This window comes from Mustelus asterias, chromosome 21, assembly GCF_964213995.1.
Source record: "Mustelus asterias chromosome 21, sMusAst1.hap1.1, whole genome shotgun sequence".
NCBI classification, from domain to species: domain Eukaryota; kingdom Metazoa; phylum Chordata; class Chondrichthyes; order Carcharhiniformes; family Triakidae; genus Mustelus; species Mustelus asterias.
In genome coordinates this window covers 10,521,755-10,587,583 of record NC_135821.1, presented here as the reverse complement: position 1 = coordinate 10,587,583, position 65,829 = coordinate 10,521,755, and the positions used below count along the sequence as shown (strand labels likewise).

Sequence of the window (65,829 nt, the reverse complement as noted above, 5' to 3'; positions counted from 1 at the left end):
CTACTCTACATTCTTTGGAGTGTGGGAGGAAACCGGAGCACCCGGGAGAGAATGTCTGTGTGGAGTCTGCACAATCCCCCAAGGCTGCCATCGAATCCCGGGTCTCTGGCACCGTGAGGCAGCGGTGCTAACCACTGTGCCACCCAGTCTCCCAAAGATAAGGGGGTGAATTTTTCCATTCTGCCCGCCATGCAAATCATAGAATCCCGACAGTGCAGGAGGAGGCCATTCGGCCCATCAAGTCTGTACCGACCACAATCCCACCCAGGCCCTATTCCCATAACTCCACATATTTACCCTGTTAATCCCCTGACACTAGGGTCAATTTAGCATAGCCGGTCAACCTAACCAGCACATCTTTGGACTGGGAGAAAACCGGAGGAAACCCATGCAGACACCGGGAGAACGTGCAGACTCCACGCACACACACTGATCCAAGCCGGGGATTGAACCTGGATCCTTGGCTCTGTGAGGCAGCAGTGCTAACCACTACACCATCATGTTGCCTCAATGAATCGTAGTGCGCGAGAGGCGGACTATGGAAAGGTCCGTTGACCTTGGGCGGGATTTTCCAGTTTCGGGGCGAGCGTGGTTGCAAACTCCCACCCAAGCCCTCTCTCTCCCTCTCTCTCCCAAACTAGAAGATGAGGTCCTAATTTTAGTCCGTAACTTAGAAAATGTGGTTTGACTCTTAAATGGCCCAACAAGCCACTCAGTTGAAGGGCAATTGGAGATGGACAATGAATGCTAGCCCAGGAAGGAATAAATGAAATTTTAAAAATTGTTCTCTCATCAACACTCAGGGTCTTAACAAGCCATGTGTTAGTAATCGCAGTTCAAGGTCGCGTATAACCACATAATTATATGTCTGTATTGCCGTGATTGTCACATTGGACCCACTCCCAAATTTATAAGATGTACAGGAGCTTCCACAATCCAAGGAATGAGATTCACCTTCACTTTATAAAAAAAACCCAATAACTATACAAGCAGGAACCATGTTAATGGGAGTCGATGGCCTAGTGGTATTATCGCTAGTCTATTAATCCAGAAACTCAGCTAATATTCTGGGGACGCGGGTTCAAATCCCGCCACGGCAGATAGTGAAACTTGAATTCAATAAAACATATCTGGAATTAAGAATCTACTGGTAACCATGAAACTATTATCGATTATCAGAAAAATCCATCTGTTTCACTCATGTCCTTTAGGGAAGGAAATCTGCCGTCCTTACCCAGTCTGGCCTACATGTGACTCCAGAGCCACAGCAATGTGGTTGACTTTCAATTGTCCTCTGGCAACTAGGGATGGGCAATAAATGCTGGCCCAGCCAGCGACGCTCATGCCTCACAAACGAATAAAAGAAAATATGGAGATTGTTGCTACCAGGAATAGTCACCAGAATATTCCTCCGTCTTTGAACTGTTTTCCAGTAATTGGAGTTTGAATAGACGCAAGCGTGAGTCCAGTCAAAAGGTAGTTTAAGAATCTTGGGGCTTCTACCTCCTTTCAACACCCAATTGTCCATCTGAACTTGTTCCATTTAATAGCCCCAAACACCTCACCAATCACTCTCCTCTCAGTGAGAGTTTACAGTTAAGGACATCCATGATCATGGGTGGACAATGTGCCAACAGGCAATCGTACAAGCAACAGAGACATGTGGGAAAACGCAGCACGTAGTTAGGATCTGGAGCGTGACGGAGGCAGATTAAATCGAAAGAGCCTCGAATAAGTATTTGAAGTGAAAAGATTTGCAGTAGCACAGGACCATGATATAGGAACATCATTAGGCCATTCAGCCCATCGAGTCTGTTCCGCCATTCAATCATAGCTGATACGTTTTTCAACCCCATTCTTCTACCTTTTCCCCGTAAGGTTTGATCCCCTTACCAATCAAGAACCTCTCTATCTCTGCCTTAACTACACTCGGTGACCTGCCCTCCATAGCCTTCTGTGGCAATGGATTCCACAGATTCACCACCCTCTGGCTGAAGAAATTCCTCCTCATCTTGGGTTCTAAAGTGTCGTGCCTTTACTCTGAGGCCGTGCCCTCGGATCCCAGTCTCTCCCACCAATGGAAACATCTTCCCCACGTCCACTCTATCCAGGCCTTTCAGTATTCTGTAAGTTTCAATGAGATCCCCCCTCATCCTTCTAAACTCCATCGAGTACAGTCGAAGAGTCCTCAACACTCCTCATACCTCAAGCTTTTCATTCCCGGGAACTTTCCCGTGAATCTCCTCTCCAAGGTCACCAAAGGCAGCGGAGTGGGACTAGGTGAGTTACCCTTCCAAAGAGCCAGCACAAACACAAAGGGCTGAATGGCCTCCTGTATTGTAACCATTCTACAATTCCTCTGTTTGCAAGAGGCAAGAAGTTTGGCCTGTTTGTAGAGGTAATGGATCAATCCACCTGATACACAAATACCCTTTGATCCCCTTACCAATCAAGAACCTCTCTATCTCTGCCTTTCTGATTGTATCACAGCTTAGTATGGCTCCTGCTCTGTCCAAGAACACAAAGGGCCATGAATGTAGCCCAGTCCGTCACACAAACCAGCCTCCCATCCATTGACTCTGTCTACACTACCCACTGCCTCAGAAAGTCAGGCAACAAAATCATGGACCCCCCCGCACCCCAAGCATAATCTCTTCCACCTTCTTCCATCAGGAAAACGATACAAAAATCTGAAATCACGTACCAACCGACTCAAAAACAGCTTCTTCCCTGCTGCCGTCAGACTTTTGAATGGACCTACCTCAGGGGCGGCACGGTAACACAGTGGTTAGCACTGCTGCTTCACAGCTCCAGGGACCCGGATTCGATTCCCGGCTTGGGTCACTGTCTGTGTGGAGTTTGCACATTCTCCTCGTGTCTGCGTGGGTTTCCTCCGGGTGCTCCGGTTTCCTCCCACAGTCCAAAGATGTGCGGGTTAGGTCGATTGGCCATGCTAAAATTGCCCCTTAGTGTCCTGAGATGCGTAGGTTAGAGGGATTAGCGGGTAAAATATGTAGGGATATGGGGGTAGGGCCTGGGTGGGATTGTGGTCGGTGCAGACTCGATGGGCCGCATGGCCTCTTTCTGTACTGTAGGGTTTCTATGATTAAGCTGATCTTTCTCTACAGCTTAGCTATGACTGTATGACTACATTCTGCACCCTCTCCTCTATGAACGGTATGTTTTGTCTGTATAGCACGCAAGAATCAATACTTTTTACTGTATCCCAATACATGTGACAATAATAAATCAAATCAAAGTCAAATTGAGAATACTTAGTGCCCTAAGTAAGATTAGTGGATTTAGCGCAGCCACAGTGTTGAACCCGAGCCTTCACACTGGGGTGAATAAGATACTGTCGGAAGGGCTGTCCTTTTAATCATAGATTCATACAGGATATTGGACAGAAGGCAGTCCAACAGGCCTTTGCCAATTTGTTTTTTATAAGAGCTATCAATTGATTCCACTCTAACTTTGCATGTTCCCCATTTCTCTACCCCCCCCCCCGCAAAAGGTTTTTAAGTCTATTTATTGGTGTCACAAGTAGGCTTACATTAACACCACAATGAAGTTACTGTGAAAACCCCCTAGTCGCCACACTCCAGCGCCTGTTCGGGTACACTGAGGGAGAATTTAGCATAGCCAATGCACCCTAACCAATGCAGCGGACAGAGCGACAGCGAGAGAGAGCGAGAGACAGGGGACAGAGCGACAGCGAGAGAGATGGGAGAGCGAGAGACAGGGGACAGAGCGACAGCGAGAGAGATGGGAGAGCGAGAGACAGGGGACAGAGCGACAGCGAGAGAGATGGGAGACATGGCAGAGAGAGGCAGGGGACAGAGCGAGAGAACCACAGCGATGGGAGAGAGCAACAGAGAGGAGAGCGAGAGATGGGAGAGAGACAGAGAGAGGAGTGGGATAGACAGAGAGAATGGGAGAGACAGAGGAGTGGAACAGAGAGAGGAGTGGGAGAGACAGAGAGGAGCAGGATAGAGAGAGAGAGAGGAGCAGTAGAGAGATTCACGTCTTTCGGACTGTGGGAGGAAACCGGAGCACCCGGAGGAAGCTCATGCAGACACGGGGGAGAATGTGCAGACTCCGCACAGACAGTGACCCGAGTCGGGAATCGAACCCGGGTCCCTGGCGCTGTGAGGCAGCAGTGCTAACCACTGTGCCGCCACTGTGCTGCCCAAGATTGCAAGATCTATGGAGATTTCTAGAAGCAGCAGGAACAAAATGATTGACATCAATTTTTTTTTTGCAAAATATAAAATTTATTAGTCTATTTACAGCAATATAACTAAAGTTCATTTTCCACAAAACCAGTTTGTCAATCATCTTAATCCAAGATTACATAACGCTTTTAATAGATAATATAAATGTGACCACAGCAAGTATAAACATGACCGTTACGAGACATGTGGCTACCAAAACGAGGCAGAAATTGAATTCCTCCTTTTGTCAAACTGTAACAGCTGTTCCCTTTAAGTGTCAGAAAAGACAACAGTTAGGAAATAATTACATTTCACTGAAGCCCACTCAGTTTCACTAACCTAACGGTGTCAAAGGCGTCACTGCTATAACGTACATAATCCCAAAATTGTGGCCTGTTGGTTTTCAGTACGTTTGCAGAAACGGCCATGAACTAAATGATACGGTGCGTTTCTTGTGATAATTCAGGCGTAAATGTTGGCCAAGACATTCAGTAGAGCTCCCCTGGTTGCCTTCAGATATATTTCTTATTCATTCGTGGGACATGGGCGTCGCTGGCTGGGCCCAGCATTTATTGCCCATCCCTAGTTGCCCCTTGAGAAGGTGATGGTGAGCCGCCATCTTGAATCGCTGCAGTCCACGTGCTGTGGGTTGACCCACAATGCCGTTTGGGAGGGAATTCCAGCATTTTGACCCAGTGAAGGAACGGCGATATATTTCCAAGTCAGGATGGTGAGTGGCTCGGAGGGGAACTTGCAGGTGGTGGTGTTCCCCCTGTATCTGCTGCCCTTGCCCTTCTAGATGGAAATGCTCATATTACCACGGGATCTTTTACTTCCGCTTGTACTTACAATAATACAGCTTTCCCTCCACCCTGCACCAAAGTGTCAGCCTGGATGGCCATTTGGCCCATCGAGTCTGCACCCACTCTCTGTCCTAGGCCCTCTCCCCTGCTCTATCCCTGTAACCCACATTCTTACCATGGCCAATCCACCTAACCTACACATCTTGGGACACTAAGGAGCAATTTACCATGGCCAATCCATCTAGCCTACACATCTTGGGACATTAAGGGGCAATTTAGAGTGGCCAATCCCCCTAAACTGCACATCTTTGGAGTGTGGGAGGAAACCGGAGCACCCGGAGGAAACCCACGCAGACACGGGGAGAACGTGCAGACTTTACCCAGTCACCTATATTGGGAGTAGGTCTTGATGCCATAACCTTCTATCCAAGAGGTACAAAAGCTACCCACCGAGCCACAGCTGAACATTGAGCAGAAAGACTAAGATAGCGAAAGATCAAATGTCTATTAAACTCACCAATCCCACCCAGACTGCTAATCGGAGATAGCTTGTCATGGCTGGGGAAGGGACTCAATGAGACTCCATAATCCAGTGATTGTTGCCTTGGTTAACCATGTATGGATAAGAGTGCTTGTGTTGACATGGGGGCGACTCTAGGCTTGGACTCAGTTGCCTCCTTCCCCACTAAACCCAACGTTGGAGTAGCTTGCCAACGTTCCTTGTGCAGGCTGAAGAATTGGGAAGTTGTCACGTGTAGAAGTGTAGCCCAACGACAGTGAACTCCCAGGAGAATGGAAAACCGGGGAGCTGGATAACTACCTTCTCACACTTGAGGCTTTGGTATCATGGTGCGCTGGACATAAACCAAAGCAATGCAACGTGCATAGTGTAAAACAATTAGCCCTCTATTTTGAACCTAGATTCGTTAACAAGTGCTTATTTTATATGAAAACTCACCATATACCCATATGTATGTCTATCTATTAAAAAGAAACTCAGATATTCAAAGGTATATTCAATAAGATGAAAAGACACTTTGTCAGAGAGTTGGTGCAGATTTGATGGGCCGAATGGCCTTCTGCACTGTAGGAATCTTACGATTATAAAGTATGTTTTTAACCACCGTTCCATCAATCAGTTTGTCAACCATTTTAATTCAAGGATTACATAGCTTTTTTTTAAATCTCTGGAATTAAGAATCTACTGACGACCATGAAGCCATTGTCAATTGTCGGAAAAATTCATCTGGTTCAATAATATCTTTTAGGGAAGGAAATCTGCCGTCCTTACCCAGTCTGGCCTACACGTGACTCCAGAGCCACAGCAATGTGGTTGACTCTCAACTGCCCTCGGGCATCCAGGGATGGGCAATAAATGCTGGCCCAGCCAGCGACGCCCATGTCCCACAAATGAATTAACAAAAAAAGATGTCCTAACAATAGCTCTCTGATACTGAAAAACTGCCACACCTCAAAAGCCAAGTCATCTAAATCAGTCCAAACATATTGGCTGTAGACTGGGTCATTTTGAAATATTATGATAAGAACACTAAGGAACTGAAGGAAGAGACCATTTGTCCCTTTGAACCCTAGATCACAATTGATTTTCTATCCCTTAATTCCCTGATTATCCAAAACTCTATAGATCTGTATCTTGATTATACTCAACATATGAACATCCAGATCCCTCTGGGGTAAAGAATTACAAAGACTTGAGCCCCTTTAAGTGAAGCAATCTTTCCTCAACTCAGTCAAAATGGGCCGATCCCTCACTTTCTATTTTATTCATTCGTGGGACATGGGCGTCGCTGGCTGGGCCAGCATTTATTGCCCATCCCTAGTTGCCCCTTGAGAAGGTGGTGGTGAGCTGTCTTCTTGAATCGCTGCAGTCCACGTGCTGTGGGTTGACCCACAATGCCGTGAGGGAGGGAATTCCAGGATTTGGACCCAGTGACTGCAAAGGAATGGCCGATACATTTCCAAGTCAGTCCCTGCGACTGGGACCCTAGTTCTGGACCCTCCAGCTAAGGGAAGCGCCCTCCTAGCACCGACCTACAAAGACCCTTAAGAATTGCATAAGTATCAGCGCAATTATCCCTCACTCTAGCGAGGATGGGCCTAATCTATGCAACCTCTTCTGAGCACCTGCTGATTCATTCCAGGAATCAGCCTTGTGAACCTTCATTGCAATCTGAAGGCAAGTATATCGTTCCTTAGATAAGGAGGCTAAAACTGTGCACAGTACTCCAGGTGTGGCCTCACCAAAGTCTGATGTGTCTAACTGGATACCAAAGAGGGTAAAGTACCACGCTGATCACCGACAAGGTTCTAGTTAAACGCGAGGCAAAGAATTCAACCATTGTCCCATGATTCAGCATGGGATGTCTTGAGAAAAACCAATAGATGTTAATGGAGCCCAATAATTCTGATAAGAAATTGGACCATGGAACTGTATGCGAAGCGGTGGAGTGCAGGATGAGGGGGTATTATCAAATCTTGATGGCTCCCATCTGATCCATCGATGTGCGGAGAAAGGGTCCTGATAACTGAAGGAGCGACAAGAACGCGAAGGTGTGCAAATCCCAATTCGGAATAAAGGAATGGTTCAGGAATCCCTTGCTGAGCATCCCGATATCTGGGATACCAGGAGGAATGTTCTGGGAATTGTGCATGCGCCAGCCACTGGAATACGTACAGCCGCCACCTTCATCAATTCACTGTCTTGTTTATCCCTCCATTCGGGGGGGAAAGAATGAAGTTAAAACCTTTTCAATTCGATTTGTTGACGGTTAACTTTTTCTTTCTTGCTGCCACCATGTCGTAGAAAGGATCTCGGGTGATGCTGGCCCTGAAATGTAGTAAAAACAGGTTACACCTTTGCAGTCAATTAACACTGCAATGAAGTTACTGTGAAATTCCCCTAATCGCCACACTCTGGCGCCTGTTCGGGTCAATGGGCCTGTGGTGAACCATTGTTGGTTACCACCAGGAGTGCTGAGCCATGGTCTGGCCAGTACTATGAGTCTGTAGATATGTTACTGTTGGGGTTAGGGTTGGGCTGTTCTACCTGTTAATATAGTCCTATGGTACACCCCAGTTGGCTCCGCCTTCCGGGAGAGGTATAAAGGTCACTGCTCTGCCTGGTGACCCTTTAGTCTGGGATCGTATACTGTATATAGTAGCTCCGTTATTGTTGGCAATAAAAGCCTTTATTTCCCGGGTACATCCAGCCTCCCGTGTGATTTATCGCGCATCAGGGCCTTAACCGGCACACCAGGATGATAGGGAGTGGGATAGCTTGATCTTGGTTTCAGATAAAGCTCGGCACAACATCGTGGGCCGAAGGGCCTGTTCTGTGCTGTACTGTTCTATGTTCTATGTCTTTCAGACTGTGGGAGGAAACCATGCAGACATGGGGAGAACGTGCAAACTCCGCACAGACCGTGACCCAAGCGGGGAATCGAACCCGGGACCCTGGCGCCGTGAGGCAGCAGTGTTAACCACTGTGCCACCCCAAAGCCTACTGCACCTGGTATTCCCAGGCGGTCTCCTATCCAACTATTAACCAGGCATGAGTCTGCTTAGCTTCTGAGATCAGACGAGATTGGGCGTTTTCTGACTAGTATGCCGTACAGTAAGAAGTCTCACAACACCAGGTTAAAGTCCAACAGGTTTATTTGGTAGCAAATACCATAAGCTTTCGGAGCGCTGCTCCTTCGTCAGATGGAGCTCCATCTGATGAAGGAGCAGCACGCTCCGAAAGCTTATGGTATTTGCTACCAAATAAACCTGTTGGACTTAACCTGGTGTTGTGAGACTTCTTACTGTGCTTACCCCAGTCCAACGCCGGCATCTCCACATCATGGTTACCATCAGTATGCCGTAGGCATACTTGATGCATGGATGGTTTTTGGGGAAAAGTTCTTAAACAGTCTTGCTGCTAAGACTTGGAGTTTTAATGTACAGATCAGTTTTATAATTTACAGATCAGGTTTACCTGATTGATTTGATCCATTCATCCCTCTCTTCTCTGGAAGGGGCAGATATCCTGTAAAAGCTGTGATTCCCCTCCACCACTCTGCCGTCAGTATCTGTTTTGCAGGCTTTAATGGTGTGACCTTTACTGTTGGGACTGTACAGGTCAAAGCAGTTCTGCAATATCAAAGCAAGTTGGTCCACGGTTAGCCTGTAATCTCTCCACAAATGTAATATTCTTGTCACATCGCTTTCCGATCGTCTTCGACATCTCAAGGTTACCATCGACCAGGAACTTATCCAACCACGTAAATACTGTTTATTTATTAGTGTCATCCCCATCCAGGCCCGATCCCACTGTGTCACCCTTGATGTGCAGGTTAGGTGGATTGGCCATGCTAAATTGCTCCTTAGTGTCCAAAGATGTATAAGTTAGGTGGATTGGCCATGCTAAATTGCCTCTTAGTGTCCAAAGATGTGCAGGTTAGGTGGATTGGCCAGGCTAAATTGCCCCTTAGTGTCCAAAGATGTGCAGGTTAGGTGGATTGGCCAGGCTAAATTGCTCCTTAGTGTCCAAAGATGTGCAGGTTAGGTGGATTGTCAATGCTAAATTGCTGTTTAGTGTCCAAAGACGTGCGGGTTAGGTGGATTGTCAATGCTAAATTGCTGTTTAGTGTCCAAAGATGTGTAGGTTAGGTGGATTGGCCATGGTAAATTGTCCCTTAGTGTCCAAAGATGTGCAGGATAGGTGGATTGGCCATGCTAAATTGCTGTTTAGTGTCCAAAGATTTGCAGGTTAGGTGGATTAGCCATGCTAAATGTGAGGTTACGGGGATAGAGCGGGGGAGGGGGCCTGGGTGGGATGCTCTTTTGGAGAGTCGGTGCACACTTGATGGGCTGAATGGCCTCTTTCTGCACTGCTGGGATATTCCATGACATTACAGGTATAAAATGCATCAGGCGATGCTGATACGGGGCTAAGAGTTGACATGCCAACTCTGGGTGGATGTATTGTTCGAGGCTTCATTGCACAACCTGGATCCTCCCTCTGCCCCACTTGGTCACCCCACCTCCTTCCACACCCCCCAACATCTCCAATTATTGTCCTGATATTGCTCAAAGAAGATGGAAAGCAAACACACTTTTGTTTAATGTTTCTCCAGGGAAGCTCACTTCCTATTCCTGAAAACTCCAGGACAATTCTGGAGCGTTGGCAACCCTAGTCTTCCCCACACTATGGATGGGGAAGAGCCAGAATGGGTGCGGACACCTCACAGAGAAATGAGGTGGTAATTTGAGATCCTTCCACCTCCAAATAAAGAAACTTTGGAATGTAAGCCCAGCCAGTCCCAGCCAGAAGGAATTTTCATTGCTAGAGGGATGGAGTTTAAAAACAGTTAAGTTATGTTGCAGCTGTATAAGGTGCTGGTGAGGCCACACCTGGAGTACTGTGTACAGTTTTGGTCTCCTTACTTGAGAAAGGATATACTGGCACTGGAGGGGGTGCAGAGGAGATTCACTAGGTTGATTCCGGAGTTGAGAGGGTTGGCTTATGAGGAGAGACTGAGTAGACTGGGGCTATACTCACTGGAATTCAGAAGAATGAGGGGAGATCTTATAGAAACATATAAGATTATGAAGGGAATAGATAAGATAGAAGCAGGGAAGTTGTTTCCACTGGCAGATGAAACTAGAACTAAGAGCATGGCCTCAAAATAAGTGGGAGCAGATTTAGGACTGTGTTGAGGAGGAGTTTCTTCACCCAAAGGGTTGTGAATCTGTGGAATTCCCTGCCCAGTGAAGCAATTGAGGCTGCCTCATTGAATGTTTTTAAGGCAAGGATAGATACATTTTTGAAAAGGGTTATGATGAGCGGGCAGGTAAGTGGAGCTGAGTCCACAAAAAGATCAGCCATGATCTTATTGAATGGCGGGGCAGGCTCGAGGGGCCAGATGGCCTACTCCTGCTCCTAGTTCTTATGTTCCGTCTGGCAGCGCCCTTGGAGAGAGAAACAAAAGTGAACCTTTAAGCCCAGTAAGACTCTCCCACAGGACAGAAGTAGAGTTCCATTTTCCCAAGTGTTCTCCGTTCCAAGGAAGTCATACAGATTTGAAACAGTAACTCAGGATGGGATTTTCCAGGCCTGCCCTCCCTCCCGTATTTTCCAGCAGCAGAGGCAGCTCACCATTGGCCATTGGCCGCATCTTCCAGTCAGTAGAGTCACAGGGTGGAATTTTATGGCCTCACTCATCCCAAAACCAGAAAATCCCGCCTGAGGTCAACGGACCTTCCCATTGTCCGCCCCTCACCCGTTCCGATCCCTGTGACGGGACGGGACTGGAAAATTCTCCCCATAGAGTCATACAGAGCAGAAAAGACCCTCCGGCCCATCGAGTCTGCACTGACAATAGCTACCACTAAAGGTGCGCTAATCCCATTTTCCTGCACTTGTCCCATATTCTGGAATGTTATATTTCAAGTGCTCATCCAAATATTTGTTAAAGGTTTCCAGCCTCCACTACTTTCCCAGGCAGCGCATTCCAGATTCCCACCACCCTCTGAGTGAAAAAGTTTTTTCTCAAATCCCCTCTGAATCTCCTGCCCCTTTCCCCAAAACTCTGCCCCCTCGTGATTGACCCCTCAACCAAGGGGGAACAGCTGCTCCCTACTCACCCTGTCCATACCCCTCATAATCTTATACATCTCAATCATGTCCTCCCTCAGTCTCCTCTGCTCTAGAGAAAACAATCCAAGCCTATCCAGTCTCTCCTGATAACTCAAATGCTCCGTCCCAGGCAACATCCTGGTGAATCTCCTCTGCACCCCCTATAGTGCGATCACACCCTTCCTGTAGTGAGGTGACCAGAACTGCACGCAGTACTCCAGCTGTGGCCACACTCTGTACAACTCCAACATAACCTCCTTGCTCTTATAGTCTATGCCGCAACTGATCAAAGCAAAGTGTCCCATTTGCCTTCTCAACTATCCTATTCACCTGCTCTGCTGACTTCCGGGATCTGGGAATATTTACCCCAAGATCCCTCTGTTAATCGGAGCTTCCCAGTGTCCTGCCAATCATTAAATACTCCCATGTCTTGTTTCTTCTCCCATAGTGCATCATCTCGCACTTGTCAGAGTTAAATACCATCTGTCCATCTGACCAACCCTGTCCCAGCGGAATCTACGCCATTTTGTGTGGCTTGCCCTTCCCACCGCTGGGGAACCCGCTACGGGGGTCCGAGAGGGGCTCACCTTTGATGGGACTGGAAGATCCCGCCGGAAGGAGGGACTGGAAAATCCTGCCCAGTGTCTCTCTCTCTCTCTCCACAGATGCTGCCAGACCCATGGAGTTTTTCCAGCATTTTCTGTTTTTATCTCAGATCTCCAGTAGCCGCAGCATTTTGCTCTGAAGGATAGTTCGGCGCTGCCAGGCTTATGCCAAAATAATTCACCCTATACCATCAACATCCTTCAACACCTCTGTTTTTAACATTATTATTTTAACCACCTACCAATTTTCTGGAGTCTTCTGCCACTTTCACGCACAAGTTCTCCAATGGGATAATACCTCGGGGTTCCTTATCCTGAAAAAACAAAATCACATCCTTGTTGTAAACATGTGTTTTGGGATCTTTATATTTCGCTTAAGAAGTGTACTTATAACACACTCAGGTACTGCCTGAGGTGACGACGGGGTGGCACTGTGGTTAGCACTGTTGCTTCACAGCGCCAAGGACCCGGGTTCAATTCCAGCCTTGGGTGACTGTCTGTGTGGAGTCTGCACGTTCTCCCTGTGTCTGCGTGGGTTTCCTCCGGATGCTCCGGTTTCCTCCCACACTCCAAAAATGTGCAGGTTAGATGGATTAGCCATGCTAAATGGCCCCTTAGTGTCCAAAGGTATGCAGATTATGTAGATTGGCCATGCTAACTTGCCCCTTAGTGTCCAAAGATGTGCAGATTAGGTGGATTGACCATGTTAAATTGCCCCTTAGTGTCCAAAGATGTGTTGGTTAGGAGGATTGGCCATGCTTAATTGCCCCTTAGTGTCCAAAGATGTGTTGGTTAGGGGGATTGGCCATGCTAAATTGCCCCTTAGTATCCAAAGATGTGTTGGTTAGGGGGATTGGCCATGCTAAATTGCCCCTTAGTATCCAAAGATGTGCAGGTTAGGGGGATTGGCCGTGCTAAATTGCCCCTTAGTGTCCAAAAAATGTCTTTACCCAGAGCGTGGTGAGAAGGTGGAACCAGCTCCCACAGGGAGTGGCTGAAGCAAATGGCTTGGATTTAAGTAAGGGGAATCCAGACAGACACACGAGGGAGAAGGGAATCGGGGTTACGATGGGAGGTTTAATTGAGGAAAGACAGAGGGAGGCTCGAGTGGACAGCATGGATTGTCTGGGCCCAATGGCCTATTTCTGTGCCCCAGATCCTACCTTGTCACAGGTCATGTGAAGGAAAAGCCACTTACTGTCGTGTACTCAAAGTAATAAAGGCAGTTATCAGTCAAAATAAACCACCGGCGCTTCCACGTCCTCACCCGACCTCCTGTAAAGATAGTTAGAGACGCGTCACATGGGGTGGCACCTTGGAATGGAGTCACACCGCGGATTCTGCCCTCTGATTGGCTGGAATAGGATTACCAGTGCAAGGGTGAATCCAGTGGCTGAGATCTGATTGGTTACGATTGACCCCGCATCCCCCCTCCCCCATCCCAGCATCTCGATCAAGATGAAAGCATGGACTTGCTACATAAAAACATGTCAACTTGGATCAGCAGTGGAGGCCATTCAGCCCATCGATAATTGCTGGGGATGGGAGGTGATCCTTAATTGGTCATTAGTCAACCACTTAATGGCCTCAATTGGCCCAAAGGCGGTTGGGGGGGGGGGGGGGGGGTCGCGGTGGGGACAACCACAGCCTCCCCCACATGTAAATCTGTGGTTGGGATCACGTGTGTGTGTATGTGAGTGTGTGTGTGTGTGTCAGTGTGTCAGTGTGTGTGAGCACGTGTGTGTGTGTGTGTGTGTGTGTGTGAGTGCGTGTGTGTGAGTGCGTGTGTGTGAGTGAGTGTGTGCGTGTGTGTGAGTGTGTGTGTGAGTACGTGAGTGTGAGTGTGTGTGTGAATGAGTGTGTGTGTGCGTGTGTGAGTGTTTGTGTGTGAGTGTGTCAGTGTGTGAGTGTGTGTGTGAGTGAGTGTATTGCTTCGTTGTGATTGGTCTGTTGCCTCCACCTCTCCCAGAATGCCGCAGTAATCGGGAATCTCTTACTCACCGAGTTTGGAAAGCCAGCCTTCCCGGTCTGGGTTGAAAAACGTATGTGTCAGGTCATTCCCATCATCCTCCGGGATTTTAAATGGCTCGTTCCGGATGCTCTCATACAAATTCTAGCGGAAAGGAATCGGAATGGAGAGAGAGGCTGTGAGAGATTCCCAACATCCGAAGGTTCAATTTGATGTGAAATTCTATCCGGCTGAATCTGAAGCCTGAAGTTCCACCCTCACTCCCCACTCCCCGTGTCCCACAGGAAGGAGATATTAGCCTTGGAGAGAGTGTGATGCAGAGTCATCAGACACTGGGGCTAAATAGGGCGGAATCTTCCTGTCCCGCCTGCCACAGGAATCGTAACGGGCGGGACAGGGACTGTGCAGAGGTCCGTTAACCTCGGGCGGGATTTTCCAGTCTTGGGGCCAGCCTGGTTGGAAAATCCTGCCCATCGAATCATACAGCACAGAAAAGGCCCTTTGGCCCATCGAGCCTGCACCGACAATATCTACCACTAAAGGCGCGCTAGTCCCATTTTCCTGCACTTGTTCCATACCCTTGAATGTTATGATATTTCAAGTGCTCACCCATATATTTAAGGTTGTAATGTTTCCGGCCCCCACTACCTTCCCAGGCAGCGCATTCCAGATTCCCACCATCCTCTGAGTGAATTTTTTTCCTCTGAATCTCCTGCCCCTCACCCCAAAACAATGCCCCCTCGTGATTGACCCCTCAACCAAATGGGTTAAATTATGTGGAGACTGGTTACATCTCCAAGGCTTATACTCCCTTGACTGTCGGATATTAAGGAGCAATCTAATTGAGGCGTTTAAGATAATTAAAGGATTGGATAGTGCCAATAAGTGGCTAGCACTGCTGCCTCACAGCGCCAGGGACCCGGGTTCAATTCCCGGCTTGGGTCACTGTCTGAGTGGAGTCTGCACGTTCTCCCCGTGTCTGCGTGGGTTTCCTCCGGGTGCTCCGGTTTCCTCCCACAACCCAATGATGTGCGGGTTAGGTGGATTGGTCGTGCTAAATTTGCTCATTAGTGTCAGGGGGATTAGCAGGGTAAATATGTGGAGTTACTAGGATAGGGCTTGGGTGGGATTGTAGTCGGTGCAGACTCGATGGGCTGAATGGCCTCCTTCTACTCTGAAGGATTCTATGACTGGGGGGGGAGATCAATTGAAAAGTTTTTTCTAATTGGTTTATGGTGTCACTGGGCTGGGTCAAAACAGAAACATGGAGATTTTTGTGGGATGAGCGCTTAAAGAATATGGCTCCAAACTGGATGGGATTAAGATATAGATCCGCCATGATATAATTAAATGGCACACTACGGGGAGGCGATGGCCGGAGTGGTATTATCGCTAAACTATTAATCCAGAAACTCAGCTAATGTTCTGAGGACCCGGGTTCAAATCCCACCGCAGCAGGTCGTGTGATTTGAATTCAATAAAAAATATCTGGAATTAAGAATCCACTGATGACAATTAAGGGCGGCACGGTGGCACAGTGGGTTAGCACTGCTGCTTCACAGCACCAGAGATCCGGGTTCGATTCCCGGCTCGGGTCACTGTCTGTGTGGAGTTTGCACATTCTCTCCATGTCCGCGTGGGTTTCCTCCAGGTGCTCCGGTTTCCTCCCACTCTCCAAAGATGTGCAGGTTAGGTTGATTGGCCATACTAAATTGGCCCTTAGTGTCAGGGGGATTAGCAGGGTAAATATGTAGGGCTTGGGTGGGATTGTGGTACAGAGTCGATGGGCCGAATGGCCTCCTACTGTACTGTAGGGATTCTATGATTCTACGATGACCATGAAACCATTGTCAGAAAAACCCATCTGGCTCCCTTTAGGATGAGGAAATCTGCTGTCCTTACCCGGTCTGGTCTACATGTGACTCCAGAGCCACAGCAATGTGTGGTTGACTCCCAACTGCCCTCTGAAATGGCCGAGTGAGATATTCAGTTGTATCAATCGCTACAAAGTCTCAACAGAAAGCCCTAACGGCATTGTGGAGCGGTTCAAGAAGGCAGCTCCTCACCACCTTCTCAAGGGCAAGTAGGGATGGGCAATAAATTGGCAGCACAGTGGTTAGCACTGCTGCCTCACAGCGCCAAGGACCCGGGTTCGATTCCCACTTGGGTCACTGTCTGTGCGGAGTTTGCACGTTCTCCCCGTGTCTGCGTGGGTTTCCTCCGGTTTCCTCCCACAGTCCAAAAGACTGGTTAGGGTGCATTGGCCACACTAAATTCTCCCTCAGTGTACCCGAACAGGCGCCGGAGTGTGGCGACTAGGGGATTTTCATAGTAACTTCATTGTGGTGTTAATGTAAGCCTACTTGTGACACTAATAAATAAACTTATAAATGCTGGCCAGCCATCGACTCCCATGAATGAATACAAGAAGCAGGCTTGAGGGGCTGAACGGCCTCCTCCTGTTCCAGCGCAGTTTTCGTTATCTCAGGTTATTTCCCGAGGAGCCCAGGAAGAGGCAGAGGCAGCGAATTCTTGACGGGCACACCTACCCTGAGGAGCACATGTGGGAGATCGCCTCCATTGTTAATCCCACGATTCATCGCCACGAATCTCTCCAGCGCAGGTTTCTCCTTCACATTGGGATTGTGGAGACTGGTGTTGAGCATAATCACCGCAAAGGACAACACGTAGCAGGTATCTGCAATGAAGGGTGAGCCGTTAGCCCTTGAGGTATGTTCACGATGACACAATCTGTTAAAGTGATTCTGTGACAATAAGGTAATCAGCAATGGCTCCCAGGCAGTGGCTTGTTATAAATCATAGAATCCCTACAGTGCAGGAGGAGGCCATTCGGCCCATCGAGTCTGCACTCACTCTCCAAAATAGCATCCCACCCAGGCCCCAATCCCATATTTACCCTGCTAGTCCCTCTAATCTACATAATTTGGGACAATAAGGGGCATTTTCACATGGCCAATCCACCCAACCAGTACTTCTCGGAACAATAAGGGGCAATTTAGCATGGCCAAGCCAACTAACCTGCACATCTTTGGACACTAAGGGGAAATTTAGCATGGCCAATCCAACTAACCTGCACATCTTTGGACACTAAGGGGAAATTTAGCATGGCCAATCCAACTAACCTGCACATCTTTGGACACTAAGGGGCAATTTAGCATGGCCAATCCACTTAACCTATACATCTTTGGACTGAGGGGTGAAACCGGAGCACCCGGAGGAAACCCACACAGACACGGGGAGAATGTGCAAACCCCGCACAGACAGTGACCCAAGGCCGGAATCGAACCCGTGTCCCTGGTGCTGTGAGGCCACAGTGCTAACCACTGCGCCACCGTGGTGCCCTAATCCTGGGGTTAACAGATATCTTTCATACACCCTGTCCATGATTCATTGGCCAATGGTGCAAGACAAAATGGCAGCATCTGAAGAGTTAACCTGAGCGGGAGACAGCCACTGACCAATCATAGAAAGGTATTGAAGAAAATCAGAGTGAGGGACTGGCATTTCTCATTACTTAGGTTGAGAGGGATGAGGGGGAATGAGGGAATGGCAGGGGCCTCGGTGTTCTGGGGGGCAATGCCACGGAATAGCATTCCAGGCTGAAGCTCTGGAGATATGGGTTCAGATCCCACCATAGTAACCGGTGGAATTAAAATTCAATTAGTAAATTGGCTCACTAATGGTGACCATGACAACTGTCCACAGGGGGCAGAGTGGCGGCACAGTGGTTAGCACCGCTGCCTCACAGCATTCCCTACCAGTCGATTGGAAGACATCTGGGTTGCATTGGCAATACCGCGTGGCAAAAGCTTCCATCATTCTGTCGATCTTCTGTGCTTCGCCTGGCAGTCGAAAGCTCCACAGAAACTGCCTGTAAGTTAGAGAAAACATGTTTAATTTGATTTGATTTATTATTGTCACATATATTAGCATACAGTGAAAAGCATTGTTTCTTGCGCGCTATACAGACATAGCATACCATTCATAGAGAAGGAAAGGAGAGGGTGCAGAATGTAGTGTTACAGTCATAGCTAGGGTGTAGAGAAAGATCAACGTAGTGTGAGGTAGGGTCCATTCAAAAGTCTGACAGCAGCAGGGAAGAAGCTGTTCTTGAGTCGGCCGGTGCGTGACCTCAGACTTTGGTTATCTTTTTCCTGATGGAAGAAGGTGGAAGAGAGAATGTCCGGGGTGTGCGTGGTGCTTAATTATGCTGGCTGCTTTTCCGAGGCAGTGGGAAGTGTAGACAGAGTGTGGTGAACCATAGATGGTTACCACTATGGGTACTGAACCATAGATGGTTAGCACTATGGGTACTTGTACATATGTTACTGTTGTCACTGTTGGGGTTAGGGTTGGGGTGTTCTACCTGTTGGTATTGTTCTGTGGTACACTCCGGTTGGCTCCGCCTACCTGTAGGAGTATAAAGATCACTGCACTGCCTGGTGACCCTTTAGTCTGGGATTGTATTGTTAAGCAGTATGCTCCATTCTTGTTACTAATAAAAGCCTTTATTTCCCGGGTACGATCCAGCCTCCCGAGTAATTTAATCGCGCATCACAGAGTCAATGGATGGGAGGCTGGTTTGCATGGTGGACTGAGAATGAAGTAGCAACGGTCGAGAGCTTCACGTTTTTAGGTGTCCAGATCACCAAGAACCTGTCCTGGTCCTCCCCACGCCGACACTATAGTTACGAAAGCCCCACCAACGCCTCTACTTTCTCAGAAGACGAAGGAAATTTGGCATGTCAGCTACGAATCTCACCAACTTTTACAGATGCACCATAGAAAGCATTCTTTCTGATTTTATCATAGCTTGGTATGGCTCCTGCTCTGCCCAAGACCGCAAGAAACTACAAACGGTCGCGAATGTAGCCCAGTCCATCACGCAAACCAGTCTCCCATCCATTGAATCTGTGTACACATCCGGATTTCGACAGGGGCATGTTCTCCACTATGATTCCTGAAGTCGATGACTATCTCCTTTGTTTTGTTGACATTGAGGGCGAGATTATTGTCACTGCACCAGTTCACCAGATTCTCTATCTCATTCCTGTATTCTGTCTCGTACTTTGGGGTATTGGAGAGAAGTACGCATGAGGGTGGGGCAGGAAAGGGGTATATCATAGAATCCCTACAGTGCAGAAGGAGGCCATTCGGCCCATCAAGTCTGCATCAACCACAATCCCAATCAGGCCCTATCCCCATAACCCCATGCATTTACCCTAGCTAGTCCCCCTGACACTAAGGGGCAATTTTAGCATGGCCAATCCACCTAACCTGCACATCTTTGGAGGGAAACCAGAACACCCGGAGGAAACCTACGCAGACACGGGGAGAATGTGCAAACTCCGTACAAACAGTGACCCAAGGCTGGAATCGAACCCAGGGGTCCCTGGCGCTGTGAGGCAGCAGTGCTAACCGCCGTGCCACCCATATAATTGTCTGTAATCCACCCGATAAAATAAGACATGATGTTCGGAGGAAAGTAAGCACGTTAGTGATTTTGCAGGAGAATCTTGATTATTTGATATAATCTCGCAGCCACACAGAGATGACACTGGCCTCGATGTGTGTAACAGGTTTTGAATACATTGTTTTACACTGTCTGCTTTGGCGTCCACCTCTTTCTACAGCCTCTTTTCACTTTTTCCCAAGCCCACACCCAGACGTAAGTCAAGCGCAGTGAGAATCAATAGTCATTAAAAAGTTTATCTATTCGTGTCACGAGTAGGCTTACATTAACACTGCAATGAAGTTACTGTGAAAATCCCCGAGCCGCCACACTCCGGCGCCTGTTCGGGTACACCGAGGGAGAATTTAGAAAGTAGTTGAGGCCAAAACATTGTGTGATTTCAAGAAGAAATTAGATAGAGCTCGTGGGGCTAAAGGGACCCATCTGGCTCACTCATGTCCTTTAGGGACGGAAATCTGCCGTCCTTACCCGGTCTGGCCTACGTGTGACTCCAGAGCCACAGCAATGTGGTTGACTCCCAACTGCCCTCTGAACAAGGGCAACTAGGGGTGGGCAATAAATGCTGGCCCAGCCAGCGACACCCATGTTACCACCAATGAATAAAATAAAAGGGGATTATGGAGGGAGGGGGGGGGGATCAGGATATTGAATTGGATGATCAGCCATGATGATAATGAATGGCGGAGCAGGCTCGAAGGGCTGAATGGCCTCCTCCTCCTTCTAGTTTCTATGTTTCTATGTTTTGTACTTTAGTACAAGTGATGGGGGGTGGGAGTGGGTGGAATGGTTCGATAAGGAAAGATGGCAGAAGGGAGGGTCAGAGACTGAAGGGAAAGAATAAAAATGGACGCAACTGTGACAGGCCACGAGGGAAGAGAAAATGTCTGAACGGTGTTTTGCACAACCTGAAGGATTGACAACCCACTGGGAGATTCTCACCTCAGCGCCTGCACGAGGTTGAGGTCAGCAAACTCATGCAGTTCGACGAAGCACTGTAGGATCCTGAGGAATAACGGTTCTCTGCGGAGAAAGGGAGCAAAAAGAAAACCAATTTAGCATTCCCGAAGTAACTCCGCCCGGAGGGTTGCCAACTCCAGCATGACACATTCCTGGAGCTCTCCCTTGTCACATGACCTCTCACCACCAATCAATCACTCTACTCTCCGCCCTTCCGTCATTGGTCTCCTGACATGCCCACACCTTTCCCGAGCCAATCGGGAAGCTAGCTCTCGCTTGGCCGTCGAGAAAGGTCGCATCAGTGGCCCAGTAATCCCGAGACCCTGAGGAATGATCCAGAAACATGGGGAGATATTTTATGGCCTCGCTCATCCCGAAAGTGTAAAATCCTGCCCAAGGTCAACGGACCTTTCCATAGTCCGCCCCTCGCCAGCTCCGATTCCCGTGGTGGGAGGAATGGTAAAATTCCAGCCATAAGTTCCAATCCCACCATGGCCGATCGGGAATTTAAATTCAATTAATTACAAATAAAACGGGAATAAAAACGCCACCCTGATTAGTAATGATTGGGAAAATACTGGATGGCTGTTTAAAAAAACCCCATCTCATAGAATCCTTACAGAGCAGAAGATGCACTGCTGCCTCACAGCACCAGGGACCCGGGTTTGATTCCCGGTTTGGGTCACTGTCTGTGTGGAGTTTGCACGTTCTCCCCGTGTCTGCGTGGGTTTCCTCCGGGTGCTCCGGTTTCCTCCCACAGTCCAAAGATGTGCGGGTTAGGTGTATTGGCCATGCCAAATTGTCCCTTGGTGTCAGGGGGACTAGCGGGGTAAATATGTGGGGTTATGGGAATAGCGCCTGGGTGAGATTGTTGCCAGTGTAGGTCTGATGGGCCGAATGGCTGCATTCTGTACTGTATTGATTCTATGATATTCGGCAGGCTCGAAGGACCAAATGGTCTACTCCTGCTCCTATTCTAGTATCATAGAATCCATCATGGAATCCCCACTGTGCAGAAGGAGACCATTCGACCCATCGAGCCCGCACTGACCACAATCCCACCCAGGCCCAATCCCCGTAACCCCACATATTTACCCTGCTAATCCCCCTGACACTAAGGGTCAATTTAGCACAGCCAATCAGCCTAGCCTGCACATCTTTGGAGTGTGGGAGGAAACCCACGCAGACATGGGGAGAACGTGCAGTCTCGGCACAGACCCGAGTCCGGAATTGAACCCGGGTTTTTCTCGGTCTTTGGGTTTTTCGCGCCCCGAACATTTTCTACGTTTCGATGTAATTTTTAAATTTCTACGTTTAATTGGACGTCCCGTTTCTTACATTACAACTCAACTACATTTTTTAGAATATTTAATTCGCTTAAAGACTTGAATTGGTGAGAGGCGCTTTACGAATACAAGTTCTTTCTGATTCCCCCGCAGCTTTGAGAGGGTTTGTGTTGGGTTCCAGGCTGTAGTTTGGGTACAGATCTCACCTCAGTCCCAGATAGTCTCCGATGGCTGTTTTATGCAGACCTTCCCCCTTGTACAGGAACTTGGCAATATCTTCCTCTTTCGGAGACAACAATTTGTTCTGTATCAGGTGCTCTATGCCCTGAGGAATGATAAAAACAGTCAGCAGCAGAGTTGCAAGTTTATAGCAGTCTCAATCTTGTGCATTTTCACCAGATGAATGGCACAGCGGGTTAGCACTGCTGCCTCACAGCGCCGGGAACCCGGGTTCGATTCCCGGCTTGGGTCACTGTCTGTGTGGAGTCTGCACGTTCTCCCCGTGTCTGCATGGGTTTCCTCCGGGTGCTCCGGTTTCCTCCCACAGTCTGAAAGACGTGCTGGTTAAGTGCATTGGCCATGCTAAATTCTCCCTCAGTGTACCCGAACAGGCGCCGGAGTGTGGCGACTAGGGGATTTTCACAGTAACTTCATTACAGTGTTAATGTAAGCCTACTTGTGACAATAATAAATAAACTTTAAACTTAAAAGAACACCCTTTCAAGTCAACCCGTGAAGGTCTAATTCCAATTCTCTTCCCACGCCTAGTGGTGCACGAAGGCGGACTTTTGTCTGTTTCCGTAGATTCCTGGAACAGGTTGCTAGTCTGTCGCCAAAGGCTTATAGCTTGAGGGGCGCCACTCCACATCAAGCGTGGCTGACCAGGAGTCTCTCCCACTCTTACCGCCAGCCATTGGAAGGAGTTTGGAAGGATTTACACAAAGAAGGTTAGAAAGAGCAGAAAATGGAACAACTGTAGGGGTGATACAGAGGGACCGACCCTCCATGCATCAAGCTGTTGAGAGTCATAGCTGACATGCCAAATTTCCTTAGCCTCCTGAGAAAGTAGAGGCGTTGGTGGGCTTTCTTAACCATAGCGTCAGCGTGGAGGGACCAGGACAGGTTGTTGGTGATCTGAACACCTAGAAACTTGAAGCTCTCGACCATTCCCACTTCATCCCCGTTGATGTAGACAGGGGCGTGCCCTCCACTAGGCTTCCTGAAGTCGATGACTATCTCCTTCGTTTTACTGACATTGAGGGAGAGATTATTGCCGTCGCACCAGTTCCCCAGATTCTCTATCTCTTTCCTGCACTCCGTCTTGTTCATTTGATGTGATTCGGAGAGAGATTTTTCCCCCCTTTTCTTTTTCCCACCTTTTTCCATTTCTATTTTCTTTTGGATCAGTGACCCTCGGGGGGGGTGGGGGTGGGGGGCGGGGCTACAGGCCAGTGGTTAGCGCTGTTGCCTCACAACGCCAGGGTAACGTCTGGCCATGAATCCCCAGACACCGCGTACACACTGGAATGGACCTAATGGGCCGGCGAGTCTTTTCCTACTCATCATTTTCCTGTGCTTCTTTTGTGAAAAGTAAGAGCAGCCAATTGCGTCGACAAAGGAATTTTTTTAGTTGCTAAGATCTTAGCGGTAATTGTGCAAGATATCGGTTCATCAGCCTTTTTGGGTTGAGAATAGATTTTGGCATTTCTTACGAGCTTGTTTGTTTCCTGTGGCTTTTCAGTGTTATTGCCCACACAATGAAGCTGCACTAAATTAACGCGCTTCAATTGTGTGACTCACCTTGCTCGCTTTCCAGCTAATGATTGTCTGAGTTTCTATAAGCAACACAGCGTCTACTTAGCGAAGTTTTGCAAACTGAGAAACCCCAAGAGGTTGGACGTCCGCATCATGCACTCTCGAAATTAATTACAGACCACCACATTTTGTCCTTTCCCAGAACGTTGGCGGTGACGGGCCATCAACTCTCTGAAAGGGCATTCATTCCACCTTGTCCTACTCTGGCACAGCGGTTAGAGCACTAGCTGCCTCGCAGCCCCAGGGACCCGGGTTCGATTCCCGGCTTGGGTTCGCTGTCTGTGCGGAGTCTGCACATTCTCCCCCCGTGTCTGCGTGGGTTTCCTCCCAAAGACGCGCTGGTTAGGCACGTTGGCCGTGCTAAAGTCCCCCTCAGTGTACCCAAACAGGCACCGGAGTGTGGAAATGAGGAGATTTGTGTGCCACAGTGCCGCCCAATTAAAGCATAGAATGAGAGTAAAAGATGGAATTAGAGGGTAGTCTGGGGACGCTCGCAAGAAGTCGCCTCGCTCTGGCGCCATCTTAGCTAATCTGTTGGACATTAGTGAACCAGATGAGTTTTTAACAACAATTGTTAATGACCATCAGACCGTAGGAGCAGAAATAGGCCATTCGGCCCATCGAGTCTGTTCCGCCATTCAACAAGATCATGACTTATCTGATGTGATAATCCTCAACTCTACTTTCCCGCCTTATCCCCATATCCCTCGATTCCCTTACTGGTTAAAAATCTGTCTATCTCAGCCTTGAATATACTCGATGACCCGGCCTCTACAGCCCTCTGTGGTAAAGAATTCCCCAGATTCACTTCCCTCTGAGAGAAGAAATTCCTCCTCAGCTCTGGCTTAAATTAGACTTTTAATTCCATGTTTAAAGAAAAAAATCAAATTCAAATTTCACCATTTCATTACAAAGGGTTCTGAATGTAGCCCAATCCATCACTCAAACCAGCCTCCCATCCATTGACTCTGTCTACACTTCCCGCTGCCTCGGCAAAGCAGCCAGCATAATTAAGGATCCCACGCACCCCGGACAGTCTCTCTTCCACCTTCTTCCGTCGGGAAAAAGATACAAAAGTCTGAAGTCACGTACCAATGGAGTTTGCACATTCTCCCCATGTCTGCGTGGGTTTCCTCCGGTTTCCTCCCACAGTCCAAAGACGTGCAGTTTAGGTGGATTGGCCATGCTAAATTGTTCCTTAGTGTCAGGGGGACTAGCTAGGGTAAATGCATGGGGTTACGGGGATAGGACCTGGATGGGATTGTGGTCGGTGCAGACTCGATGGGCCTCCTTCTGCACTGTAGGATTCTATGAACCAACTCAAGAACAGCTTCTTCCCTGCTGCCGTCAGACTTTTGAATGGATCTCCCTCGCATTAAGTTGATCTTTCTCTACACCCTAGCTATGACTGGAACACTACATTCTGCACTCTCTCCTTTCCTTCTCTATGAATGGTAAAAAGTAAAGTAAAGTGTATTTATTAGTCACAAGTAGGCTTACATTAACAATGAAGTTACTGTGAAAATCCCCTAATCACCACACCCCGCTGCCTGTTCGGGTACACTGAGGAAGGATTTGGCATGGCCAATCCACCTAACCTGCACGTCTTTCGGACTGTTGGAGGAAACCGGAGCACCCAGAGGGAACCCAGGCAGACATGGGGAGAATGTGCAAACTCCACACAGACAGTGACCCAAGCCGGGAATCGAACCCGGGTCCCTGGGGCTGCGAGGCAGCAGTGCTAACCACTGTACCACCGTGCTGCCCTGTGCTTTGTCTGTATAGCGCGTAAGAAACAATACTTTTCACTGTATACCAATACATGTGACAATAATAAAGCAAATCAAATCCAATTAAATCCCATCTATCATGTTGGGATTCGAACCCAGTTCCCCAAGAGCATTACCATGGGTTAAAAGCAAATTACTGCAGATTCTGGAATCTGAAACCAAAAGAGAAAATGCTGGAAAATCTCAGCAGGTCTGGCAGCATCTGTAAGGAGAGAAAAGAGCTGACGTTTCGAGTCCAGATGACCCTTTGTCAAAGCGGGTTATCTATTATGGGTGATCTGGATTGCTAGTCCACGACTCCGCTACCTCCAGATGGGGCAGGGAGGATGAACCATGGAAAGCCAGAGTGAATAAAGCATACCTTTTTGGGATCCATATTGAATTTCTTTTTCCCCGCAGACATCAGTTTGTTCCTCTCAGCCATGACGCTGAAATGGAAGGAGAGGGAAAGGCCATTAAGAGGAAAAAACATTTCACTTGAATATAAACCGGGATCTCGTTTCCTTATTTGCGGAAGGATATATTGGCCTTGGAGGGAGTGCAGAGAAGGTTCACCAGGTTGATACCAGAGATGAGGGGTGTTGATTATGAGGAGAGACTGAGCAGATTGGGTTTGTATTCGTTGGAATTTAGAAGGCTGAGGGGGGATCTTATAGAGATCTATAAGATAATGAAGGGGTTGGATAGGGTAGAGGTGGAGAGATTCTTTCCACTTAGAAAGGAAACTAGAACTAGAGGGCACAGCCTCAAAATAAAGGGGGGTCAGTTTAGGACAGAGTTGAGGAGGAACTTCTTCTCTCAGAGGGTGGTGAATCTCTGGAATTCTCTGTCCACTGAAGTGGTGGAGGCTACCTCGTTGAATATGTTTAAATCACGGATAGATGGATGCCTGATCGGTAAGGAATTAGGGGTTATAGGGATCAGGCGGGTAAGTGGAACTGATCCACTTCAGATCAGCCATGATCTTATTGAATGGCGGGGCAGGCTCGAGGGGCTAGATGGCCTACTCCTGCTCCTATTTCTTATGTTCTTATGTTCTTAAGGGAACCAGCCTCGGAGCAGATCAGGTTGTCTAACTGTCACCTCACGCAATTCAAAAAAATGAGAGAGGGAGTGGAGACGATTTTCTTAATCACAGAATCACCACCACCTCCTCAAGGGGCACTAAGGGATGGGCAACAAATGCAGGGCCTAGCCAGCAACACCCACCTCCAGTAAAATTAACAATAAAAGCAGATCATTTTGGAACTATGGTTCCCAACGCTCTCCACCCCTGGCTTACCTCAACTAACTCTTTAGAAATAGTAAGAAGTCTCACAACAGCAGGTTAAAGTCCAACAGGTTTATGTGGAATCACGAGCTTTCGGAGCGCTGCCCCTTCATCAGGTGAATTGACTCACGGGGTGGGGGGGGGGGGTTTATTTCAAAGCAAAGAGATGCCATGGGAAACGGGCCTAGTTGCTCAGGCTTTGCTCAGAGCCGGGATTCTCCAAACTCTCCGAAAGCTCTTGATTCCAAATAACTTGTTGGACTTTAACCTGGTGTTGTGAGACGTCTTACTGTGCCCACCCCAGTCCAATGCCGACATCTCCACATCATCTTTAGAAATACATCGAATTAATGAGAACACCGGTCATGAGGCCCATCACCTCTCAGCTAGTGTTCATCTTCCACCTTACGCCATCTCACCCTACTCTTCCATTCACTGTCATGTGTTCATCCAGCTCCCCTTCAAAGGAATCGATGCAATTCACCTCCACCACTCCATGACGTAGCAAGTTCCACATTCTAACTGGTCGTTCACTCATTCAATCTTAAACCAGACATCTGAAGAATTGCCCACAAATTGCACTGATTGATTGATTGATTGGGTAGTGGGGTGGAACGGTGCCAGAGTGGTTAGCATTGTTGCTTCACAGTGCCAGCAACCCAGGTTTGATTCCGGTCTTGAGTGACTTTCCATGTGGAGTTTGCACATTCTCCTTGTGTCTGCGTGGGTTTCCTCCCACATTCCAAACATGTGCAGGTTAGTTTGATTGGCCATACTAAGTTGCCTCTTCGTGTCTAAAATTGTGCAGGTTAGGTGGATTGGCCATGCTAAATTGCCCCTTAGTGTCCAAAGGTGTGTAGTTAGGGGGATTGGCTAATCGGATTGAGTGACTTATCTATTGCTTTATGGTGCTCTGGTTTCCTCCCGCACTCCAAAGATGTGCAGGTTAGGTGGATTGGCCATTTGTAAATTGCCTCTTAGTGTCCAAAGATGTGTAGGTTAGGTGGATTGGCCATGCTAAATTGCCTCTTAGTGTTCAAAGATGTGTAGGTTAGGTGGATTGGCCATGCTAAATTGCCCCTTAGTGTCCAAAGATGTGTAGGTAGGTGGATTGGCCATGCTAAATTGCCTCTTAGTGTTCAAAGATGTGTAGGTAGGTGGATTGGCCATGCTAAATTGCCTCTTAGTGTTCAAAGATGTGTAGGTTAGGTGGATTGGCCATTTGGATCGAGTGACTTATCTGTTGCTTTATGCCTTAAACTAACTATAGCCATATCCGATCGCAGACAGACTGATGGAGATTGATCGCTGAGTATATTAGCCAACAATTCCATTGTCGTTATAACATGTGACTACATATCAAAGGTGAATCTGGTTGGAACCTGTTTAATGTATTCACTGAGAAACTCTTACTGTTGTAAATCTGCAATATCAGACAGACCATTGGGGGACCTATCACAGCAAGAATCACTAAGGGCTGGAACAGATTATTTGAGGATGGTCATTAATAGTTCACTCCTCACCTCTCCTCCGTGTAATTGAAGTTCTCCAGCTCAGCAATAACCTCCGCGATTTCCATCTTCAACCTCTGCAAAAGACAGCTCAGAGTCAGGAGAAACAGCCAGGGGCGGATAAAGGCAGAATATAAATACACCTGAAGAGAGTTGCTTTAGCGGGAGGATGTGAAGCTTAGGCAGGTAGATAGAGTTGAGGGGCAGAATCTAACTAAGTGGCATGGTGGCACTGTTGTTAGCACTGCTGCCTCACAGCACCAGGGACCCGGGTTCGATTCCCGGCTTGGTCACTGTCTGTGTGGAGTCTGCACGTTCTCCCCTGTGTCTGCGTGGGTTTCCTCCCACAGTCCAAAGGTGTGCAGGTTAGATGGATTGGCCATGCTAAATTTCCCCTTATTGTCCAAAGTTGTGCAGGTTAGGTGGATTGGCCATGCTAAATTGCCCCTTAGTGTCCAAAGATATGAAGGTTAGGTGGATTGACCATGCTAAATTGCCCCTTAGTGTCTAAAGATGTGCGGGTTAGGTGGATTGGCCATGCTAAATTGTCCCTTAGTGTCCAAAGATGTGCAGATTAGGTGGATTGGCCATGCTAAATTGCCCCTTAGTGTCCAAAGATGTGTAGGTAGGTGGATTGGCCATGTTAAATTGCCCCTTAGTGTCCAAGGATGTGCAGGTTAGGTGGATTGGCCATGCTAAATTGCCCCTTAGTGTCCAAAGATGTGTAGGTGGGTGGATTGGCCATGCTAAATTTCCCCTTATTGTCCAAAGTTGTGAAGGTTAGGTGAATTGGCCATGCTAAATTGCCCCTTAGTGTCCAAAGATATGAAGGTTAGGTGGATTGACCATGCTAAATTGCCCCTTAGTGTCCAAAGATGTGCGGGTTAGATGGATTGGCCATGCTAAATTGCCCCTTAGTGTCCAAAGATGTGCGGGTTAGGTGGATTGGCCATGCTAAATTGCCCCTTAGTATCCAAAGATGTGTAGGTAGGTGGATTGAGCATGTTAAATTGCCCCTTAGTGTCCAAAGATGTGTAGGTAGGTGGATTGGCCATGCTAAATTGCCCCTTAGTGTCCAAAGATGTGTAGATTAGGTGGATTGGCCATGCTAAATTGCCCCTTAGTGTCCAAAGATGTGTAGGTAGGTGGATTGGCCATGCTAAATTGCCCCTTAGTGTCCAAAGATGTGTAGATTAGGTGGATTGGCCATGCTAAATTGCCCCTTAGTGTCCAAAGATGTGTAGGTAGGTGGATTGGCCATGCTAAATTGCCCTTTAGTGTCCAAAGATGTGTAGGTTAGGGAGTTTGGCCAAGCTAAATTGCCCCTTAGTGTCCAAAGATGTGTAGGTTAGGTGGATTGGCCACGGTAGATGTGCAGAGTTGCAGGGATAGGGTGGGGGAAAGGGACTGGGTAAGATATTCTGTCAGAGAGTCAGTGCAGACTCGATGGACTGAATGGCCTCTTCCGCACTGTAGGGATTCTGTAACTGTAATGTAATGAACTTTTACAAAGTATATGTCCTGGAAAAACTCCAAGTAGGAAACTGAAGGGTGTTAAAGTTTGCAAATATGTGCATCAGCCAGAGGTGTGGAATGTAGATTGTAGCATGGTGCCTCAGTAAGAACATTTACACTCTCTCCACATTTATTCGTCCTACCTGAATGTCTTTCTGAAGCTCTTCCTTGTGCTCACGGACACTCTGGATCTCTTTTTGTTCCTCTGGACTGAGGTCGGAGAGTTCTGAGGGAAGGCAGCAAGGTGGGACAGTTAGAGGAAATCTATCTTTGATTACGCGCTTTACACTTTTTGTTTTGTCCCTGGGATGTGGGTACCGCTGGCTGGGCTAACATTTATCACCCATTCCTAATTACCCTCAAGAAGGTGGTGGTGAGCCGCCTTCTTGAATCCGCTGTGGCGTAGGTACACCCACTGTGCTGTTAGGGTGGGAACTCCAGGATTCTGACCCCACGACAGTGATGGGACGACCGATATATTTCCAAGTTAGGATGGTGAGTGGCTCGGAGGGGAACTTGACCGTGTAGAGGCAAAAGGTCTTTAGTTCAGAAAGGCATCATGTGTCGACACAGGCTTGATGGGCCGAAGGGCCTATTCCTGTACTGTGCTGTCCTTTATTCTTTGTGGAGGTGTTCCACAAAGAATGTGGTGGGCAGCACGGTGGCACGGTGGTTAGCACCGCTGCCTCACAGCGCCAAGTACCCAGGTTCAATTCTGGCCTCGGGTCACTGTCTGTGTGGAGTTTGCACATTCTCCCCCCGTGTCTGCGTGTGTTTCCTCCGGGTGCTTTGGTTTCCTCCCACACTCCAAAGATGTGCGGGTTAGGTGCATTGGCCGTGCTAAATTGCCCCTTAGTGTCAGGGGGATTGGCAGGGCAAATATGTGGGGTTGCGGGAATAGGACCTGGGTGGGATTGTGGTCGGTGCAGACTCGATGGACCGAATGGCCTCCTTCTGCACTGTAGGGATTCTGTGGATTTTATGGATTCCCATGTGTCTGTTGCCCTTGTCCTTCTGGTGGTCGTGGGTTTGGAAGATGCTGTCTCAGGAGCCTTGGTGACTATGTATAAACATACAAACAAGAGAAGTAGGAGTTGGAGTCGGCCATTCGGCCCCTCAGGCCTACTCAGGGCTCATCAGATTCTGGCCTCAACATCACAATCCTGCCTGCTCTCGATAACCTTTGACACCTTTATTAGTCCAGAATCTAATGACGCCGCCTTAAAAATATTAATTGCTTCCATTGTTCTTTCGGGAAGAGATTTCTCTGTCTAATGAGAGAAAAGATTTATTTTTCTCTCCGTTCTAAACAGGGAATTTCTTATTTTTAAACTGTGTGTTAAATGGGAGACACATTCAAACTGTGTCCCCCTAGTTCTGGTCTCCCCCCACAAGGAGAAATGTCCTCTCAGCATCTACCCTATCAAATCCCCTCAGGATCTTATATCTTTCAATGAGATTACCTCCCATCCTTCTAAACTCCAAAGTATACAGGGGCATGTCTGTCAAACCATTCCTCGTCAGAGAATTCCCCACCCCAGGTATCAGTCAACTTTCTCTGAACTGCCTGCCAATGCAATTACGTCCTTTCTTGAATAAGGGGACCAAAACTACACACATGTGCTCTCACTGATACCATGTACATCCTTACTTTGATATTCCATTCCCCTTGAGGCAAACGCCCACATTCCATTTGCCTTCCTACTCCCTTGCTGCACCTCCATGCTAACGTCTTCTGGCATGGACAAGTTGGGCCGAATGGCCTCCTTCTGTCCTGTGCCAGGACATCCAGATTCCTCCCTATCTCAATCTGCAATCTCTCTCCATTTAAATAATATGCTGCTTTTCCATTTTTCCTGTCCAGGTGGGCACAGTGAGTTGGCACTGCTGCCTCACAGCATAAGGGACCCAGGTTCGATTCCCGGCTCGGGTCACTGTCTGTGTGGATTCTGCATGTTTTCCCCGTGACTGTGGGAGGAAACCGGAGCACCCGGAGGAAACCCTCTGGGTTTCCTCCGGGTGCTCCGGTTTCCTCCCACAGTCCAAAGATGTGCTGGTTAGATGGATTGGCCATGCTAAATTGCCCCTTAGTCCCCAATGATGTGTGGGTTAGGTGGATTGGCCATGCTAAATTGCCCCTTAGCGCCCAATGATGTACAGGTTAGGTGGATTGGCCATGCTAAATTGCCCCTTAGCATCCAACGATTTGTGGCTTAGATGGATTGGCCATGCTAAATTGCCCCTTAGTCCCCAATGATGTGTGGGTTAGGTGGATTGGCCATGCTAAATTGCCCCTTAGCGCCCAATGATGTGTGGGTTAGGTGGATTGGCCATGCTAAATTGCCCCTTAGCATCCAACGATTTGTGGGTTAGATGGATTGGCCATGCTAAATTGCCCCTTAGTCCCCAATGATGTGTGGGTTAGGTGGATTGGCCATGCTAAATTGCCCCTTAGCGCCCAATGATGTGTGGGTTAGGTGGATTGGCCATGCTAAATTGCCCCTTAGCATCCAACGATTTGTGGGTTAGGTGGATTGGCCATGCTAAATTGCCCCTTAGCGCCCAACGATGTGTGGGTTCGGTGGATTGGCCATGCTAAGTTGCCCCTTAGTGTCAGGGGGATTAACAGGATAAATACATGGGATTATGGGGATTGGGCCTGGGTGGGATGTGGTTGGTGCAAACATTATGGGCCGAATGGCCTCCTTCTGCACCGTCGGGATTCTGTGATTCCAAGTTTGCCTTTTTTTTACAACTTGTATTTGAAGGGAAGAATGAATTTATCTGTACATTCTAAAACACGTTCCAGCCATAAAGAGTACTGTTTGAATTGTGGACAACGTTGCAATGCAGAAAACACAGCAGCCAATTCGCGCAGAGCAAGATCCCACAGACAGCGACTGTGGTAATGACCAGATCATCTGTTATTTACTGGTGTCGATTGAGGGCTCGATATTGGCCAGGACGCTGGGGAAGAATCTCTTTTCCTTTTGCTTCGAAATAGTGGCTACAGGATCTTTTGTCCGGAACTCTCCCACCCTGCCGCGACTGGGATTCTCCGGTCCCGCCGCAGGGAACGGAGTTTCGACTGAGCGCCAAATTCTCCTTTCTCGCTGGCAGCGGTGGAACGAGATCGGAGAATTCCGACCTTTATGTCCACCAAGCAGGAAGAGCGGGGTGGGGAGGGGAGGGGAGGGGTGGGGAGGGGAGGGGCGGGGGTGGTGGTGGAGGGGCTTGGGGGGAGCAACAAGGAGGCAGATCCGAACTCAGCTGGAACGGGTCTGGAATACTCTTTCTTTTATTAGTGTCACAAGTAGGCTTACCTTAACACTGCAATGAAGTTACTGTGAAAATCCCCTAGTCGCCACACTCCGGCGCCTGTTCGGGTACACAGAGGGAGAATTTAGCACGGCCAATGCACCCTAACCAGCACGTCTTTCGGACTGTGGGAGGAAACCGGAGCACCCGGAGGAAACCCACGCAGGCACGGGGAGAACGTGCAAACTCCACACAGACAGTCACCCAAGCCGGGAATCGAACCCGGGTCCCTGGCTGCTGTGAGGCAGCAGTGTTAACCCACTGTGCCACCCATACCCCCGATCTAGCCCAATGAGAATGGAGAATTTGACCACTGGGACGAATCTCCGTTCACTGCAGCGGGACTGGGGAATCCGAGCCACGGGCAGGGTCGGAGAATCCTGGCCCGGGAATCGAACCGACGCGCCGTCGAAGCGCTCAGTCCCAGTGAACGGAGCGTGCCGGACACCCTGTACGGAGCTGTCTGTCACTTGGGAGTCGGGCTCCCCTCATCCCGACTGGCGGTTCTGAGCTCACAGGGCTCCAGGTAGTTGCACTCGCCCTTGCAGCATTTCCTAATGTCAGTCTACGGCTGACAGCGGAGAATTTATTAAGAGGAGTGGATTACACGTGCTTGCTGAAAGACTCCGCGAAACAGGGTTTTAACTGTTCCCCGTGAGCGGCACTATCTCTGTCATCATACTGACCCCGGGAACTGAGTAAAAACCCCACTGCCTGACAAAAAAGGAACTGCGAGGGGACACACCAACATTTCGCTCCAGAGAGAAAGTGACTGAAAGGGGGAACCAGCTCCTTATGTTCGTCAGCTGAAGTTTAAAAGCGTTTCAGAAAAACTCAATGCATGCTCTTGCCTCATCACAGAACGATAAATGATTGACGGGGTGACTTACTCAGTGTGTCCCACTGTCCGAGCTGCCGTTCAGGAAACGGTGCTGTCTGACCACAAGGATAATCCAGCCTGCCGACAACAACTTTGGACCGGGACAGTCCAAGCGAGATGCGGCCCACCCAAAACAAAATCAACCATTAACTGAACAGTCGGCACTGCCACGGAGCAGAGTGGGTGACTCCTCAATGTGGAATAGCAACCAGATCAGAAACCCGCCCTCTTCCCCCCTCCTCCATACCCCCCCTCCCCCCCCTCCCTCCCCCTCCCCCATACCCCCCCTCCTCCCCCTCCCCCTCCCCCTCCATACCCCATTCTTACAACCACACTCGCAGTCAGTTCCTGGAAGACAGCTTTCCTTATTTTGGATTCAGAAGTGACGGAGAACATTTGACTTTTCCTTTACAGTGTGGCGAGGTGAGATTATTTATTAGTGTCACAAGTAGGCTTACATTAACACCGCAATGAAGTTACTTGTGAAAATCCCCCAGTCGCCACACTCCCGGCGCCTGTTCGGGTTACACTGAGGGAGAATTTAGCACGGCCAATGCACCCTAACCAGCGAGTCTTTCGGACTGTGGGTGGAAACCGGAGCACCCGGAGGAAACCCACGCAGATACGGGGAGAACGTGCAGACTCCGCACAGACCCAAGCCGGGAATCGAACCCGAGTCCCTGGCGCTGTGAGGCTGCAGTGCTGACCCACCGTGCCGCCCCACGGTACTCCATCTGTCAAATTTTCTGCACACTCACTCGCCCTATCTATGTCCCCCTGTCCTTATACCCTCATCATGGCCCACTTTCCTACCTCTGTGTTATCAGCATACTTAGCAATCAGGTATTCAAAAATGTTCAAGTTTATTTATTAGTCCCAAGTAAGGAACAAAGAACAAAGAACAATACAGCACAGGAACGGGCCCTTCGGCCCTCCAAGTCCACGCCGCTCCCTGGTCCAAACTAGACCATTCTTTTGTATCCCTCCATTCCCACTCTGTTCATGGGGCTATCTAGATAAGTCTTAAACGTTCCCAGTGTATCCGCCTCCACCACCTTGCCCGGCAGCGCATTCCAGGCCCCCACCACCCTCTGCGTAAAATATGTCCTTCTGATATCCGTGTTAAACCTCCCCCCCCCTCACCTTGAACCTATGACCCCCTCGTGAACGTCACCACCGACCTGGGAAAAAGCTTCCCAGCGTTCACCCTATCTATGCCTTTCATAATTTTATACACTAAGGCTTACATTAACACTGCAATGAAGTTACTGTGAAAATCCCCTAGCCTCCACAATCCGGCGCCTGTTCGGGTACACTGAGGGAGAATTTAGCATGGCCAATGCACCCTAACCATCACATCTTTCGGACTGAGGGAGGAAACCGGAGCGCCCGGAGGAAACCCACGCAGACATGGGGAGAATGTGCAGACTCCGCACAGACAGTGACCCAAGCCGGGAATTGAACCCGGGTCCCTGGCGCTGTGAGGCAGCTGTGCTAATTCAATCCCTTGATGCAAGCAATAGAGTCATAGAGATATACAGTTCAGACATAGATAGGACACAGGCCCTGAGGACCAACTTGTCCATGCTGACACCCCCCCGCATCTTACCCCTCACCCCTGAGGTTCATCTTATTGATCTACAGGGCTGTTGACACCAAGCTTGGTGTCACCCAGTCAGTACTTCTCGATTTGCTTGTCTAAGCTCGGTGTTGTCCGAAGGGGCATGCTGGGGGTGTGGGGGAGGGGAGGAGTTTGCGGGGGGTGGGGAGGAGAGGGTGAACAGGAGCAATATCCCTGCAAATATGTTGACAATTTGTATTTTTAAAGAAAATTTTAAAAAATTAAAATAAAAAGACTTTTGTAATATATTTTGTACATCGTTTTCATCCAAATGTAATGTATTTGTTTTTTGGAGGTTTCGTGCGCCCACTCCGACGCCTCGACTGCACCCCTACACCACTTCCGACTAAATCTCTCAGCACATTCAATCCCTTGGCGAATGAATCGGCTCCACTTTGCTCGGTCACGGGTCATTGTTCAGCGGTCATGTTTGACCTCTTTGGGGATGCTTCGAGGGCCTCTGTGATCCAGGCCTTCCCCATTGAACTGGGTCCAATTTTCCTATCCTCTCTCTTCCTACCATCCCCTCACCCAACACCACTTTCAGAGAGTCACAGAATCCCTACAGTGCAGAAGGAGGCCATTCAGCCCATCAAGTCTTCGCCGACTCTCCGACAGACAGAGTTACCCTATCGCCAAAATCCCACATATTTACCCCGCTAACCTGCACATCTGTGGAGTGTGGGAGGAAACCGGAGCACCCGGAGGAAACCCACTCACACACAGGGAGAACATGCAAACTCCACCCAGACAGTGACCCCCAAACCGAGAATCGAACCCGGGTCCTTGGCACTGTGAGGCAGCAGTGCTAATCACTGTGCCACCGTGTCGCCACTGACATCCACTGAGCACTTGAATGAGTAAATTATTGACTTGCTGGCTGGGGTGGCACAGTGGTTAGCACTGCTGCCTCACAGCGCCAGGGACCCGGGTTCATTTCCGGCCTCAGGTTACTGTCTGTGTGCAGTTTGCACCTTCTCCCCATGTCTGCATGGGTTTCCTCCGGGTGCTCCGGTTTCCTCCCACAGTCTGAAAGACGTGCTGGTTAGGTGCATTGGCCCTGTGCTAAATTCTCCCTCAGTGTTACACGAACAGGCACTGGAATGTGGCGACTAGGGGCTTTTTACAGTAACTTCATTGCAGTGTTAATGTAAGCCTACTTGTGACATTATTAAATAAACTTCAAAAAATTTCCGGGTGCTCCAGCTTCCTCTCACAGTCCAAAGATGTGCAGGTTAGGGGGATTAGCAGATGCGTAGGGTTACTGGAGTCGAGCGGGGGTGGGCCTGAGTAAGATGCTCTGTTAGAGAGTCGGTGCCAGACCCGATGGGCTGAATGGCCTCCTTCTGTACTGTAGGGATTCTGTGATTCTCTGAACAGTATTGTGGGTGTACCTACACCTCAGAGACCACAGTGATTCATGAAGGCGAGCGACCCACCACTACCTTGTCAAGGGCAATGAGGGAGGGGCAATAGATTCTGGCCTAGAGAGTGAAAGAATAAACCATTAAAAAACCCACAACCATTCATCAGGACCTGTTTAAAGTTCTTGTACAAAGAGACATAGTTCATAGAATCATACAGTGCAGAAGGAGGCCATTTGGCCCATCGAGTCTGCACCGGCAACAATCCCACCCAGGCCCTATTCCCATAACCCCATGCATTTACCCTAGCGAGTCCCCCAGACACTAAGGGGCAGTTTAACATGGCCAATCCACCTAACCCGCACATCTTTGGACACTAAGGAGCAATTTAGCATGGCTAATCCACCTAACCTACATATCTTTGGACACTAAGGAGCAATTTAGCATGGCCAATCCACCTAACCTATACATCTTTGGACACTAAGGAGCAATTTAGCATGGTCAATCCATCTAACCTCTACATCTTTGGACACTAAGGGGCAATTTAGCATGGCCAATCCACCTAACCTATACATCTTTGGACACTAAGGAGCAATTTAGCATGGCCAATCCATCTAACCTCTACATCTTTGAACACTAAGGGGTAATTTAGCATGGCCAATGCACCTAACCTACACATCTTTGGACACTAGGGGGCAATTTAGCATGGCCAATCCACCTAACCTGCACATCTTTGGACACGAAGGGGCAATTTAGCATGGCCAATACACCTAACCTACACATCTTTGGACACGAAGGGGCAATTTAGCATGGTCAATCCACCTAACCTGCACATCTTTGGACACTAAGGGTCAATTTAGCACCACCAATCCACCTAACCCGCACATCTTTGTGGGAGGAAACCAAGCATTCATTTGCCGTGCATCTATATCTCTTTCCCTGAACATATCCAGCAATAATCCTGAGACAAGGAGTGTTTCTAACACTCTTTGCTTCAGCAAAAAACACATCTCGCCAAGAAAGATCTGCTCATCAACTACCCTTCCCTCTGGCATAACAACCTCAGCAACCTTAAAGAGTTGCCTCACTGAAGATGGCCAGGAGTGGGATACCCGCCATTGACATCTCTCTCAACTGCACCTTATCCCATTGCTGGGACACGAGCTGACATTAGCCAAGGCAGGGGCCTCCACTAAAACATTAATAATCGAAGAAACGAAGGAGTTTGCACCTTCTCCCCGTGTCTGTGCGGGTTTCCTCCGGGTGCTCCGGTTTTCTCCCACACTCCAAAGATGTGCGGGTTAGGTGGATTGGCCATGCTAAATTGCCCCTTAGTGTCCAAAGAGGTGCAGGTTAGATGGATTGGCCATGCTAAATTGCCCCTTAGTGTCCAAAGAGGTGCAGGTTAGGTGGATTGGCCATGCTAAATTGCCCCTTAGTGTCCAAAGATGCGCAGGTTAGGTGGATTGGCCATGCTAAATTGCCCCTTAGTGTCCAAAGATGTGCAGGTTAGGTGGATTGGCCATGCTAAATTGCCCCTTAGTGTCCAAAGAGGTGCAGGTTAGGTGGATTGGCCATGCTAAATTGCCCCTTAGTGTCCAAAGATGCGCAGGTTAGATGGATTGGCCGTGCTAAATTGCCCCTTAGTGTCCAAAGATGTGCAGGTTAGGTGGATTGGCCATGCTAAATTGCCCCTTAGTGTCCAAAGATGCGCAGGTTAGATGGATTGGCCGTGCTAAATTGCCCCTTAGTGTCCAAAGATGTGCAGGTTAGGTGGATTGGCCATGCTAAATTGCCCTGAGTGTCAGGGGGATGGGCTAAGGTAAATGTGTGGGGTTATGGGTTTAGGGCCTCCTTCTGCACCGTAGGATTCTATGATTCTCTAAGTTAAGAGCGGTCCTTTGTGTATATTTGGCACAAGTGTCATTGCCCATCTCTGCACTGTCATCTTTCCCCTGTCTTGCTTTATTAAGACGGCTTCCTGTTATGCAAATAAGTCAGGGAATTGGGGAATTGGAGCAATCGCTCTCTTGCAGCGAGTTCCTCTTGATGATGCCAGGACAGCAGCTGCTTCCTCTTTTTACTCGGGCTCAGCAATGCTGGACTGAGTCAGAGCAGTAACAGCGGGTTATCACAGGGGTCAGCAGTTCCTCGTGTTCGATATTAGTGATCATCGAATACTGGGGATTTCCTTCTTCTGTGAAGAACGAACCTGCGTCCAAATGGCGCCCCTCACATCCTCCAGACTTCCCAGAATGCTTTGCAGCCAGTGAGGTCAGTGGCAGCCATTTTGATCGCAGCAAGATTCCCCCCTACAAAGGTCAGTGAGGGAAGTGACCAGAGGGTGGAGGGGATCACGTTTGTTGAGGGGTGAATGTTGGTCAAGACATTGTTTTGTTTTAGAAACAGAGAAGCAGGAGTAGGCCTTAGCATGGTCAATCCACCTGACGGGCACATCTTTGGACATTAAGGGACAATTTAGCATGGCCAATCCCCCTAACCTGCACATCTTTGGACATTAAGGGACAATTTAGCATGGCCAATCCCCCTAACCTGCACATCTTTGGACATTAAGGGACAATTTAGCATGGCCAATCCCCCTAACCTGCACATCTTTGGACATTAAGGGACAATTTAGCATGGTCAATCCACCTAACCTACATATCTTTGGACACTAAGGGCCTGATTTTACCATTTTCGTTCTAAGTGCCGAATCTGGGCGTAATGCAGATCCGACTTAGAAATCTGCTTTCAGGCGCCCCATACGCTCTCCGCCATCTCCAGTCCCATTCGCGCTGTGGGCAGGGCTTAGCGTGGCCGAAACGATCGGAGCTCTGAACTGCGCACGCGCAGTTTGAAAAAAATTTGAAAAAGCGTGCCCGTATCAGATCGCTCGCGGGCCGCAGAAAGTGGAGAAAGCGGCCCGGGAGCGACAAGCGGGAGTGATGGCCCCCACACACATCATTGTCCCCCTTATCCACCCCCCCACTACCCACACACATCACTGTCCCCCTTATCCACCCCCCCACTACCCACACACATCACTGTCCCCCTTATCCACCCCCCCACTACCCACACACATCACTGTCCCCCTTATCTACCCCCCCCACTACCCAGACTGATTGCCACCCCTGCCCCCCTCCCCACTGTTCACCCACAGAGTGGCAGCGGAACCCCCTGCCCCCCCCCACCGGAGATCCATCTGCCCCCCCCCAACCAGTGAGCGATCGGGCCTCCCCCATCCCACCCCCAAGATACATCTTACCCGCCTCCCCCCCTCCCCCCCGCCCCCCAGACAACGATATGGCCTCACTCTACCCCGCACCCCCCCGACAACGAACTGGCTTCACTCCCTCCCCCCCCTAGAGAATGCTCTGGCCTCACTCCCCCACCCCAGAGAATGCTCTGGCCTCACTCCCCCTCCCCTCCAGAGGAACATCTGACCCACCTCCTCCTCCCTCCCCATCAGACAACGATCAGCCCTCCCCCCTCCCCACCACCAGACAACGGTCGGCCCTCTCACCACCCCCCATCCCCAGAGATACATCTGACCTGCCTCACTCCCTCCTCCCCCGCACCACTGATCTGAGTCAGGGAGCCATTGGAAACACTGAACGTGCTCTTCAGCAGCTGGAGCGCCCGGTTCAGACTTTTATTTAGCAGGTCCATTACGGCGCAGTTCCGGATTGGCAAACATGGCGGTAAAGGGGGAAATGCTGATAAAGTTGGGCGGGCAGTTCATTAATTCAATTTAAATGTGTGCAAATGCATTTAAATCGTCGTTGCGCCCATTTTGGGTGCGAATCGAATCGCCGCCATTCCCGGGTTTCGGTAAAGTGGCAATCTGCGCGGACGCGGGTGCGGATCGCGTTAATGGTCTCACACCCAACTTTACCACGTTTTCACGCCTGAAAACGGGCGCGAGGCAATGGTAAAATAGGGCCCTAAGGGGCAATTTAGCATGGCCAATCCACCTAACCGGCACATCTTCGGACACTAAGGGGCAATTTAGCATGGCCAATCCACCTAACCTGCACATCTTTGGAGTGTGGGAGGAAACCGGTGCAACCGGAGGAAACCCACGCAGACACGGGGAGAATGTGCAAACTCCACACAGACAGTGAGCCAAGGCCGTAATTGAACCCGGGTCCCAGGCACTGTGAGGCAGCAGCACTAACCACCGTGTCAACGATGATAGAGATCGCGAGTCTGGAAGATGCTGTCATGATGGGACTGACTAACTGACTATTTTAACACACTGGATTAATTTTCAACGTGTTTTTTAATCGAGTTAGACTTGATGTAATCTTGTGTTTATTTTTATTGCCATTATTCCTGTGTAATTTTTAAAGTGAATGATCATTGTATCTGAAATTAATTCCCACGTGGACAATAAAATGAGCTTGAATTGAATTATACTACTCTACTCCTTATACACCTATGACTGTGCGGCCAAATTCCCCATCACTTCGATTTTCAAGTTTGCTGATGACACCACCGTAGTGGGTCAGATCTCAAACAATGACCAGACAGAGTACAGGAATGCGATAGAGAATCTGGTGAACTGGTGCGGCAACAATAATCTCTCCCTCAATGTCAACAAAACGAAGGAGATTGTCACCGACTTCAGGAAGCGTCAAGGAGAACATGCCCCTGTCTACATCAACGGGGACGAAGTAGAAAGGGTCGAGAGCTTCAAGTGTTTAGGTGTCCAGATCACCAACAACGTGTCCAAGCCCTCCTATGCCGACACTATAGTTAAGAAATGCCTCTATTTTCTCAGAAGACTAAGGAAATTTGGAATGTCCGCTACGACTCTCACCAACTTTTACAGATGCACCATAGAAAGCATTCTTTCTGGCTGTATCACAGCTTGGTATGGCTCCTGCTCTGCCCAAGACCGCAAGAAACTACAAAAGGTCGTGAAAGTCGCCCAATCCATCACTCAAACCAGCCTCCCATCCATTGATTCTGTCTACACTTCTTGCTGCCTCGGCAAAAGAGCCAGCATTATCAAGGACCCCACGCACCCCGGAAATTCTCTCTTCCACCTTCTTCCGCCGGGAAAAAGATACAAAAGTCTGAGGTCACGTACCAACCGACTCAAGAACAGCTTCTTCCCTGCTGCCATCAGACTTTTGAACGGACCTACCTTGCATTAAGTTGATCTTTCTTTACACCCTAGCTATGACAGTAACACTAGATTCTGCATTCCCTCGTTTCCTTCTCTATGAACGGTATGCTCTGTCTGTATAGCGCGCAAGAAACAATACTTTTCACTGTAAATTAATACATGTGACAATAATAAATCAAATCAAATTAACAATCCATTTATTGGAACAGAGTTCTTATCTGCAAGTTCATTATAGACCGCTTTGCGCCGGTTATGGATGGAGGTACGCACAATGTCACAGTTAACACGAACCCAGTCCAACAAATCTCACAGCAATTTTTAAAATATTCTAGGAGGATGAGGGGGGTGTCCTTATAGAGGTTTGTAAAATCACGAGGGGCATAGATAAAGTGAATAGCCAAGGTCTTTTCCCCAAGGTCGGGGAGCCCAAAACTAGAGGGCAGAGGTTTAAGGTGAGAGGGGAAAGACCTGAAAGGGACCCGAGGGGCAACTTTTTCACACAGAGGGTGGCGCGTGTATGGAATGAGCTGCCAGAGGAGGTGGTAGAGGCGGGTACAATTACAACATTTGGACAGGTACATGGATGGGAGAGGTTTAGAGGGAAATGGGCCAAACGCAGGCAAATGGGAACTAGTTCACCTTAGGAATAAAAGCACAAATTACTGTGGATGCTGGAATCTGAAACCAAAAGAGAAAATGCTGGAAAATCTCAGCAGGTCTGGCAGCATCTGTAAGGAGAGAAAAGAGCTGACGTTTCGAGTCCAGATGACTTGCTTTGACAAAGGGTCAACTGGACTCGAAACGTCACCTCTTTCCTCTCCTTACAGATGCTGCCAGACCTGCTGAGATTTTCCAGCATTTTCTCTTTTCATTTAATTTTGGAAACTGGGTCGGAATGGACGAGTTGGGCCGAAGGGCCTGTTTCCCGTGCTGTATCTCCCTGTGACACTATAACTGTCTTTCGAACGTAACCCACGATGTCCTTTAAACTCACAACGGTGGATAGGAAATGTCCTATAAATTGCTCGCTCTATTTTTACCAGTGGGACCACCTGCCGCTCCTGTGGTCGAAGGTGTCACAAACACTTCCTCATATACTAACCACAAGCATTCATCAGTTCACTTTTCCCTCTTTGTTAAGAAGCTCAGAGATGGGCGAAATGGGGCCAATTTCCCTCCTCGCCCTGACAAGCTAAAGCGACTTGGTCCCATTGCAAACTGACGTTGATCTTTATTTTAAGAAATGGCTTATTTCCTTCTTTTTCGGTTCTCTGCCCGAGGAGAACTCTGACCCACGGCCTCCACCACGGCGAGGGTGAGGTGACAAGTCTTCCTCTCTCTCGATTCCTGAGGTCTCCCGCCATGATCTCCCAAACCGCGGGGAACCACTCGACCCGACAGAGGGAATCTACACACTCATAACAACGTGAGGGGAAACTCATATCTGGGTCCCCCATGTCGATCCCCAAATGGAAACGGTCCGTGAGAGGCAGGGAACCGGACTGGGGAAAAGAACAAGAGGATTGGTCAGCGACGGGTGAGATTAACGGACAAAATGGCGGGTAGTGTGAGACAAAACATTGGAACGGAGGAAGGGCATGAACTCAGGCTGTATCTCGAAGAGGTCCAAAGATGTACAGGTTAGGTGAATTGGCCATGCTAAATTACCCCTTAGTGTCCAAAGATGTGCGGGTTAGGTGGATTGGCCATGCTAAATTGCCCCTTAGTGTCCAAAGATGTGTGGGCTAGGTGGATTGGCCATGATAAATTGCCCCTTAGTGTCCCAATATGTGCAGGTTAGGTGGATTGGCCATGCTAAATTGCCCCTTAGTGTTCAAAGATGTGAGGGTTAGGTGGATTGGCCATGCTAAATTGCCCCTTAGTGTCCAAAGATGTGCAGGTTAGGTGGATTGGCCATGCTAAATTGCCCCTTAGTGTTCAAAGATGTGAGGGTTAGGTGGATTGGCCAAGCTAAATTGCCCCTTAGTGTCCAAAGATGTGTAGGTTAGGTGGATTGGCCATGCTAAATTGCCCCTTAGTGTCCAAAGATGTGTGGGCTAGGTGGATTGGCCATGATAAATTGCCCCTTAGTGTCCCAATATGTGCAGGTTAGGTGGATTGGCCATGCTAAATTGCCCCTTAGTGTTCAAAGATGTGAGGGTTAGGTGGATTGGCCATGCTAAATTGCCCCTTAGTGTCCAAAGATGTGCAGGTTAGGTGGATTGGCCATGCTAAATTGCCCCTTAGTGTTCAAAGATGTGAGGGTTAGGTGGATTGGCCAAGCTAAATTGCCCCTTAGTGTCCAAAGATGTGTAGGTTAGGTGGATTGGCCATGCTAAATTGCCCCTTAGTGTCCAAAGATGTGTAGGTTAGGGGGATTGGCCATGCTAAATTGCCCCTTAGTGTCCAAAGATGTGCAGGTTAGGTGGATTGGCCATGCTAAATTGCCCCTTAGTGTCCCAACATGTGCAGGTTAGGTGGATTGGCCATGCTAAATTGCCCCTTCGTGTCCAAAGATGTATAAGTTAGGTGGATTGGCCATGATAAATTACCCCTTAGTTTCCATAGATGTGTAGATTAGATGGATTAGCCATGGTAAATGTGTGGGGTTATAGGGATAGGGTGGGGGAGAGGGCCTGGATAGGATACTCTGTCAGAGAGTTGGTGCAGACTCGATTGGCCAAATGGCCTCTTCTGCACCGTAGGGATTCCATGATTCTAGATGTAAACGGGGAAAACAGAATCATCACCACATAAGAAACTGGAGGCAAAATTCATGATCTGAAATTGATGAACTCAAACGGATTGGGTTTGATGTTGGCAAATTTGAAATTCTACACTTCCCTCTTCACAGTTTACAATACTCCCAAGTTTCGTGTCATCTGCAAACTATGAAACTGTCCCCTGCACACCGAGATTGAGATCATTAATATATGTCAGGAAAATATATATGAAGTTGTATACTTTGATTGGTATATGCTAATTACTTGTAATCGAATTTGAAACTATAATTGCTTGGGCACTATTGAGTTCGGTACTCTGATTGGTCTTAAAGATTGGATCAGAGTCCTGTAGCATTACAGTTGTCAATATGGCATCTTGAATCCACTCCGTGACTTTGTCCGGCTACTTGAGGGGAACAATAGTTTTAATTACAACAATAAGAAAAACAGCCACCCCCTGCTGAACCCTGTATGAAACACTAGTTAGACCTCAACTGGAATATTGTGCACAATTCTGGGTTCCATGCTGTAGGCGGGATGTGAACACATTGGAGAGAGTGCAGAAGAGGTTTACAAGTGTGGTTTCAGGGATCAGAAACTTCAGTTATGAGGATAGATTGGAGACGTTGGGACTATTCTCCTTGGAGAGAAGAAGGCTAAGAGGACATTTGATAGAGATGTTCCAAATCATGATGGGGGCGGGGCAGAGTAGAGAGGGAGAAAATGTTCCCACTCGTAAAAGGATCGAGAATGAGAGGGAGCATAATTTGAAAGTGATTTGCAAAATGTGATGTGAGAAAAAACTTTTTCACCCAGCGAGTGGTTGAGGTCTGGAATGCGTTGCCTGGAAGTGTGATGGGGGCAGGTTCAATCAAGGCATTCAAGAGGGCATTGCATGATTATTTGAGTGTGAAAGGGTGGGGGGAAAAGGCAGGGGAGTGGGCACTAAGCCAGCATGCTCGTTTGGAGAGCCGGTGCGGACAGGATGGGCCGAACGGCCTCCTTCGGCTCTGTAACAATCCAGCGATCGTGTGAAGGGAGGGGTGGAGAGATCACTGGCATTGGAATTTAATGAAACGGAGCTGTCAAAAGCTCAGAGGGACCGTCTCCAGGTGAGAGGAGCTTTGCTAACGTTTGCACTGCCCTCATTAACTGGTCTGGCAGAGAGCGTGGTTAAAAGGTTCAGCATCGCAGAGCTTCCATTGTCTGTGGCCACATCCTGCCCAGAACGTCAAACCTTGTCACTAAGTGATTCAGTGTAACAAAGGGAAGCTTTTATCAGCCTCAAAACAATGTCTCCTGGACCGGTCTATTCTCTGCCACGGTGAGATGGCTGGTTGCAAAAACCCCATCTGCTTTGAAGTGGGTAGTCTGAATATGTAAAGAAGTAAATAAACAGAGCAAACAGGTTTCTCAACCGAAAACTAGCTCTCATTCTTATTCACTCTCAATGTTTGAGGTTGCGAGTCATTGCCCACCCCTTATTGCCCCTTGGGAAGGTGGTGGCGAGCCACCTTCTTGAACCCACTGCAGTCCCTGAGGTGTGGGCGCACCCACAGTGCTGTTAGGGAGGAAATTCCCTTCGTGCCCATTCCCCTGCCTTTTCCCCGCACTCCTTCACATTAAAATAATCATCTAATGCCCTCTTGAATGCCTCCATTGAACCTGAATGATAGAATCCCTACAGTACAGAAAGAGGCCATTCAGCCCATCGCATCTGCTCCGACCACAATCCCACCCAGGCCCTACCCCCATATCCCTACATATTGTACCCACTAATCCCTCTACCCTATGCATCTCAGGACACTAAGGGGCAATTTTAGCATGCCCAATCGACCTAACCCGCACATCTTTGGACTGTGGGAGGAAACCGGAGCACCCGGAGGAAACCCATGCAGACACGAGGAGAATGTGCAAACTCCACACAGACAGTGACCCGAGCCGGGAATCGAACCCAGGTCGCTGGAGCTGTGAAGCAACAGTGCTAACCACTGTGCTACCGTGCCACTGTGCTAACCTGCCTCCACCATACTTCCAGGCAACACTTTCCAGACCCCAACCACTCACTGCGTGGAAACATTTTTCCTCACATCACATTTTGCAAATCACTTTCAAATTCTGCTCCCCTCTCGTTCTCGATCCTTTTACAAGTGGGAACAGTTTCTCCCTCTCTACTCTGTCCAGCGGCCGCGCCCCCCCCCCCCCCCCCCCCCCCGCCCCCCCACATCGTGATTTTGACCCAACGACAGTGAAGGAATGGCCGATATGTTTCCAAGTCGAAATGGCGAGTGACTTGGAGGGGATCTTGCAGCTGGTGGTGTTTCCCATGTATCTGCTGCCCTTATCCTTCCTCTCCACATATTTACCCTCGCTCGTCCCCCTGACACTAAGGGGCAATTTAGCATGGCCATTTAGCATGGAGGGGGGGGTGGGGGGGGGCGGGGGGAGGTGGGGAGGGGAATATCCACACCCTCCCTGGGGCACAGGATGTCTGAAGAGACAGGGGCCACCCGAACTGAGCCAGCAGGCCGGCCGGCCGCAGTGTGTGCTTGGCGGACTTACCGGGTGGCATGGACATTCTGCAGCGGGAGAAGGAGGTCATTAATTTGCTGCTTCAGGGTCTCACTTGGCCCAAGGGTGGCCAGGGAGGTGGTAGTGTAGTGGTATTGTTACTGGGCTCGTAACCCAGAGACCCTGGGCAATGCTCTGGGGACCAGGGTTCAAATCCCACCACGGCAGATGGCGGCTGGGTGGCACAGTGGTTAGCACTGCTGCCTCACAGCGCCAGGGACCCAGGTTCGATTCCAGCCTCGGCTCACTGTCTGTGTGGAGTCTGAATGTTCAAATGAGAAAAATATCAGCCATGATTGAAAGGCAGAGTCGACTCGATGGGCCGAGTGGCCTAATTCTGCTCTTATGGTTCTCCCCGTGTCTGCGTGGGTTTCCTCCGGGTGCTCCGGTTTCCTCCCACAGAGACCTGCTGGTTAGGTGCATTGACCCGAACAGGTGCCTGCCCTACAGTGACTTCATTGCAGTGTAAGCCTCACTTGTGACTAATAAATAAACTTTAAAAGATGGTGACATTTGAATTCAATAAAAAGTCTGGAATTAAGATGATGACCATGACTCATCACGGTGATTAGCACTGCTGCCTCACAGCGCCAGGGACCCGGGTTCAATTCCGGCCTCGGGTGACTCTCTGTGTGGAGTTTGCACGTTCTCCCCGTGTCTGCATGGGTTTCCTCCAGGTGCTCCGGTTTCCTCCCACAGTCCAAAGATGTGCGGGTTAGGTGGATTGGCCATGCTAAATTGAGCCTTAGTGTCAGGGAGATTAGCAGGGTAGATACGTAGGGTTCAGGGGGTAGGGCCTGGGTGGGGTTGTTGTTGGTGCAGGCTTGATGGGCCGAATGGCCTCCTTCTGCACTGTAGGGATTGTATTTTAAACCATTGTGGTAAAAAAAAACCATCTGGTTCACTGATTTTCCTTTAGGGAAGGAAATCTGCCATCCTTACCCGGTCTGGCCTATCTGTGACTCCAGAGCCACAGCAATGTGGTTGATTCTCAACTGCCCTCTGAAATGACTGAGCGAGACATTCAGTTCAAGGGGCAATTAGGGATGGGCAAAAAATGTAGAGTCAGCAACGCCCTCAACCAGTGAATGACGATAGGCGCTAGTAAAATGCTGGCGGACGTGAGTTGCCTCCGTTATTCCACCTTAGCCCCCTCATCATCGGTTTGGGGCGCCCAGTCCTCTCCTTGGGATGGGTGGGCGGGATGGGGGCATAAGATTTGGGTCTATGATCTTAATTCTTGCTGCTCTAATCAAACAGTGGGATTGAGCTCGGAGAGGGGACGGTTTGGTGGTTTCAATCTCTCGAATAATGTGGTCAAGAGGCGGCTGGATATAGCACTTGGGGCGAATGGGATCAAAGGTTATGGGGAGAAAGCAGGATTAGGCTATTGAGTTGGACGATCAGCCATGATCGTGATGAATGGCGGAGCAGGTTCGAAGGGCCGAATGGCCTCCTCCTGCTCCTATCTTCTATGTTTCTAAGAATAAATATAGATAGCGGTGTGTGGGCAGGGACAGATGTTAAGATTATGGAAGGGTTTGACAGCGGAGAAACCAAGAAGACGTTTTCACTTGCAAGGAGACCACTACAAGGGGCCATAAATAGAAGGTGACTCATCAGAGAATTTAGGACCAAATCTCTTCGCTTGGAGTGTGGTGAGAACATGGAACTCAAGACCACAATACGTGACTGAGGCAGGGAGAACAGATGTCTTTAAGAGGAAGCTGAATAATACACAAGGGAGTTCATCAAATCATTATAGAATCCCTACAGTGCAGAGGGAGGCCATTCGGCCCCTTGGTTCTGCACCAATTCTCCAACAGAAAACCCTAACGTCACATATTTACTCCATTAATTACCCTAATTTACATATCTTGGGACAAGAAAGGGCAATTTACCCTGCTAGCCCACCTAACCTACACATCTTTGGACAGTAAGGGGCAATTTAACATGGCCAATCCACCTAACCTGCACATCTTTGGACACTAAGGTGCAATTTAGCATGGCCAATTCCCCTAGCCTACACATCTTTGGACACTAAGGGGCAATTTAGCATGGCCAATTCCCCTAACCTACCCATGTTTGGACACTATGGGGCAATTTACCATAGTCAATCCACCTGTCCTACAGATCTTTGAATACTAGGGGACAATTTAGCATGGCCAATCCACCTAACCTACACATCTTTGGACACTAAGGAGCAATTTAGCATGGCCAATCCACCTAACCTACACATCGTTGGACGCTAAGGAGCAATTTAGCATGGCCAATCCACCTAACCTACACATCTTTGGACACTAAGGAGCAATTTAGCATGGCCAATCCATCTAACCAACACATTTTTGGATACTAAGGGGCAATTTACCATAGCCAATCCACCTAACCTATAGATCTTTGAACACTAGGGGGCAATTTAGCATGGCTAATCCACCTAACCTACACATCGTTGGACACTAAGGGGCAATTTAGCATGGCCAATCCACCTAACATGCATATCTTTGGACACTATGGGGCAATTTAACATGGCAATACTGTTCTATACAGTAAATGGCAGAACCCTTAAGCGTATTGATAGGTAAAGGGATCTGGGTGTACAGGTACACAGGTCACTGAAAGTGGCAATGCAGGTGGAGAAGGTAGTCAAGAAGGCATACGGCATGCTTGCCTTCTTTGGCTGGGGCATTGAGTTTAAAAACTGGCAAGTCATGTTGCAGCTTTATAGAACCTTAGTTAGGCCGCACTTGGAATATAGTGTTCAATTCTGGTCGCCACACTACCAGGAGGATGTGGAGACTTTGGAGAGGGTACAGAAAAGATTTACCAGGATGTTGCCTGGTATGGAGGGCATTAGCTATGAGGAGAGGTTGGAGAAACTTGGTTTGTTCTGACTGGAACGACGGAGGTTGAGGGGTGGCCTGATAGAAGTCTACAAGATTATGAGAAGCATGGACAGAGTGGATAGTCAGAAGCTTTTTCCCAGGGTGGAAGAGTCAATTACTAGGGGGCACAGGTTTAAGGTGCGAGGGGCAAGGTTTAAAGGAGATATACGAGGCAGATCTTTTACACAGAGAGTGGTGGGTGCCTGGAACTCGTTGCCGGGGGAGGTAGTGGAAGCGGATACGGTAGTGGCTTTTAAGGGGCATCTGGACAAATACATGAATAGGATGGGAATAGAGGGATATGGTCCCCAGAAGGGTAGGGGGTTTTAGTTCAGTCGGACAGCATGGTCGGTGCAGGCTTGGAGGGCCGAAGGGCCTGTTCCTGTGCTGTAATTTTCTTTGTTCTTTGTTCTTTTCTTTGTTCTTTGTTCAATTTAGCTTGGCCAATCGTGGATGTGCAGTCATTCTGTAAGTGATCTGGTGTCCCAGCCGGATTCTTGACGAGAGATATTTGGACAAATTTCATCCTGTTGGTCGGCCCCACTCCCGCTGGGAGTCCCGAAGCCATGGGAGCAAAATTAGGCCATTCGGCCCATCGAGTCTCCTCCTTCTTATGCGTCCACTCGGATGTCCACACAGGCAATGTCCCTTCTCAACGAGACCATTTTGCACGCAAGTTGCAACGCGGATGTCAGAAGAGGAGTGTCCCAGAGACAACTGCATCCCCTCCCCCATCCCCTCCCCCACACTCCCCTCCGACTGGCGGAGAGTCTCTTCGACGGACGTGACACCCACCTACTTCGGTTATATTTATCAGGCATGCTAATGCGACTTCCTCTACTGCACAGGAATAAAGACTCTGATGATTTTGAGAGATAACATCTGGTCAACAGAATCGCGCTGAATATCAAACAATCGCTCAGAGCCCAGCAGAGCAGGAGGTTGAGAGATATCAACCCTGCGGTTTGGTGGTTTCAATGTGTAATGCGACGGAGGAGGTGGAAACATGTTCCAACTTGGTTCCTGACAACAACAACCCCCGGGTGCTCTCGTTTAGGAATCTCTAGCCCCTCTACACCCCCTCCACCCCCTTCCCCCTCCCACCACCCCACCCAGCACAAAGAACAACTCTCCCCAAACAACCAGGCCCACAGAAGAGGGAAAAATCTGAGGGATCGCGGGGTTCAATTCATAGAATCACACAATCCCTACAGTACAGAGGTGACCATTCGGCCCATCGAGCCTGCACCGACAGCAATCCCACTCCAGCCCCTATCCCCGTAACTCCATGTATTTACCATGGCTAATCCACCTAATTTAAACATCTTTGGACACTGAGGGGGCAATTTAGCATGGAAATCCACCCAACCTGCACATCTTTGGAGTGTGGGAGGAAACCCGAGCACCCGGAGGAAACCCACGCAGACACGGGGAGAACGTGCAGACTCGGCACAGACGGTGACCCAAGCCGGGAATCGAACCCGGGTCCCTGGTGCTGTGAGGCAGCAGCGCTAACCCACTGTGCCACCGTTGCCTGGACATTGTGAGCTGGGACCCGGTGGGCCACTTGTCACCCACTGACCGCAGTGTGAACGTTGTAGCGCGGTATTGAGGGAGTGCTGCGCTGCCAGAGGCACTGTCCTTCGGATGCGACGTTAAGTCGAAGCCCCCCCTTCACGCTGTAAAAGACCCCCTGGCTCCTATTTGGGTGGCACGGTGGCACAGTGGTTAGCACTGCTGCCACACGGTGCCAGGGACCTGTGTTCAATTCCGGCCTCGGGTCACTGTCTGTGCGGAGTCTGCACATTCTCCCCAAATCTGCGTGGGTTTCCTCCGAGTGCTCCAGTTTCCTCCCACAGTCCGAAAGATGTACTGGTTAGGGCGCATTGGCCATGCTAAATTGCCCCTTAGTGTCGAAAACTTTGTAGGTTAGGGCAATAGCGGGTAAAATTGGGGTTACAGGGATAGGGCTGGGGTGGGCCTGCTACCATCAGACTTTTGAATGGACCTACCTTGCACTAAGTTGATCTTTCTCTACACCCTAGCTATGACTGTAACACTACATTCTGCACCCTCTTGTTTCCTTCTCTATGAATGGTATGCTCCGTAGTCCAAAGATGTGCAGGTTAGCTGGATTGGCCAAGGGAAATGTATGGGGTTACAGGGATAGGGCGAAGGGCAGAGGGTCTGGGTGAGATGCTCTGTCAGAGAGTCGGTGCACACAAGATGGGCCAAATTTGATTTGATTTGATTTGGTTTATTACTGTCACATGCAGTCACGGGCATTCAGCCTTGGATCTTCAGGTAAGCGTTCTCCAAGGCGGCCTTCACGACACACGACAGCGCAGAGTCGCTGAGCAGAAACTGATAGCCAAGTTCCGCACACATGAGGACAGCCTAAACCGGGATGTTGGATTTATGTCACATTATCAGTAACCCCCACAGCCTGCCTCCTGGGCTTGTAGAATCTCACTAGCTGTTCTGTCTGGAGACAATACACATCTCTTTAACCTGTGTTTAATGTTCCCTCCACCCACATTGTCTGAACCTTTAAGACCTGGCTGGCTGTAGGATTCGCATTCTAATCAGTATTCTGTAACTTGATTTTGTCTGTTTGCACTGTTTGAGAGCACATTTCCACTCCATCTGACGAAGGAGCAGCACTCCGAAAGCTTATGGTATTTGCTACCAAATAAACCTGTTGGACTTTAACCTGGTGTTGTTAAAACTCTTACATGTATTAACATACAGTGAAAAGTATTGTTTCTTACGCGCTATGCAGAGCATACCATTCATAGAGAAAGAAACGAGAGAGTGCAGAATGTAGTGTTACAGTCATAGCTCGGGTGTAGAGAAAGATCAACTTAATGCGAGGTAGGTCCATTCAAAAGTCTGCTGGCGGCAGGGAAGAAGCTGTCCTTGAGTCGGTCGGTACGTGACCTCAGACTTCTGCATCTTTTTCCCAACGGAAGAAGGTGGAAGAGAGAATGTCCGGGGTGTGTGGGCCTTGATTATGCTGGCTGCTTTGCCGAGGCAGCAGGAAGTGTATGGATGGAAACGGCCTCTTCTGCACTGCAGGGCTCCATGACTTGCTATTGACTCAAAGTCCAGCTGCAGAGAGGCTGGTTGGGAGTAGGGTCCTCAGGTGGGCAGAGTTGCAGTTCTTCCGTCGGGAAAAAGATACAAAAGTCTGAGGTCACGTACCAACCGACTCAAGAACAGCTTCTTCCCTGCTGCCGTCAGGCTTTAGAATGGACCCACTTTGTATTAAGTTGATCTTTCTCTACACCCTAGCTATGACTGTAACACTACATTCTGCACCCTCTCCTTTCCTTCTCTATGAATGGTATGTTTTGTCTGTATAGCGTGCAAGAAACAATACTTCTCACTGTATGTTAATACATGTGACAATAATAAATCAAATCAAATCAAGGGAGGCTTCTGGCACATTGCCCGCCAGGGGTGTGGCAAAGGCCGGTGTTTCCCTGCTAGAGGGACATAGAGCCCGACAGGATTTTCCCCTTGAATATACAGAGTGCGCACAGACACTGAAGCAAACAGACACAACGAAAAGACATCAGTGTGGTGAACCATAGTTGGTTACCACTATGAGTGCTGAGCCATGGATGGTCAGCACTATGGGTGTTTGTAGATATGTTACTGTTGTCACTGTTGGGGTTAGGGTTGGGCTGTTCTACCTGTTGATATTGTTCTGCGGTACACTCCAGTTGGCTCCGCCTACCTGGGGAGGTATAAAGGTCACTGCACTGCCTGGTGACCCTTTAGTCTGGGATTGTATTGTATATAGTGTGCTCCATTCTTGTTAGTAATAAAAGCCTTTATTTCCCGGGTACAATCTAGCCTCCCGAGTGATTTAATCGCGCATCAATCAGCTGTCCTTAAAGTACAACCAAACCTCCGTTAGGAAGTGTGCGCCAACAATAACGTTTCCCTGGAACCAGAGTAAGATCAGTACTTCTTAATGTTACGTTCCCCGCCACTGTGTTTAGGTGCTCCCAACATCTGCAGCAGGGATGTTGGGAGCACCTAAACACCAGGGGAGAAGCAACTAAAAACCAGAGGAAAAGGCTGCTAATGGCTGTCCATAGACAGAATAAAGGGTGTGAATGGCCAAACGGCAGAGAAGCTGAAACCTCTTAGCCTTTCCCCTGGTTTCTGTGGCAACGAATCATCTTTCATTCCCTCCCCCTGCAGTATAAATATCTCACACTTGCTACTCCTTTTAGCTTTGACAAAGGGTCATCTGGACTCGAAACGTCAGCTCTTTTCTCTCCTTACAGATGCTGCCAGACCCGCTGAGATTTTCCAGCATCTTCTCTTTTGGTTTATTCAGTCATAACCTGCTCACGGACACCCAGTTTGGGTTCTGCCAGTGTCCCTAAACTCGTGACCTCAATACAGCCTTGGTTCAAACAAAGAGCTGAACTCCAGAGGTGAGGTGAGAGTGACTGCCCCCTGACACCAAGGCAGCATTTGACCGAGTGTGGCATCCAGGAGCCCGAGCAAAACTGGAGTCACTGAGAATCAGGGGGAAAACTCTCCACTGGTTGGAGTCATTCCTGGCACAAAGGAAGATGGTTGTTGTGGTTGAGGCCAGTCATAGAATCCCTACAGTGCAGAAGGAGGCCATTCAACCCATCGAGTCTGCACCGACCACAATCCCAACCAGGCCCTATTCTCGTAACCCTACTTATTTACCCTACTAACCTCCTGACACTAAGGGACAATTTAGCATGGCCAATCAACCTAGCTCGCACATCTTTGGACTGTGGGAGGAAGCTGGAGCACCCGGAGGAAACCCACGCAGACACGGGGAGAATGTGCAGACTCCACACAGACAGTGACCCAAGCCAGGAATTGAACCCGGGTCCCTGGCGCTGTGAGGTAGCAGTGCCAGCCACTGTGCCACCGTGCCGCCCCAATCATCTCAGTTGTCTTTGATGTCTTTGACGGGAGTCGTCTGGAACTTTGAGGCCTGGAGGGTCCCGGCTTAGTTTGGGTCTCTTGAACCGGGGAGGGTGCCCCCTCTGTAGTCCCAGAGGCTGATGGGCTTTCAGACAATGGGGAATCGAAATGGCAGATAGCCTCAAAATTCCCGAGTGGAGGTCCCAGGCGTATCTGCCTGACGCCCTCCCTCCATTTGAATGCCCAAAGTGCCCCCTCCCTGACTCCGGCAGGGAAAGGGGCACTTGGAAGAGGTTTGGGAGTTCCCCCTCTCTCATGGCCACTGCAAAACCCTGGCTACAGCGATGGAGCGGAGACTGTGAGCAGATCCGGCAGAAACCGGGTACACTTCAGATACCATCCTTTTCTGCACCCTCTCCTGTGACTCCACATCCCTTTTATAAGATTATATTCATTTGTGGGACATGGGCGTCGCTGGCTGGGCCAGCATTTATTGCCCATCCCTAACTGCCCCTTGAGAAGGTGGTGGTGAGCTGCCTTCTTGAATCGCTGCAGTCCCTGAGGTGTAGGTACACCCACAGTGCTGTTAGGGAGGGAGTTCCTAGGATTTTGACCCAGCGACTGTGAAGGAACGGCGATATATTTCCAAGTCAGGTTGGTGAGGGTTTGGAGGGGAACTTGCAGGTGGTGGTGTTCCCATGTATCTGCTGCCCTTGTCCTTCTAGATGGAAGCGGTCATAAATTATCATCGAATCCCTCCAGTGCAGAAGGAGGCCATTCGGCCCATCGAATCTGCACCGACTACAATCCCACCCAGGTCCTATTCCTGTAACCCCACATATGCTAATCCCCCTGACACTAAGGGGCAATTTAGCATGGCCCATCCGCCGAACCTACACATCTTTGGACACAAAGGGGCAATTTAGCATGGCCAATCCACCTAACCTACACATCTTTGGACACTAAGGGGCAATTTAGCTTGGCCAATCCACCTAACCTACACATCTTTGGACACTAAGGGGCAATTTAGCATGGCCAATCCACCTAACCCACACATCTTTGGACACTAAGGGGCAATTTAGCACGGCCAATCCACCGAACCTACACATCTTTAGACACTGAGGGGCAATTTAGCATGGAACGAGCTGCCAGAGGTAGTAGTAGGGGGCAGGTACAATTTTGTACAATTTTGTCTTTTAAAAAGCATGTAGATAGTTACATGGGTAAGATGGGTATAGAGGGATATGGGCCAAATGCGGGCAATTGGAATTAGCTTCGGGGTTTTTAAAAAAAGGGCGGCATGGACAAGTTGGGCCGAAGGGCCTGTTTCCATGCTGTAAACCTCTATGACTCTATGTGACTCCAGAGCTACAGCAATGTGGTTGACTCTTAACTGCCCTCTGACCTTGCAAGCTACTCAGCTCAAGGGCAATTAGGGATGGGCAACAAATGCTGGCCCAGCCAGCGACGCCCATGTCCCAAGAACTTTGGTGATGCGACTTGAAGGGTGAGAAAGCTCTTTTGGGGGCAGCACGGTAGCACAGTGGGTTAGCACTGCTGCCTCACAGCGCCAGGGCCCCGGGTTCAATTCCGGGCCTCAGATCACTGTCTGTGTGGAGTTTGCACATTCTCCCCGTGTCTGCGTGGGTTTCCTCCGGGTGCTCCGGTTTCCTCCCACAGTCCAAAGATGTGCGGGTTAGGTGGATTGGCCATGCTAAATTGCCCCTTAGTGTCAGGGGGCTAGCTAGGGTAAATGCATGGGGTTATGGAGATAGGGCCTGGTTGGGATTGTGGTCGGTGCAGACTCGATGGGCCGAATGGCCTCCTTCTGCACTGTAGGGATGCTATGAAAGAGAGCCAAACAAGAGACTTTAGGGTCACATGACTGACATCGGAGGGCTAAGCTCAGGGCCTGAAATGCGGACAATAAGGTATCTCAGATTTGAAAGGAGGTGACTAGAAAGGAGAATTCCCTGAACACTGGAATCTAAATGGAGAATGGGCTGTCATTGCTACTTAATGACAGCAGGAGATGGGGTGAGTGATTAAAGGCAAGAAAAGGATATGGGCCCTGACAATATTCCAGCAATGGAAGATTTGTGCTCCAGAACTAGCCGTGCCCCAAGCCAAGCTGTTCCAGGACAGACACAACACTGGCACCTAACCAGCAATGAGGAAACTCGCCCAGCTAAACCCTGTACACAAAAAGCAAAACAAATCCAACCCGGCCAATTATTGCCCAAGTCGGCTTACGTTAACACTGCAATGAAGTTACTGTGAAAATCCCCTAGTCGCCACACTCCTGTTCGGGTAGACTGAGGGAGAATTTAGCATGGCCAATGCACCAAAGTCCACTCAAAAGTCTGACAGCAGCAGGGAAGAAGCTGTTCTCGAGTCGGTTGGTACGCGACCTCAGGAAGCAAAAACTAAAATGATTTAAGAATTGGGTGACCAATAGGAAGTCTTGAATTGGTGAGCCAATTGGCCTACCTCTGCCTCCGTCTCCAAGAGCCTGAGATCAACCTGCTACTAAATGTAATTCTCGCTCTTCCAATCTCCCCACTCCTCTGGTCCCTGTCTATCCACAAACTGTCCACAGCTTAATTTGTGTGAGAGTCCCCTTGCCCCCCCCTTTTAAACGGCACGGTGGCACAGTGGTTAGCACTGCGGCCTCACAGCACCAGGGACCCAGGTTCGATTCCTGACTTGGGTCACTGTCTGTGCGGAGTCTACACGTTCTCCCCATGTCTGCGTGGGTTTCCTCCGGGTGCTCCGGTTTCCTCCCACAGTCCGAAAGACATGTTGGTTATAGGTGCATTAGCCATGCTAAATTCTCCCTCAGTGTACCCGAACAGGCGCCGGATTGTGGCGACTAGGGGATTTTTACAGTAACTTCACTGCAGTGTTAATGTAAGCCTACTTGTGACACTAATAAATAAACTAAACTAAAAAACTCCCTCAAGCCAACTATTCAGAATGTGTTAGCTTCCTGCATGAGGTGACTTGGGGTAAGTTTATTTTGTACCGTCTATTTTTATTTTGATGCTAGAGTAACAGCAACTCTCCGAGAAACGACAGAGCATCGTGAATAGACCCGTTACAAAATACTTTTGCACTCGAGGTGAGATTGAAGTGTTTTGGATTGACACGGGCTAATTTTATCGTACGTCACCAAGACAACGACATCTGCTCTGGCTCAGACACATCCATTGGCTGGATGAAGGAGTTGGCCACTGGGTCATGACCTCTTGGGCATCCCAAACCTCCGCAGTAAGGACACCCGGAAGCGAGATAAGGAGCTGACGGTCATCGATAAACCCACGGGGAGGCGATGACCTAGTGGTATCATCGCTAAACTATTAATCCAGAAACTCAGCTAATGTTCTGGGGACACGGGTTCGAATCCCACCACGGCAGATGGTGGAATTTGAATTCAATAAAAAAAATTTGGAATTAATAATCTACTGATGACCATGAAACTATTGCCGATTGTCAGAAAAACCCATCTGGTTCACTAATGTCCCTCTAGGGAAGGAAATCTGCCGTCCTTACCCTGGTCTGGCCTACATGTGACTCCAGAGCCAGTGTGGTTGACTCTCAACTGCCGCACAGAGGGAGTGCTGCACTAAGGGAGCGCTGCACTGAGTGAGTGCCGCACTGAGGTAACGTCATACTGAGGGAGCGCCGCACTGAGGGAGCGCTGCATTGAGGGAGCACCGCACTGAGTGAGTGCCGCACTGAGGGAGTGCCGCACTGAGGTAACGTCATACTGAGGGAGCGCCGCACTGAGGGAGTGCCGCACTGAGGTAACGTCATACTGAGGGAGCGCCGCACTGAGGGAGTGCCGCACTGAGGTAACGTCATACTGAGGGAGCGCCGCACTGAGGGAGCGCTGCATTGAGGGAGCACCGCACTGAGTGAGTGCCGCACTGAGATAACGCTATACTGAGGTAACGCCATACTGAGGGAGCGCTGCATTGAGGGAGCACTGCACTGAGAGGGTACCCCACTGAGGGAGCGCCGCGCTGAGGGAGGGCTGCACTGGGGGACTGCCTCACTGAGGAAGTGCCACACCGGGGGAGCGCCGCACTGTCAGAGGTGCAGATTGATGTTAAGTTAAGGTCCTATCTGAACTGATAACCTACCATCCCCATGTGTCCACTGTAATGTATCAATCAGATCTGCCCAAAGCTGATTAAATCCCAATTGATCTGAATCTTGTTTGGAGGACAGTGCTGCATTCAAAATAGCTGCTGCCTTTCCTCAAGTGATATCAAAGCTAGCTACAAGCAGTTTCTGGGTGCTCTGATGTGTTCCGTATCAATGCAAGAAATCTTTATTGTGTCTGCTGATATTCTGAGCGTTTTGCATCCAACCAAACAACTATAAACCCTGCGAGGAGTAACTCACCTCCTGACTCCCCTAAGCCTGTCCGCCATCTACAAGGCACAAGTCAGGAGTGTGATGGAATACTCCCCACTTGTCTGGATGGGCGCAGCTCCAACGACACTCAAGAAGCTCGACACCATCCAGGACAAAGCAGCCCCGCTTGATTGGCACCACATCTACAAACATCCACTCCCTCCACCACCGACGCTCAGTAGCAGCAGTGTGTACCATCTACAAGATGCACTGCAGCAATTCACCAAAGATCCTTAGACAGCACCTTCCAAACCCATGACCACTTCCATCTAGAAGGACAAGGGCAGCAGATACATGGGAGCACCACCACCTGCAAATTCCCTCCAAGCCACTCACCATCCCGACTTGGAAATATATCACCATTCCTTCGCTGTCGCTGGGTCAAAATCCCCCCCTAACAGCACTGTGGGTGTACCTACAGCCGGATCAGCTGGCGGGGGAATTCACAGATATCTTTAACCTCTCTTTACAACAATCTGAGGTCCCTATCTGCTTCAAGAAGACGACCATCTTTCCAGTACCTAAAAAAAACCAAGCAGCGTGCCTTAATGACTATCGGCTGGTGGTTCTGACATCCATCATTATGAAGTGCTTCGAAAGGCTAGTCATGGCACGAATCAATTCCAGCCTCCCGGACTGCCTGGACCCACTACAGTTTGCCTACCGCCGCAACAGGTCCACAGCAGACGCCATTTCCCTGGCCCTGCACTCAACCCTGGAATGCCTAGATAACAAGGAAGCCTACACCAGATTCCTATTTATTGATTACAGCTCAGCCTTCAATACTATTATTCCCACAAAACTCATCTCCAAACTCTGTGGCCTGGGCCTCGGCTCCTCCCTCTGCGACTGGATCCTGAACTTCCTAACCCACAGACCACAATCAGTAAGGATAGGCAACAACACCTCCTCCCCGATCATCCTCAACACCGGTGCCCCACAAGGCTGTGTTCTCAGCCCCCCACTATACTCCTTATACACCTATGACTGTGTGGCCAAATTCCCCTCCAATTCGATTTTCAAGTTTGCTGACGACACCACTGTAGTGGATTGGATCTCAAACAGTAATGAGACAAAGTACAGGAATGAGATAGAGAATCTGGTGAACTGGTGCGGCAACAATAATCTCTCCCTCCAATGTCAACAAAACGAAGGAGATTGTCATCGACTTCAGGAAGCGTAAAGGAGAACATGCCCCTGCCTACATCAACGGAGACGAAGTAGAAAGGATCGAGAGTTTCAAGTTTTTAGGTGTCCAGATCACCAACAACCTGTCCTGATCCCCCACATGCTGACACTATAGTTAAAAAAGCCCCACCAACGCCTCTACTTTCTCAGAAGACTAAGGAAATTTGGCATTTCCGCTATGACTCTCACCAACCTTTACAGATGCACCATAGAAAGCATCCTTTCCAAATATATCACGGCTTGGTATGGCTCCGGCTCTGCCCAAGACCGCAAGGAACTACAAAGGGTCGTTAATGTAGCCCAATCCATCACGCAAACCAGCCTCCCATCCATTGACTCTGTCTACACTTCCCTCGGCAAAGCAGCCAACATAATTAAGGACCCCACGCACCGCGAACATTCTCTCTTCCAACTTCTTCCTTCGGGAAAAAGATACAAAAGTCTGAGGTCACGTACCAACCGACTCAAGAACAGCTTCTTCCCTGCTGCTGTCAGACTTTTGAATGGACCTACCTCACATTAAGTTGATCTTTCTCTGCACCCCTAGCTATGACTGTAACACTACATTCTACACTCCCTCATATCTGACTCACTCAGGGCGGCACGGTAGCACAGTGGTTAGCACTGCTGCTTCACAGCTCCAGGGCCCCAGGTTCGATTCCCGGCTCGGGTCACTGTCTGTGTGGAGTTTGCACATTCTCCTCGTGTCTGCGTGGGTTTTCTCCGGGTGCTCCGGTTTCCTCCCACAGTCCAAAGATGTGCGGGTTAGGTTGATTGGCCAGGTTAAAAATTGCCCCTTAGAGTCCTGGGATGCGTAGGTTAGAGGGATTAGCGGGTAAAATATGTGGGGGTAGGGCCTGGGTGGGATTGTGGTCGGTGCAGACCCGATGGGCCGAATGGCCTCCTTCTGCACTGTAGGGTTTCTATGATTTCTATGATTTCCTTCTCTATGAATGGTATGCTTTGTCTGTATCGTGCACAAGAAACAATACTTTTCACTGTATGTTAATACATGTGACAATAATAAATCAAATCAAATCAAAATCAAATCAAACCTACACCTCAGGGGCAGTACCCTCCGCATTCAAAACCGGGCACACAGCTGGCCCCCTGGGCTCTGCCTGCTCCCCTGATGTACATTGGACCCCCAACTCTTTCCACGCACATTTGTTAGCGCTGCTGCCTCACAGCGCCAGGGACCCGGGTTCGAATCCCAGCCCCGGGTCACTGTCTGTGTGGAGTCTGCACGTTCTCCCCGTGTCTGCGTGGGTATCCTCCGGGTGCTCCGGTTTCCTCCCACAGTCCAAAGATGTGCGGGTTAGGTGGATTGGCCGTGCTAAATTGTCCCTTAGTGTCAGGGGGATGAGCAGGATAAATATGTGGGGTTACGGAGATAAGGCCTGGGTGGGATTGTGGTTGGTACAGGTTTGATGGGCTGAATGGCCTCATTCTGTACTGCAGGGATTCTATTCCATGATTCTTTAGCTGCAGTCTCAGACGGCAGTGCAACTACATGGTGCATCGCTCCTGGGACTCACCAGGCAGGATTTTACAGTCCAGCTCGACCTGAGACTGGAAAATCCTGCCTGAGGTCAACGGGCCTTCCCATTGTCCGCTCCTCACCCACTCCGATTCCCGTGGCGAGCGGGGCGGTAGAATTCCGGTGTGCCTATTTCCCACCTGACATTCCCCGCAACCAAACCCCCCCTGCTGAGGTCAGCTGTGCCTGCTATTTGAGGGGGGGTGTAAACCCTGGGTGTTGAACATAAGAACCTAAGAACTAGGAGCAGGAGTAGGCCACCTGGCCCCTCGAGCCTGCTCCGCTATTCAATAGGATCATGGCTGATCTTTTCGTGGACTCAGTTCCACTTACCCGCCCGCTCACCATAACCCTCAATTCCTTCACTGTTCAAAAATTTATCTATCCTTGCCTTAAAAACATTCAATGAGGTAGCCTCAACTGCTTCACTGGGCAGGGAATTCCACACATTCACAACCCTTTGTGTGAAGAATTCCTTCTCAACTCAGTCCTAAATCTGCTTCTCCTTATTTTGAGGCTATGCCCCCTAGTTCTAGTTCCACCTGTCAGTGGAAACAACCTCCCTGCTTCTATCTTATCTATTCCCTTCATAATCTTTTTAAGATCTCCCCTCATTCGTCTGAATTTCAATGAGTGTAGCCCCAGTCTCCTCATAAGCCAACGCTCTCAACTCTGGAATCGATCTAGTGAATCTCCTCTGCACCCCCTCCAGTGCCAGTATATCCTTTCTCAAGTAAGGAGACCAAAACTGTACATAGCACTCCAGGTGTGGCCTCACTTTGGGCTTGGGGTCTTTCTGTCTCGGTCACAGCCCGAGGGGGCAGAACACCTCACCTGGCCCGACCAACAACAGAAGCAGCAGGTCAGCGACAATAAAAACTTTACTTACTCTCTTGGCCACCCTCCATTCTTTGCAAAGTTGTTCAGTTTGCAGTTCCGTGCCAATGTGCGATAATCGGACAGCAATGGTGACTGGACAAGAACTCCCAGTGTGACACCGTCCCTGAGAGATAGAGAGAGAGAGAATGTCCCCTTCATGTGTTGCAAGGTTTGACTTGCACTGGTCCTCAAACACTCTGTTCATATCCACTTCCTCTCGAGGCTGTTAAAGTTCAGGCCTATTTCTCAACGATTACCATAAACCTCTGAATTGAGCTAAATACAGATTGCCATAGCGTCAGCGGCTGAAGAGGGAACTGTGCAAACAGAAAAGAGAACCACGGATGTGTTAAAGATGCCTGGGCTGAATTTAATTCAAAGTGCAGAGCGGATTTACCAGACGTGCTAGAACATTGGGCTGGAGAAGTTCTCCTTTCTTTTTAAAACAAAGTTCAAATTATTTACAGAATGCGGATGCCCATAATTTGCATTTGAACTGAGTGAGATGGTCATTTAAGACTCACATGCCGACCAAGCAAGAATATAGATGATCTTAAAGGACCCTTACAATAAGGTATGGCTACGTGAACGTATCCCAATCCATCACGTAAACCAGCCTCCCATCCATTGACTCCATCTACACTTCCCGCTGCCTCGGGAAAAGCAACCAGCATAATCAAGGACCCCACGCATCCCAGACATTCTCTCTTCCACCTTCTTCCGTCGGGAAAAAGATACAAAAGTCTGAGGTCACGTACCAACCGACTCAAGAACAGCTTCTTCCCTGCTGCCGTCAGACTTTTGAATGGACCTACCTCGCATTAAGTTGATCTTTCTCTACACCCTAGCTATGACAGTGACACTAGATTCTGCACTCTCTCATTTCCTTCTCTATGAACGGTATGCTTTGTCTGTATAGCGTGCAAGAAACAATACTTTTCACTGCATCCCAATACAAGTGACAATAATAAATCAAGTCAAATAGTGAACCAGATGGGTTCCTGGTCGCGATTAGGTTTTCAATTCTCGGTTCTCTTTTTAGGGAATTCAAATTTCATCATCTGCTGTTGGTGGGATTTGAACCCATCTTCCCCAGAGAATGATGGGTCCCTGGATTTCTAACCCAGTGACAATCCCACTATGCCAGCGCCTCCCCTGGCAGCAAAGCGGATCGTGGGGAGATTTGATCGAGGTCTACAAGATTAACACAGATTTCATTAAGGCCGGTAAGGAACAGCTGTTCCGAGTAACTAAAACTGGATCGGAATTTGTTGAATTCAGTGTTGAGTCTGGGAGGCTGTAGAGCGCCCAGTCGAAAGATGAAATAGTTCGAAGTATCCACAGCAGAGAATCATAGAATTCCTACAGTGTAGAAGAGGCCATTTGGCCCATCGAGCCTGCGCCAACTCTCCGACAGAGTATCTTACCCAGGCACTTTCCCCTGCCCTATCCCCGTAACCCCACACATTCACCATGGTCAATCCACCTAACCTGCACATCTTTGGACACTGAAGGTTAGGTGGATTGGCCACGCTAAATTGCCCCTTAGTGTCCAAAGATGTGTGGGTTAGGTGGATTGGCCACGCTAAATTGCCCCTTAGTGTCCAAAGATGTGCAGGTTAGGTGGATTGGCCATGCTAAATTGCCCCTTAATGTCCAAAGATGTGCAGGTTAGGTTGATTGGCCATGCTAAATTGCCCCTTAGTATCCAAAGATGTGTAAATTAGGGGCATTAACAGGGTAAAAAAGAGGTGTTACAGGGATAGGGTCTAGGTAAGATGCTCTATCAGAGAGTTGGCACAGACTCAATGGGCCGAATGTCCTCCTTCCGCTCTGTAGCGATTCTATGATTCGATGAACTGCGATCCCAGCACTTAGACTCAGGCCCCGCATTGCAGTACCTCTACCGGCCACTGTAGCGCTGTGCCTGGAAGGCCTGAATCTGACTGGCCGACAGATCTCCAAGGAGGGGCTTCCATCCAAGAACTCCCACCTTCTGCCAATCGACGCTCCATTGAGTGTGAAATGGAGGTGGGCTTGTCGGACGGCGGGGGTTGTGTTCCCCGCTGTCTCTCCCGATGATATCCATCGAGTGCACTCCATCCTGAAAATTCTGGCCTCAGTGTTTTACCACTCGGGGTTAAATTAGTCCTTTTCACTGCCTGGTGGAAGTCTACAAGATTATCAGGGGCATAGACAGAGTGGATAGTCAGAAACTTTTTCCGAGGGTGGAAGAGTCAATTACTAGGGGGCATAGGTTTAAGGTGCGAGGGGCAAGGTTTAAAGGAGATGCACGAGGCAATTTATTTTACACAAAGGGTGGTGATGGGTTCCTGGAACTCACTGCTGGGGGAGGTAGTGGACACAGTAAGAAGTCTCACAACACCAGGTTAAAGTCCAACAGGTTTATTTGGTAGCAAATACCATAAGCTTTCGGAGCGCTGCTCCTTCGTCAGATGGAGGTAGTGGAAGCAGATATGATTGTGACTTTTAAGGGCTGTCTTGACAAATA

The 65,829-nt window shown here is 49.1% G+C and overlaps 1 protein-coding gene across 2 annotated transcripts; it reads right to left on the bottom strand.

Annotated features, from left to right (window-relative positions):
• Positions 1–6,440: 6,440 nt before the first annotated feature.
• LOC144509110 (cytohesin-2-like) lies at positions 6,441–63,461 on the bottom strand. Of its 2 annotated transcripts, none has more exons than XM_078237477.1 (13): positions 63,328–63,461; positions 30,013–30,095; positions 28,367–28,431; positions 25,935–26,001; positions 22,175–22,293; positions 20,665–20,745; positions 18,011–18,123; positions 16,781–16,929; positions 14,264–14,375; positions 13,461–13,537; positions 12,505–12,576; positions 9,015–9,169; positions 6,441–7,865 (listed from the first exon to the last, which is right to left on the bottom strand). In XM_078237477.1, exons 1-13 carry the CDS (start codon positions 63,344–63,346, stop codon positions 7,787–7,789), a joined length of 1,191 nt encoding a protein of 396 aa, XP_078093603.1. In that variant the 5' UTR covers positions 63,347–63,461; the 3' UTR covers positions 6,441–7,786. The 2 variants fall into 2 exon arrangements, with proteins under 2 accessions (XP_078093603.1, XP_078093604.1); XM_078237478.1 differs by lacking the exon at positions 63,328–63,461 and adding an exon at positions 34,078–34,319.
• Between the last annotated feature and the right edge of the window lie 2,368 nt (positions 63,462–65,829).

Coding starts and splice junctions, on each gene's coding strand:
- LOC144509110 (XM_078237477.1), bottom strand. Junction 28,432..30,012: donor AGCTTCAGAAAGACATTCAG/GTAGGACGAATA, acceptor TGTCTTTTGCAG/AGGTTGAAGATGGAAATCGC. Junction 14,376..16,780: donor TCCCACATGTGCTCCTCAGG/GTAGGTGTGCCC, acceptor CCTTTCCGCTAG/AATTTGTATGAGAGCATCCG.